Consider the following 61473-nt stretch of genomic DNA (forward strand, 5'->3'; position numbering starts at 1 on the left):
TGGAGTAAGTCTGGGGAATGGAGAGTAGTTCTGTATGGCTAGACCATCTGTGTTAGGCTGAAAAATGCCATCATCGGTATCCAAAGATGTGTACAATCTAATGCTGGGAACCTGCAAATATGTTACCTTACGTGGCAAAAGGGACTAGGCCGATGTGGTGAAGTTAAGAATTTTGAGATGGAAGATTGTCCTGGATTATGTGGATAGGCACCATGTAATCACAATGTTTCTTATAATAGGGAGGCAGGAGGATCAAAGTGAATGTTAGATGTGACAACAGAAGCAAGAAGTTGGAGTGTCGAGAGGAAGGGACCATGAGTCAAAGAATGCAGGCAGCTCCTAGAAGCTGAAAAAGGAAAGAGGATGGATCCAACCCTGAAGACTCTGAAAGGAATGCAGCCTTGCCAACATCTTGACTTTAGACTTCTGACCTCCAGAACTGAAAGAGAATACATTTGTTTGTAGTGAGTTTGTGATAATTTGTTACAGTAGCAATAGGAAACCAATAAACCATCCTATGCAGCAAAGCCTCAGATCCTTGAGAACCTCGTGAGTTCTGCTAGGGTGTTTGATGTTATTTCATTGGTAACAGGGAGTCACAAAGGGACTTGAAGGAAAGGGTAATAATACACAGAAATGATCAACCTTTCCAAGTTGCCAACCTTTCCAAAAATAGAGGCTGCCAATCCTGACTCTGAAGATCAGACAAGTTCTGTTTTAGCTCTGCCTCCACCAGTTCTTCAAGGACTTGGAAGCGGTCATTTGTTAACTTGAACAATGACTGTTGCTGAAATGCTTTTCAATAATTGGTATAAATGTCATAGCCAAGATCAACTTCAGGGATGGGGAATACCAAACCTACCTGCTTATCTTTGCTTCAAATAGGGGTAAGCAGTAATCCATGATGTTGGCACGAGTTTACTGAATAAGTAAATTTCAGTTACAGAAAATGCTGAGGCTGAGATAGGAAGTTGTTATGTTGCAACTCATACTAAGAATCTGACTAAATCCAGGAAGGTTAGCAAGCCACCTAGCGCTGCTTTCTTTGGCATGGTTGTACCAAGTGACAATGTGGAGTAATGACAAGAAACTAGGACTTTCCTATCAGGATCCAGATGCTCTGACCCTGGCGTCCTGATATTTCACATTCTAGCTCCTTCTTTGCTTATCCTTCTCTCTCTCCAGCCTCTCTTACTTTCTTAGAAGGGAGTATCATCTTATACAGCCTGTGTTTTTGAGTCAGCATTATCTAGAGTTGAATCAGTGCTACCAATTAGCACCTATATAACTTAAAAAAGGTACACAGTGTCTCTTTGCCTGTTTCCATATATGCAAAATATAGATAACAAAGTATGTGTCTCATGGGGCTATCATGAAGATTAATTGTGGTAATAATACCTGTAAATTACCAAGCATCATGCCATTCACAGAATAATTACTCAAATGTTAGCTTCTCTTATTGCTGTTATTTTTATTCTAATCCCTGGACTCTAAGATATGAGGCTCCTAATGACTATTTTCATGGTAGAAATGAATGGTAGAAACTGCTGTATGATCACCAATCCATTTCTTGTTCATGTGCTACACCACAGTTCATGTCCTCCATTCCACTATTAGGTGAAGGGATGGAAAGTGAATAGAAGAGAACTGCACCCCTCTAGGCCTTGCCCAAAACCTTCTGTGAGATTCTCCATGTTCTTTCCCCCTTTGGCTTGAAATAGACAAGTAAAGTGACCCTGAAAGCCACAAGTTACAGATTGCAAAACCACATAACTCGAGAAATATATGTCACGAACACTCATTTTGGGGCTTTATATACAGAAGACATAAACTTCAATCGTGCTAAGCCACCAGATTTCAGGTTATGTGAGTTTAGAGAAGCTGACCAATATTAGAAGTTTTTAAACTCTTTGGTCTCTTTCTGGTATGAACCCAAATACAAGAAGAAACAGAAAAAGTTAGTGTATCTCTTTTTTTTTTTTTCTCACTTTTGATTTTAGTGTCATGTCTAAGAAACCATTACTTAACCCCAAACCATGAACATTCTTCTAAGAATTTTATAGTTTCAGCTCTTACATTAACATCTATGATCCATTTTGAGTTAATTTTTGTTTATGGTCTGAGGTTGGAGTCCAACTTCGTACTTTGCATGTAGGTATCCAATTCTCGCAGCACCATTTGTTAAAAAGATTATTTTTTTTCCATATTAAATTCTTTCTATTCTTGTCTTTCTATTCTTGTCAAATATCAATTGACCATAGATGTATGTGTTTATTTCTGGACTTTCAAGTTTATTCCATTGATTTACATGTCTATGTTATACCAGTACTCTCTTGATTACTCTAGCTTTGCTGTAGGTTTTACAATTGAGAAGTGTGAGCTCTCCAACTCCGTTCTTTTTCGAAGTTGTTTTGACTATTTGCGTTCCCTTGCATTTATATATGAAATTAGGATCAGTTTATCAATCTATTTTTAAAAAGCAAGCTAGATTTTGATAGGGACTTATTTGAATCCACAGTTCAGTTAAATGGATTATGACCATTTAAACAATACTAAGTCTTCCAATTCATAAACATGGGAATTCTTTCTATTTATTTAGATCTTCCTTAATTTCTTTTAATAATATTTTGTAATTTTCCATGTACAAGTCTTGCACTACTTTTGTGAAATTTATTGCTAATTATGTTGGGGATTTTGGATGGTATTGTAAGTGAAATTTAATTTCTAATTCAATTTCTTTTCTTGTTATAGGTCTATTCAGATTTTCTACTAGATATTTTTATTAATAGATTTTATTTTTAGAATAGTTTCAGATTTACAGAAAAATTGAGCAGATAGTAGAGTTCACATACACTCTCACATAGTTTCTTTCTCCAATTATTAACATCCTGCAGTAGTATAGTACATTTCTTACAATTAATGACCAATATATTAGTACATTATTTTTACCTAAAGTCCATGTTTTATTCATATTTTTTTCAGTTTTTACCCAATATCCCTTTTCTATTCCAAGATCCCGTTGAAGATACTCCACTTCATTTACTTGTAATATCTCCTTAGACTCCGCTTGGCTGTGACATTTTCTCAAACTTCCCTTGTTTTTGTTGAGCTTGACGGTTTTGAGGAGTACCGGGCAGGTATATTTGTTTTTCACAAAGAATGTGTATGCATAGTTTTCAGAATCAAAACTGACTTTCCATGTCTTGCTGTACAGATTAAAGGTAAAATCTACACAGGACTTATTGTAGGGGCCATTACACAGGAGGCGTTTAAAAAAAAAAAAGAGCACCTTAATTCTATTGTATCTTGTATTGTTTTGCAATTTCATGAGTGCTCATTCTTTTACTTTATTTTCACAATAAATCCGTTGACTTCTTTAAATCATGAACCATAAAGTTTTCCCTTCTGTGTTCTCTGAAGTGCCGAGTTTATGCTATATATTCACTAGATATCTGGTGGTCAGTTATTTCAGAAGCACTGAAGTTCCTTATCCTACTACCCAAATTCCTTAAGCATCTAGAACTCAGAGATTTATTTCTTTGGGTAGAGAAAACATTGAATAGATTACTCATTGGCGATTTGTATCTCAGTGGGAATGAGTTATCCAATGTTGTCCTGAGTAAAGATTTTGATATGGTGTAAGTGGTAAATTGATTTGTGGACCCCACTATTTCTTCACCCTGTATCGCCATCCTTGCCAAGTGACTTTGCAGTTCTCTTATCATGAGAGGAATTTTACTCATATTGTGGTTCGAAATCCAGCCACGTGACTTGCCTTGATTAGCAAAATGAAAAAATGGTGGTGTGCCATTTCTAAGCCTAGACTTCAAGAAACATTTGTTGTCCCCACTGACCTTCTTGTACTTCCACCATCCCCATGACAAGGACATACCCAGACTAGCCTGCTGTTCCAGAAGGAGGATGAGAGACATGTGGGGCAGAGCATCTCCAGATAAACTTTCCTAGTCAAGCCCTGCCTGGTGTAGAATTTCCAGCCAAGATGAGATACATGAGCAATTCCAGCCTAGATTATCTGACCTGAAGCCAACCTACACTTGTGTAGGCTATGGTAATACATGATTTTTTTAACTCACAACATATTTTGTAGTATTATGTTGCAATAGTTGATTGATTCAATAGCTTATAATTTAGGGCAGCCAAATATTGAGATGGGCAGGATGAAGTGCCCATCAATAAACTGAAGTGAGCAAGGAGGGAAGTTCAGGAGCATCAGATACAAATATTGTCCTAAGTTATCTTGGTGGGTCGCACCCAGTCTGGTGAAATGGGTGTAGTGGTGGGGGTCTTCTGGTACTGGAGAAAATCTAGCAGGGTCTGCTTAAACAGATATAGCGTGTGCCTAATAATCACAAAATGTAATATTTACCGACTGTTTACCATTTAATACTCATTGCCATACGCCATAACAAGCAAGGTACACCTGGACTCATTTACAGAAAGGAATTAACCAAATATACAATTACATTTACAATGTGGCATAATAAATGCTACAATAAGGGTAGTAGAAGTTGCTACTGGATAAATCAAAAGAGATACCTGAACAAGACTTAAAGGAATAGCCGTGGCCAAAAATGAAAAAGTTAACCAAACTGAGGGAAAAGGGTGGGGAAAGAGAACATTAAATATAAAAGGCATTGGTTATTGAACTCTTACTCTGTGCCCGCCACTGCTGTGTGCTTTACTTGTATTGAAGCCTTTACATCAACCATATGAAGGCAGGACTTTTGCAGATGAAGAAACAGGCTGAGAGTGGTTATGTGACTTTCCTAAGGCCATAGAATTAATTAGCAGAAGAGTTGTAGTTGGAACCCGTTCTTTCTACTCTTAGCCAGTGCACCATAAGGCACTCTCTCTCTCTCTCTTTCTCTCTCTCTCTCTCTTCGAGGCCATGCCGGGAACACCAAGGTTCCAGTCTACTGAAAAGAGAACTCCCTTCTCCAAGTTCATCATCACTTTCCTGTCTTCCTACAGATGGGGATTTCTTTCTGGCTTCAGTGCAATTAACCTTAAACAGCTGTGTCACACTGTGCTCAGAATAAGAGGCCAGCCAGTTGGGGTGAGGCCAGATTATGGGTCACAACATCCTGAAAGCAAGAAAAGATCTGTGCAGATGTTTTGCTGTAACATTGGCTCCCAACCTTCCCATGTGAAGCCCTTCCAGCCAGAGCCACCATTCACTCTTAGCGCTCAAAAGTCAGTGACTATGGTTTCCAACCCCAGAAAGGGAAGCAGGGGAAGTGAGCTGAAGAGTCCATTATTCTTAAAAGCACGGTGTCAAGGCATAAAACAAACAGGCAAATTTCAAAATGCAAAGCCCACCCAACTACAGTTTTGGGAAGCTGCTTTAGTGTCTAGGAGCTGTGCTGGTAACCTGCCCGGCACAGCTGGACCTAATTGGGCTTTGGTCTGGGAAGCCTCTCGTTGCTGCAGGCTGCCTGGCACACTGCTCAGAGGTGAAATCCACTGAGACAAGAATATGATTCTGCATTCCATTGGAAGCAGCCGGGGATACTCTCTATGCTAGGGGACATGGAAATATTCTAACATACAGAGAAAGGGGCTTTCCATGGATTTCCCAATAATATGCATTTATCTGAAAAGGAAAGTAAGAAAAAGCCCCGCTGGCCAAACAGAAAGCAGATCTGTCCTCTGCACAGTGCAGGCACTGTTCTGAGTTCATTCTTATGGAAGAGACACCCATGACGTGTACTGTTTTAAATAACTGATTATTTGCTTCTCATTTGAGATGCATAATCTACTCAATGAAATGGGCACTTAATAACCCTCTCTTTGAAACAGAACAATTGAGTTAGTTGCTAGTCAAACATTTCTGTCTCTCACCCTGACCAAACATCCATGGAGTGAAAGAGGAAACTTCTCACTGCTCTTCCAACATAGATGGCTCTTTTCTGCCTTCCTGCCTTTGCATAAGCTGGTCACTTTGTCTAGAAAACTGCTTTCTCACTGTTGAATGCGTAATAATCCTTCCAGATAACAGTGGTGGTGGTGATGATGAAGATGAGTGGCCTATGATATTTGTCTTGGTGTGCTCTGTGCCTGTCACTGCCCTAAAAACTTTGCGTGGATTATTTCCTTTATTTCTCAAAAATAATGTGCTCTGTTTCTCCCCATTTTACAGACAAGAAAACTCAGGTACAGAAGAGCGTGTTGTCCAAGGCGTATGGCAAGTAAGTGCAAAAACATGGCAGTACATATCAACTAAAAAGGCTAAAATGAAAAATACAGAGCACACCAAATGTGAGGAAGCATACTTTCCTATATTCCTGGTAGGAGTATAAACTGGTAGAACCACATTGAAAAATTATTTGATAGTATTTACTAAAGTTGAAAATAGGTATACAAGTCATTCCACTCCAAGGTATGTAGACCACCCCCCGAAGGGCAAATATATGTTCATCTACTAAATATGAACATAAGCAAAGCACTAATTCCATTCCAGGATACGTAGACCCAAATGAAATGCAAGTAGGTGTTCACTAAGCAATTTATACATAATAATGGTAATAGCACTATATATAATAGTTCCAAATTTGAATTATTCAAATGCTATCAACAGTAAAGTGGTAAGAGTGGGCATTTTCATCCTCACAACAGGTTAACATGTTAAAAATCTCCAAAATCAAATCAACAAGTAGACATTGTGCCCTAAATGCATTTCACTGTTTGTTGGGGTTCCCTTCCCTCCAAAAACTCCCAGCCTTGTAGGAAAGATATACTTATGAAGAACAATATTAATGCAAGATTAAGTGCCTTGTAGAATCAAGGTAGTATAGATTCTGAAATGTCAGATTTGGGACTGAATTCCAGAGCCACAATTATTTATGGTGTACCTAATATGTGTGTGTATATATATATATGAGATATGGAGTAAACAAGATAGTTCCCTGGCCATTGTCAAGCCTACATTTCAGTGAGGAACAATCATATGAGACATTTTAACCAGGAGTAAACCTCATCTCGTGCCACATCCCATCCTTTTACTAACTCTCCAGCTGTTTCCCTGGATACATCACCTGTGCTTACAGTGTCCTTCCAAAACGTATTCAGTTCAATAATTTTTCTTCATCCTTTGAAATTCTATTCAGGCATCACTATTTTGACAGTTACCCATACTACCTCAGAATTAATCTCTCCCTCTTATACACTAATAGTAATTTTTATACAGCTATAAAAATCCACTTGTTATGGGATATAGAACTGTAAGTCTGTACAAAAGACTTGGACCCTGTCCTCAACAAGTTTACCTTTGGAGAGTTTCTTATTGGTTTGCTTCAGCTGCCTTATCCCAAATCACAAGAACTGACTCTCAAGTTTTCAGGAATTTTGCAAACCTGTTGTTTAACTTAACCACTATTAAAATTTAAATTATATTAACTTACAATTAAATAAACCATACTAAGAGCAAAGTTAATACTCAAACTTTATCACTTTCTAATTATTTTACTATCATCTAGCTCCAAGGTTATTCACATTTATCGTTATCTATATGGTGGATATACTACATAATGGCATACTACGGGTCACCTCTTCCCAACTCCATGTTCAGTGAAGTCATGTTGGTGGCTTGAAATTGTCCATAGTAGGAGTACTTATACTACAGAAATGGCAAATGCTGCAAATGAGTTATGATACATTTACTAGCATACCACTCATTCCAATTCAAATGAATCACTTAGAGGCAGCTGTATTACAACAGGCTATGATATTCTCATTTCACACTCAAAATGGATTAATCTTGACTGATACCTAGAAACCTTTCTGATTAGAAGAAAAAGATACTGGAAAAACAACACATAAATACACCACGAGTCCACACTTTCCTAAAATGATACAGAATCGTCCAAAATTTAGGAAGTTGTAATAACTTTATTTCAAATCCAGCTCTTTCTTTAAAGGCAATTTTCATTTTTAACTTGAAGGATCATAAATTCTGAGCAATAAAAAGGAACATTTAAGTTTTACAGGGTTTTTTTTCCCCCTGAATACTGCAAACATTCCCCCTCAGATAAGAAATGCTCTGGTCCTTAATTGGTTACCATTTTGAGAATTCATTATATTTGTAACTTGAAGAGATATAGGTTTTTTAACCTTTTCAAGTGCTCATATTTTAATATATTTTATCTTTACTATAACACTGTAAATAAGTTAAAGTTCTACTAAACTATACAGACACACTCACATTGTATGTTTTTCAACATATCTTATTGTTTTCCAAGTATTCTGTATTAATTACCATGCTTTGATTCCTGGGGGTTTTTTTGCCATCTTTCTATTCAATCGTTATAAAATTTTGATAAATTGTTATATAATATTTACCTAGGTTGCTTGCTGTAAATATTCAGATATTTAGATTTCAAGGTTTTACACCCAGAGATTCTGCCTCAGAAAGAGGAACCAGTTAACAGAAGCTAGAAATATGGAAAGTCTTGTAAGAGTGGAGATAAAAATAATCCTCAGTCTAGGAGGTTCTAGAAAATAAGACCCAGTCCACCATCATCACATCTGTCTCTAGTTGGGAAGCTGGAGAACCAGAAAGAAAGGAATTTAACATCCTTCATTCATTCATTAAATACATATTTCACGTGTACTAGGTAGCACCCAGTTCTACAGGCTAGCATTGCAATGTTGATCAAAACAAAACAAAACAAAAAATCGCTGCATAACTGAGAATTTTAGAGAGATTACTCAAGATTAGGCTGAAGATAAAAACATGTGAAAATAAGAATACGTGTCTTAGGTAGTTGCTGGAGAGTTACCAGCTGGGATGTAGGAGGAGAGAGGGAAGCTATAGAGTAGAGAAAGGGGACAGAACAACAGGGATATAGGGCAACTGAAACCAAACCAATCAGTCTACATACATCACAGGTTTATATCTGTCCATTGCCCAGGACCAGCTGGGATTCTGTGCTATGCAGGCTGACTTCCTAATCAGAAACTTGAGAGACACCAGGTGCCCCTGAAGGGGACCTCCGAAGGTGGCCACACAGGCTGGTCATGGCCCACCTCCAGGCAGTTCCATTTACCTAGGCATGTGACAATGACACCTTAGTTGTACCATGTGGCAGCTCTGCTCCAAGACACATTCCAATAGCTCACCACATCCAGTACTGGGAGATGATCTCTTCTTTCTTGGATTTATTCTAACCTAGATAATTTTTTAAAACTTGCCATCTGACATGGAGAATGACTTATATCAAGACCATATCGTTTCTTTTAGCTCTAACATTCCACGGGGCTGTCATTCTGATAGCTTTTGCAAATCCTTGGGGATTTGGAAGATGAATAAAATGAATCCCACTCATACTTCAAGGCTCAACTCAAGTCTCATGTCTCCCTGATACCTCCTCTTCCCCTTATCACTGCCTTCTCCAAACTCCTCTAACAATTATGGTCTGAACTCTCCCAGACTCAGATAAGAACAAAGTAGGCTGTCAGGAAAAGGGCTACTGGGAATGAGAAAGATGCTAGAAAAAGTCAGAATGGAGAACTCTGAAAACCAACACAGGGTGTGGCCAGCAGACCAAAGTCCATGCTCCTGGTGAGTTTGGTGATCTCAGCCTTGGGTAGAAAATCTCTTAGCTATTTAGGAAGGTAAGTAGGAAGGGCAGAACACATCCAGAAGAGGAAGGTGTCTGTCTACTGTGGGTTCCAGCTTTTATTCCAATCGTAGCAGAATCATGGCGGGGGGTAGGATTTGGCTGGGAACAGCATTAAGCTCCATGGGGAAGGGCACTGGTAAGAGATATGCAGATAGGCAGAGTGCTGAGACACAAGCATATGCACACACAAGCGCACGCACACGTGTATACTAATGAACACACACAATGTAATTTGTAATCGCCTAAGTATGTCTCACAGGTTGGAGTGGGAGGGTTATTTTATTTGTCTTCTTAAAAAATAGTATTTTGTTTTGTCATTATAACCATTCTATCCTTTGTCATAAGATACTTGGAACTCAAGAGGTTCAAAGTATCACTAGTGTTGTACTTCTATTTTTTTTTTAATTCAAAAAATTCATTCCAAGTGCAGATAAGACCTAGGTTCCTGAACGATTGCAATAGCCTCAGTAACAAGGGGCTACTTTCTTACTTATTTCCTTACTTATGTGAATTTGCAGAGTCCACCAAAGAATGTTAAAATAAGAAAAAGAGGGATTACTACACTCTAATTATTTGTTTTAGAGGAAAGAATTGATCCAGATGACAGAACAATCTACCAGACAGAGCAGCCAGTAGGAAGAGTCCTTTGGGTGGAGGTGCATTTGCCTCACTAGATAAAGAAAGGAAGTGACAGGAAATCAGTTTATTTTTAACAATCCTATCCTTTCTTCCATCATAACATAAACAACCATCCCCTTTTCTAGTCAGAAGGCACAGTTTTCCATAGCCTCATGAGGCCGCAAATGAGGACCACACTAAATAGCCATTGCTGGCAGAAGATAAGGAGGAAAGAAAGTGTCCATATGAGGTTTATTTATTTTATCAGAGGCTGCAGCTGTCAGGGGGAGACTGTAAAAGCCATACACCATATTCTGGATGGGCTGTCGACTTCAAAGCAGAGGTCCGTGGAGAAGAGTCTGGAATCTTCTCACCACCATTAAGTAAAGCCCTGCCAAGTTAAGCAGAACTTCTCTAGTGTCTGTGAAATGAAACACACACACTGTAGGTTGCAGTTTTGCTGGAAGGTAGGTGTTGTTAGGAAAACCATTGCTTTCTGAGAGGGTTAAGAACTGCCAAGGAAGAAAATACAGGGAGTGCACAGTAGACAAAAGCTGGAGTTTGTATTAACCCTTGGCCCGTGGTATTCCTGGCTTATTTTGCGTTACTCATTTCAGGATATTTGAAGAAAGAAGACTGTGTTTTCTGACTGTAAATATGAGTGCAGCAGGTTGAACCGGGATACACCAAATATTTTTCTAACCGAGGGAGACCAGTGTAGAATTTGGATGCCAACAAGATGACTAGCCAGGCGTTTGTCTCATATTTACTCATTTAGGGCTGATGGGAGTGGAAAGAAACAGCTGGTGTGAGCTATTTCTATTGGGAAGCAACGAGATCCAGCATGCCATAGGAGATTATTTTAAACCCAAAGTATATTATTGTCACGGGTCTTTTATAGACCCCTCCTACCCAGTAAGCTCCTTTGTCAATGTATATACACATACACAAAGAAGTTTTAACTGGATCTCATGGGTGAGAATTTTTTTTTTGAAAACAAAAACGACAAAAAACACATTGTGCCATATTAGGCCTTCATGGTGACAAGATGAACTGCTTCTGTTAAGAGTAAAGCAATGTCTTTATTTTTCATGTGTGATGTAGAACTTCTGAGTGACCCTAACATTTTTCCACTAACGGTTAGTAACCACGTCACAAAGGCCTCCCAAGGACTGAATTCTTGAAGACATTTACTTTTTCATGACTAACATTTCCAATACATCCTCCAAATTCAACCTTGTAGTCGCCCCTTTACCAGAGAAAGAGCCAACTTAGATTTTCTGGAGAAAGGCTTCAGGTAGTGGTTTATTTGTATTTTGTATTCCATTTAACATCTGACGCATCTCAATGCAGAAATGCAGTTCTAAGGAAGGTTCTCTGTCTTCATAGAATTTTAGACCAAAAGCAAATTTCTGAGAGCTTCAAGGTCAGTTTCCTTATTCATAGGTATATTCTCAATACTTAGCAAATTGCCTGGCACGTAATAAGTGATCACTTAATGTTAGTTGATGGATACTGTTGGCTTTTATCCAGACCCTAGTAGCCTTTGTTTCCAATATTGGTTCTCATTATTCAAGATTCTGGCTGTAAACGTGAAAGGGTATTGTGTGGGTACTGAGTTCAATAGGCATCAAATATCTGTTTTGTTTTGTTTTGTTTTGTTTGCTAAATCCCTGCTAGTTGGCTTTTGTTGTAGTTGTTTTGGTGGTTATTCTGTTTTGTTTGTTTGCTTTGTTTTGTGTTATCTAATTTTTTTCTCCAAAAGAGTGGCATAAAAAAAACACTAGATGTGTTTTTATAAGTTTTACATCCTGATGCCAATTTTCCCCCATTGCCAACACACACACACACACACACACACACACACACACACACAGATTTGAGACTCCTATAAGGAATTTCTCTCAGGACCTCAATCATCCTTAGAAATTCAGTTATCTGCTTTTATCATCTACTACATTCCCCTCAAAAGAAAATTTGCTTTATAAGGCCACTCTTAAAAGCTGAAAACGTTTCTAGTCTTCCTGTCCTCACTGCTAACATGTCTTTAATGATGACATTTCAGTCCTGTGCTTGAAGCTAATTTTTAGAAAGCCCTTTCTGACCACTTTTATGTACAACCTCGAAGAGAATTTAAGTGACTTGACCAAGGTCTCGCATAAATTGGTTCTAGAAATAAGATGAGGATACAGGTTTTTCTGACTCCCAGTTCAGTGTCCTTTTCTCTACACCCAGCTGAAGTCTTCCATCCAAGAGAACTAGCACTTTCATAGGAATACAAAAATGGCAATATTAACAATAATCACATTGTAAGATGATTTCTCTCGTGTTATAAATGTCCACCATGTTGCTCAATGAAATAAAATGATGCCAAGTCAAATAGCAGAAGCTGTGCCCAGAGGGTACAGCTGTGATTAGAGGGTCATGGTATCAATGATGCAACCGCAGATAAATGGTAAAACAAGAGTGAGATTTATCAAAGGGCCAAGGAAATACTCAAATAGAAGTGACTTGAGAATTTTAATGGGTTAGAATTTAATGAGAGCTTAAGCAACTATGATGTGTCAAAAACAAACAAAAAAAGAATTCCACTTTCCCACCAAATACACCTGTTTTCCCATAAATATCATTGCTTACATTGTGACTGTTGCCAAAAATGTACTTTCTTTTCTTCCCTATTGTCTGAATCCTACCTTTTCTTCAAGATTTTATTCTGTTCCATGAAGCCGCCTCTGAGCATCTTGGCCACACAATTTTCTCTCCTTACCCTGAGTCTAAGTCTGTGCTTTGACTCTGCTAAAAACCTTTTTTTTTCCCAAAAAAAAAGGTTTTATTCTCCTGACTAAAGCCCCTGTGCCTTCCGCATATTTGCTTTTTCCAAATAGTTTAATACAGCTTAATACATTTCTGACAATGAACTGACTTCAGGGTCAGGGATTAAAGACACACAGAGTTAAAGAAGCATGGGGCAATCAGGCTGTGTCTCAGAGGCATGGGACCTGCATTTATAGTCTGAGTTCTCTTTGCATTTCTCATCCCTCCTTGTAGAAAGTCATCCATGACAATGAGTGCTCTGTCTGGCATTCTTAAATAACCCAGGAACTTACTTTTCCACAGGGGCAAAGAGTTATTACACATTCAGATGTCAGTCAATAGATGTCAGTCAAAACTAGAAAGCAAAATATTGTTTACAATTATAGTATTTAATGAGTTTGAAATTGGAATACATGGCCAGGACATGTATTTTTTTTTCCTAATTTTAAAATTTACTCTTTAGAGAAAGAATGCATTATCTTTTTAAGAAAAGGTTATGTATTAGAATGAACAAAACCTGGGACGCTGATAACACCAAGTGCTGGCGAGGATGTGGAGCAATAGGAACTCTCATTCGTTGCTGATGGGACTGCAAAATGGTACAGCCACTTTGAAAGATAGTTTGGTGGTTTCTTACAAATCTAATAATAGTATCCTTTCCATACTATCCAGCAATCAGACTCCTTGTTATTAACCCAAAGGAGTTGAAAACTTATATCTACACAAAAACCTGTATGTGGCTATTGATGGCAGTTTTATTCATAATTGCCAAAACTTGGAAGAACCAAGATACCCTTCAGTAGGTAAATAGATAAACTGGTGCATCCAGACAATGGAATATTGTTCAGTACTAAAAAGAAATGAGCTATCAAGACAGAAAAAGATACAGAGGAACCTTAGATGCATATTACTAAGTTGAAAGAAGCCAATCTGAAGAGGCTACATACTATATGATTCCACTATGTGACATTGTGGAAAAGACAAAACTATGGAGACAGCAAAAAGATTAGTGGTTGCCAGGAGTTGAGGTGGGGAGGGATGAATAGGCAGAGCACAGAGGATTTTTAGGGCAATGAAACCATTCTGTATGGTACTATAATAATGGATAATGTCCTCATACATTTATGTGAACTCATAGAATGCACAGCACCAAGAGTGATGTAAACTATAAACTTTGGGTGATAATGATGTGTCAATGTAAGGTTCATCAGTTGTAACAAATATACCACTCTGGTGGGATATGTTGAAAATGGGGAAGGCTATGTGGGGAGCAGGAAGTATATGAGAAATCTCTACCTTTCCCTGAATTTTGCTGTGAACCTTAAACATCTCTAAAAAAATTAATTCTCAATTTAAATAAAGACACACAAAAACACAAAAATTAGTTACATTGATATGCCTGCTTAAGCATTTAAGGGGAAGTGTACTGATGTCTGCAACTAACTTTGAAATGCAACAAGTAAATATGATGGATTGTTGGATGGGTAGAAGGACAGATATGTGATATGGCAAGAATGGCACAATACTAATTATTGATGCTAAGAACTAGGTTTATGAATGTTCACTGTAAAAATCTTTAAAATTTTCAGTATGTTTGAAAATATAATCAATGTTGAGAAAAAATCTAGTTATGATGTAAAAAAGCAATAAAAATAGATATTCCAGTATTTTATCTACTGATCAATCTATAAGCAGACTGTGATCTGTCAATAAAGCCCACGTGTATGTATGTGTGTGTATGTGTGTGTACTGTGAATCTAAAAAAAGAGGTCCATTTGTTAGCAAAACTCCCTAATATTAACCTGACTCAAAGGACATATTAATATATCAGACTAAAATGCATTCATCTCATTTGTAGTCTGCCTTGTTTATACATGGGGAAGGAAGTTCCTGTCTAAATGGGGCTTGGGGGCACATTTTGGAAATAGTAATTTATCTGAAGCTTAAATAAAAACATTTGATGAACAAAAGCTTACTTTTTTCCCTATTATAAATGTGATATAAACTATTTGTAGAAAAATTAGATGATATAGGAAAAGTAAAAAAAGTTTTAAAATACATATTTTTCTCAGGTTTTTTCTATGTATTTTTTTGTTTTCTTATTTGCTTCACATAGATGAACTTGCTTATTTATTTTTAATAATATTTATTTATTTGTCATTACAAAAGCAACACATTGTAATTACAGTATTTTAGTGAATACAAAGAAACCCGTAAGGGCAAGTAAATGTCAGCTACGTCTCCACGAGTCACCTGCAACCATTTATAAATTTATTTTTATGGAAAACCAAATAAAGCTATAACAATTAAGTAACAAATGAAAAATAATTGGGAAAAACATTCTCAGTTTCATGTTTCTCTGGATCTAGCCTGTCTAGACTAAGGTATCCCTCCCTGAGAAATACTTGGAACCTAATCTCAAAAGTGGCATCATACCACTTTTACCGTATTTTACTCATTAAAAGCAAATCACTAGGTTCAGCCCACATGCAAAGAGATTACACAAGACTATGAATACCAGGAAACAGGGATTAGAGGAAGTCATATCAGATGCTGTCTACAACATATGGTATGTGGTCTTTTATTTCTGAGTCCTTTTTCACTCAGCGTTAATTGTTTCAAGATACATCCATGTTGTTATCCTATCAGTAGGGATATTTGTTTATATCCCCTCACCTCTTGATTGATTTGAATTGTTTACCATTTAGGGCTTGCTGTGGATGGAATATTTGTGTCCCCCTCCCCAAATTCCTATGTTGAAATCATAATCCTCAATGTGATGGCATTTGGAGAGAGGGGCCTTTGGAAGGTCATTAGGTCATGAGGGTGAAGCCCTCATGATGGAATTAGCACCTTTATACAGAGACAGAAAAGAACTTGCCATTCTCTCTCTCTCTCTCTCTCTCTCTCTCTCTCTCTCTCTCTATATATATATATATATATATATATATATATATCCCCACTATGTGAAGACATAACAAGAAGATAGCCATCCGCGAACCAGATCCTCGCCAAAACCCATCCATGCTGGCACCCTGAGCTTGGAATTCCCAACCTCCAAAACTGTAAGAAGTAAATTTCTGTTGTTTAAGCCACCCAGTCTACGATATTTTTGTTATAGCCACCTGAACTGACTATGACTAAGCCATTATGAATAAAGCTGAAATGAACATTCATGTACAAGACTTTGTGTGGAAATATATCTTCATTTCTCTTGAGTAAATACTTAAGAGTAGTATTGCTGGGTCATATAGCAAATGTTCTTTTAACTTTAAAAGAAATGTCAAAAGTTTTTCCACGGTTATTCTATTATTCAACATTCCCACCAGGTTTCATTTTGCTCTGAATCCCCATCAACACTTGCTGTTACCAGTCTTTTAAATTTTAATTATTCTAAGGGTGAGTAGTATTATCTCATAATGTTTTAATTAGCATTTCCTTGATGACTAATAATGTAGAGTTTATTTTTGTGTCCTTATTGGCCATATATTTCTTTTGTGAAATGTCTATTCAAATCTTTTGTCCATTTGTTCACTGAATCTGTTTTTTTTTTTCATGTTATTGAGTTGTAACAGTACATTATATATTCAGGTTAAATGTCCTTTGTAAGATATAAGTATTGTGAATATTTTCTCCTAGCCAGTGCCTTAACTTCTCATTCTTAAGAGTATATTTTGGACAACAGAAGATTTTAATTTTGATGAAAATTTTATCAAATTTATCATTTTTAGTTGTCTGTTCTCTTTGATGATCTAGGAAATATTTGCCTATCATCAGTTCACAAAGACGTTGTCTACTATTTTCTTCTAGAAGGCTTATAGATTTAACTTTAACATTTTTGTTTATGATCGATTTGGAACTAATTTTATATGATGTGAGATAAGGATCATGGTTTAATTTTTCCACATGGATATTCAGTTGTTCAAGCACCATTTGTTAAAATGTCTATTCTTTTCCTGTGGAATTACCTTGTCGTTTTTGTCAACAATCAATTGACCACATGAGTTTATATTTCTGGATTCTCTATTGTATTCCATTGATCTATTTATCTTTTCACCAATACTTTGCTACCTTGATTACTGTAGCCTTGTAATTTGTCTTGAACTCAAGTAACAAAGTCATCCAACTTATTTCTTCCATTCAGCACCTTTGCATTTCCACAAAATTGAGATATCAGTTTGTCTATTGTTGCAAAGAAGGACAGAAAGAAAGAAAGAAAGAAGAAAGAAAGAAAGAGAAAGAAAGAGAAAGAAAGACAGAAAGGAGAAAGAGAGAAAGAAAAAGAAAGGAAGAAAGTTTGCTGTAATTATTTTTGGAATTGTGTTGAATTTATAGGTTAATTTGGAGAGAATTAGTGTCTTATCAATACAGAATTTTCCAATCTATGCATATAGTGTCACTATTTATTTTGGGCTTTTAAGATTTCTTTTAAGTGGGTCTTGCACATATTTTATTAAAATTATCCCTATTTCATGATTTAAACTTTTTCAAATTTTTCATTGCTAATATGTGTAAATACAGTTAATTTTTGTATATTGACCTTGTACTCTGGAACCTTTGCTGAATTTACTTATTAGTTGTAGTAACAGTTTTGTAGATTCCTTAGGCTACACAATAATTTCATCTTCAGTAAAGACAGTCTTACTTATTTTCCTCAACGCAGGTTTTATAGACTGATACTATTTTTCTAATATTATTTTTATTTATTCTTTAAAATATAAAATCTTGTTCAGGATATATATATATATATATATATATATATGAAATTTTTAAAATTGTTTCTCTCAGAATGTGATGATCTTTTTCAAACTGTTTATTCAGGTCTTTATCAGTGAAGGAAATTTTTTTCGGCTGCGTCATTGATTATCTCAACTCATCTAACATCATTCTATTACCCTAGTGTTAATAACTGTAATTCTTAGACTGGGTCTGTGTTCTTTGTCTTTTATGGCCATCATCTTCACTCATCATTTTCGTCATTTTTTTTCTTTCCCAAGATTTCTTATATTTGTACTTCTCATCACTGATCTATCCTGGTCAGAACCTCTCTACCAAATAAAACTTCCCGATTTTTATTTTACTCTCTACTATTTCTATTGTGTGTTTTAATGTAACTATCTTTATTTTAATTGAATATTTCACCTTGTTCCTTTATTATCTAAGTGTAGTGTCTTTTTTCTCATTCTCTTTTTTCTTTTTCTCAGATATTATCTCTGTAGAAATTTTGCTTCTATTTCATAAGGAATCTCTCACATCCTGTTGTAAGATGTTATTTTAAAATTTCTTTTTGCTTTCTATATCAAATATATTTTAGAGGTAGGTCTTTCTTCTAAGCCTTGAGAAAAATGTATTTCCTCACTTTTCATGTATTTACTGGCCCCATGGTTTCTGATGTTGGGACTGGTTTTTGTTTTTTTATTTATTTTTTATTAATTTTGTAAGGAGAGCTCTATCCAGACATGATATTTGCCAACAAATCTCTGTGTGAATTGCCCTTGGCTTCTCTCAGTGCTCATTTGGCTGTTAGTTCAAACTTTTGTTCAGATTAATAGCTGGGGTGAAAGGAGGGTAAAGGGGATAGTTTGATAGGCTTTATATTTGACCTCATTTCCAGGCATGAATTCCTCTGCTTTAACTCTGCTGACTTGAAATGAAATTCTCTCTAATCCCTAGTGCCTGATTTTTTATCACTCTGCCTAAACTCCCCAGTATGTTGTCTTCCCAAGATAGGGATCTTCCCATGTCTGCATTGCCCTGTTCCCGACTAGCTAACTTCCAAAATTGCTTTATTATAGAGACATAACTCCCAGGAGTCAATGTTCATGGCTTTCTATAAAAGGAAGATAAGGATGGTTTATGTTTACAGGTTTGTATCTGGTAGTTTGGGGGTAAAAGAGAAGCATAAAGAAAAACACTCTGACCCCCAAATATAGGACTGAACATTAGAGAAGCAATTGCCTGTTTTGGGGGGTTTTTTTCATCATAGTTTAAACAGAACTTGAAGTCATCTCTGTTTGACTACAATGTTCAAGTTCAATACAGTAGACACTGCTTCTAAAAGCTGATTCATTTTCTTAAAAAAGTAGAAACAGAAATTTTTCTGCCCCATTTATACTACCAGATGCACAAAAGAAAAAGACACATTCCTAGCCCTCAAATATACAAACATCCATATATAAAATAACAACACAACGTGTGTGGTAAATTTTAGAGTAGAGATAAGGTAAAAGGTTATATTTTTTAATACAAGTATTAAACCACCCATTTCCGTAGTACAGTAAACTCCTCTTTGTACAGTACACTCTAAAGAAGTGGGTATTTGGGATAAACAAGAGTTGCAGCGCATTAGGTGTGGTCTGATTCATGCCCAGACAGCAGGAGTATCACTCCCCTTGGTCTGGTCACTACAGTCCTGTTAATTCAGCCCCAGATCAAATTATCCTCTTGGCAGCCTCGACACACTGGTGACTCACGTTGGGCTGGCAGCCGACTCAAATCACTAATCCCTCTCACACGTGCAGCTGTTTAGTTACATCTCCCCCCATCCTGGCTTGGTGCAGTGCTTCCCAGAGGCTGAACGCTGTGTTTTCATATTCCCTAAAATCGTCTCATTTAGAAGTATGGAAATTTCACACACTGCATAATCAGCATGACATAGGGATGAAACAAGCTGAAACTGTTATTAATTTGCTTTTTAAGGTGAAAGCACTAAGTAAATTAGAAAGAGAGGCCAAAAAAAGTCAGGAATAATGTCAGTTTCCCCCAGCTTCTCATGTCTAATAAGATAACAGTTTTCTTCCGTCCTCCTCCTTGAATGAAAGGATTATGTAAATTTTCTGCATCCATATTTTCTCTGTAAAGTTTCCAGCTATGGAACTTTGAGGAATTCACAAACACAAGGCAGAGAGGTACTCCACTTCCTCTAGGTTGGTCACCTACTCCCCCTCAAATATAATTTTAGATGCCCTCTTCTCCCAAAAAGACTGAGCTACACTAAGGGGGAACTAACACTTTCTGAGCATCTGCTCAATTTATTTAGGTTTAGGCACTTTATTTATATATGATATTTATATCATTGTCATGACAACCTTGTAAGATACACATGACTCTGTTTTATGGTGACACAATTAGAGGTACGAGGAGAATAAGGATATTGTCCTAAGTTACACAGAATATAAATGAAGGAGGCAGGATTTGACCATCAAATTATCTGGATTTAAGGCTTAGTTTATTCAGCAAACCATGGAGATATTCCCAGGCAATGCAAATAAAGCAGCCAAGTCTAGGAGAAAAGCTCTAGGGTGAAAAAAGTGAAAGGACATTTACTCTGAAGGAAAGATTAATGAGGTAGTGTGCTTACTTTGGTCTCAGTTTCTAAACCAATGCCAAACTCATAATACATCCTCAGTAAATAATAGAAATTATAAATTAGCCAGGAAATGGTCAGGTATTTTTAATTTTGCTTGTCAATCCAGTCACTTTCAATTAATTAGCAGAAATGTATAAAGTTCTTACTTTATATTCAATACCTCCTGGGGTATCATGGGGCATGGGGTAAAATAAGACAATATGATTTTAGTGAAACCCAATATGCATGACCAATATTCTCCAATTTAATCAAGTAGCAAAATGTATAATACTGATTGTTGATGCTATGGATATTTAGAGATAGAGCACTTGAAGGATTTTGGGGGGGAAGGTATCATGGAACACATAGTGCTCACATGATGTGAGTTTTTGAAGGTTAGTGCATTTCATAAAAGGAAAACACCATGAGGAAGGAAGGCACAGGTGCAGAATGTCTCGGGAAAAGGAGAAACAGAGACATAGGAGTGATAGGAAATGATTATAAGTTAGGGTAATGTTAACTGCTGTAACAAACAAATGTATAATGCATGGAGGCTCTTACTGGAAGCTTTTTAGAACCAGATACATAAGTGGTGTTTAACATATTTCCCTTCACATTCCATTGACCAGAACTCAAATATGTGATCACACGTAACAGCAACGGATTTTGGGGAATGTTGTCTATCTGTATACACAAAAGTGTTCCGGTTAATAGCTAGCTAGTCTCTGCAGTAGAAATGAGCTAATGAGCTAAATGAACTAATTTTAAACACACACACACACACACACACACACACACACACATTGAGACCTGATCTCTTTGCTTCAGTTTTTTTAATTGTACCACGGAGCTAAAACTCTTGATAACATGCTCATAGGCTTGATTTTAGGAGGAGCAAATGAGAGAATTAATATAAAATTGCTTTGAAAACACCAATAATTTCTAAAAATGTTTCTGGTTTGGGGGTTGCTGTCTTCTCAGATGCCAGCAAATTGTTATGCTGTAGCCATATTTCTTTGTAGCTACAAGAAGATGGAGGACATAGCAGTAAATTCAAGAATCAATTGTATCAAGGATTTTGCACTGGGAAAAGTAGGAAATTATCCTTTTAAGACTACTTCCCATAGATCCAAGAATTTGCCAGCCATATGTTGGGTACTAGTTAAATATTTGTTGAATATATGAATACTGCCTTATTCTCTTAGAACCCAGAAAACCTATATCAATGTCATATGTATAGGAGAGAATTCTGTGAGTGAAGATGTAAGACAAAAGGAAGGAAGGGTGAGAGAGAGAGAAAAATAGAAAGAGGAAATGTAGAAGGATTGGAGAATGCTGCCTTGCTTTACCCCTGTAATTTTTGTATATATCATAGTCTTTTACCTTGATTATTAAAAAAAATTGTTGTACTGAGAACAGACTTTGAATGTATAGATGAATAGAAAAATATTTATAATGACTCTCCAAAAGCCATCATCTAGATTTAACATCATGATATGAGAAAGAAAGGTAGGGCAATGGGGCAATTGTCTAAATTAAAAATGACTTAAAAGACTGAACAATCAAATGCAATGAATGGAAACTTATTGGATCATAGTGTGAATAAAACATCCGTGAAACACATTCTGAGACAATGAGGAAAAGGTAGATATGAACTAGGATGGTGTTAGATGATATTGATAAAATTATAGTAAGTTTTAATGGGTGAGATAATAATCTTCTCATTTAGGAAGAAAATGTCCTTACTTTTTTGAAATAAATACTAAGGTGTTTAATGGTAAAATATCATGATGTCTAATATTCCTTTTTAAAAATTCAGCAAAAAATAATGAAGTAAATATGACAAAATATTACCAGTTGTTCATTGGCTTGCTGAAGGGGCTGGGGCAGTTGTCCTGAACATCTTGGTCTTCAAAGCATGGGATAAAGGGATAAAAACCAGGTAAATTACAAAGCAGAGCTTGGGACAAACTTTACCGGAAAAAGTGAAAATGAGAAAGTGAAAAAAGGTAGCAGTGAAAGTTCGACTAGTTCAATGTAATCTAATGGATATTTACTGACCAGTAAAGCACTTATTTTATACAAAGCACTGTTAATCATTCTGGAGAATTCAAGGGTTAGTAAAGAAGTCCCTTTTATCAAGAAGACAAATGATGTCCTGAAAAAGTTACAAAGTGGGAGTTCCCTGGCAGTCCAGTGGTTAGGACTCAGATCCGGCAAGCCTCGCAGTGGGGAAAAAAAAAAAAATTTGGAGAAAATATTTGCAAATCGCTTACCAGACAAAGGATTTATATCCAACTCTCAAAACTCAAAAATAAGAAAACACACCCCCCATCCCCAGAAAAAAAAAAAGTTACAAAGTGCAGTAGGAAGCATCAGGAAAGGTCTTCTAGGACAGGGGAGTGGAGGGCGAGAAAGGGCATAGAGGTGGAGAGATCACCTTAGGTAAACGTGTTCACTCATTCATTCATTCATTCACTGAATACTTGTTTAGCCCTGGGAATGCGAGATAAATAAATCAGACCAATTAAAAAGATTCATAAGGTGTCATATAATCTGTAACCCAGGGCAGATTTTTCTTCTATCTGAAATTGAGTCAAGTTTTATTCTCAGAATGACCTCTGTATTCATAGTACGCTAAGGCTGCTGTAACAAGGTAGCAAAAGCTGAGTGGCTTAAAACAACAGAAATGTATTCTCTCTCAGTTTTGGAGGCTAGAAGTCTGAAATCAAAGTCTTGGTAAGACCATGCTCTCTCTAATGCCTCTGGGAGAGAATGCTTCACCCCTCTTTCTAGTGTCTCAGCTGGCTGGCCATTCTCAGGATTCTCTGACTTGTAGATTTCAGTCTCTGCCTCTGCTCTCACATGGTCACCTCTCCCTGGGTCCCTCTCCTCTTCTTATGAGGACACCAGTTACATTGGATAAAGGACTCACTTGACTCCAGAATGAACTCATCTTAATTGCATTGACAATGATCCTATTTCCAAATAGGGTCGCATTCTGTGGGTTAGGACTTCAATATATCTTTTGGGGAACAAAATTCAACCCATAATCACCTGTAATCCTAAAATCAATTACTTCTATAGAAGGGGTGCATTGGGTTTCACTCACTTAGAAGTACAACAATTACTCCTCAGAAACAATTTTCTCAACCTATGATGAACTCCAAGTCTCTGGAGGGACTTGTCAGGCCGTGACTCTGAGATGAGATGCACAGGAATTGTATGTAGTCCCTGACTTTTTGTGGTCAGTGTGGTCTTCTCTTAATTTATATTATTTAAATATAAGAACACATTTTAGGGTGTTATGATGGGCCCAACTTATATAGTAACACCCCTGAGCTGATGCTTTAAAGAGCAGTCCTCTAGAGCTTCATTTAACAACAAATTTGTGCATCTGTTTCACAAGAACTTATCACCGCTCCGAGGTTTCTTGGCAACTGAGCTATTTTTACCTGCAGAGAGCTAAAGAGGAGCTGGAGGGTATTTAAAACAACACATTCCCAACTGTTTGGAAATTTGAGTCTGTGTCCTTGTGTAATATCTTCCTGGACAGCTGCCTCTGTTCTAACAGCTCTGGAACCCTGCTTTCGACTGACCAGACCCTTTCTGAAGCCTGCTGTGCAGGGTCTGTGGAAGTCATCAGGCAACTCAGGCCTCGTATCTACAAGATGCTCATTATATGTTTGTCAGTGAGCGATGCTGCGAAGAGACAGGGATGCTTCTTACCTTGGGGACTCTCTGCAGTTTATTTCAATTATTTTTCACACACAATTACTGATTACCGCCACAGCTGCGTTGCACCACGGGCCTGGATTAAACTCTGGTTCAGGGATTCTCTGCTTGTGGTACTCAGAAGGTTTCTTAGCCTCTTTAATGCTCAAATGTCTTCACTGGTAAAATTGTAAAATGATACCCAGCCAGCAAATTTGTTGGGGGAATCACCTGGTATAGGGCCTGAGTATAAGTCAAATCTGGGGAAGGGGAATAGAAAAGTTCTTGCTTTGACTCTTTTCCTTTTTCTCTCCTTCCCTTTCTTGTCACTGTCACTCAATGACTGTAGGGCCATAAGTAGGGTTTTATTTTTAAAGAAGTGGGAGCTTTCTTCCATTTCCATCAGTTCAAGATGATGAGAAACTCCACTGTCGTGCATACCTGTGCTCAAGAAGCTGACCTAGGCTTGGGAAGGATAGATGTATATTTTCTCAAACTGCATCATTATCACCATCATCACAGTCTCATAACCACCATATTGTCATCACCCTCATCAATAATTACAGCTAGCACTTATCAAGTGTTTTTACTATGGTCCAGGCCCTGTCCTAAAGCCTGCATCATTTATGTAGAGCTCACTTAAAGATCACCATACCCTTTTGAGTTAAGCACTATTCATTTCTACCAAAGTTGGAGAAGGAGTACAGCATAGTAATTGGGCCATTAGTCACTAGAGTTAAACTTTAAAGTACAGTTAGTATGCTGATAACTTCCAAATTTATGTTCCCAGCTTTGATTTGTTTTCCAAATGCCAGGTGCCTATAAATACCTCTACTTGGATGCCTAATAGAAACCTCAAACACAACATGCTTGATCTTCTCTCCAAAGTCAAATCTACCCACAATCTTCCCCATCTCCACTGATAACACTGCCATCCTTCTAGTTACTCATAATCTCAGATGATCCTCGATTCCTCTCTTTCTCTCACAATCCTCATCCAGGATGCCAGGAAATACTATTGATTCTAACTTCAAAGTGTATTCAAAAATCTTGTTTCCATGACTCCTATACAAACATCCCAGTCTGACATACATCACTTGTTAGATGGATTACTGCAACACCCTCCAAACTTGTTATCCTGCTTCCCTTCTTGCACTTCTGTGGTCTATTCTCTAGAAAACAACCAGAGTGGTTCCCAGGGCTTAGGGAATTGGTGTGTGTGTATGAGATAGAAGAGTGTGGTTATGAAAGGTCAACGCAAGGATTCTCGTCACTGTGGAACCGTTCTGTATCTTGACTGGGGTGGTGGACACATGAACTCACACATGTGGTAGAATTCCGTAGAACGAAATACACACAACACACACACACGAGTACAAGAAAAACTGGGGACATGTGAATAAGATAAATGGGTTGTATCAATGTCAATTTCCTTATTGTGTTATTGTACTATAGTTTTGCAAGTTGTTATCATTAGGAGAAGAGGAAAACTGCATAAAGTGTATAGGATTTCTCTGTGTTGTTTATTTTTTCTTTTTTAATTGAGAGAACATGACTAGGCAAGTTGTTTTTTCTTCCAGTTTTATTGAGATATAATTGGCGTACAGCACTGTATATGTTTGAGGTGTACAGCATAATGATTTGACTTACATACATCATTAAATATTTACCAAAGTAAGTTTAGTGAGCATCCATCATCTCATGTAGATACAAAAGAAAAGAAAAAAATTCCTTCTGATGAGAACACTTAAGACTCACTTTCTTAACAACTTTCAAATACAACATGCAGCAATGTCAGTTATACTAATCATGTTCTACATTACAACCCTAGTACTTATTAATCTTATAACTGGAAGTTTGTATCTTTTGACCACCTTCATCTAATTCCCTCTCCTCACTATGACAACCACAAATCTGATCTCTTTTTCCATGAGTTTGTTTGTGAAGTATAATTGACTTACAACATTATGTTAGTTCCTGATACACAACATAGTGATTTGATATTTTTAAACATTACAAAATGACCACCATGAATAGTCTAGTTACCATCTGTCATATACAAAGATATTACACTGTTATTGACTATATTCCTCATGCTGTACATTTCATCCCCATGACTCATACTTGTGACTTTGTAACTGGAAGTTTGTACCTCTTCATGTCTCTCAACTATTTCACTCATCCCCTTCTTCTCCTCTCTGGCTACCACTTAATTGTTCTCTGTACCTATGACTGTCTTTTCTGTCTTGTTACGTTTGTTCATTTGTTTTGTTTTGTAGATTACACAAATAAATGAGACTGTATGGTATTTTACTTTCTCTGTCTGACTTATTTCACTTAGCATAATACCCTCCAGGCCCTTTCATGTTATTGCAAATGGCAAGATTTAATTCTTTTTTATGTCTGAACAATATTCCATTGTATATAAATACTACATCTTCTTTATCCCGTCACCTGTCAATGGACATTTAGATTGCCTCCATATTTGTTGTAAATAATGCTACAGTGACCATAGGGGTGCATATATCTTTTCAAATCACTGTTTTTGTTTTCCTCAGGAAAATATCCAGAAGTAGAGTGGCTGGATGGTATGGTAGTTCTATTTTTAATTTTGTGAGGAACCTCCATACTCCATACTTTCTATAGTGGGTGCACCAATTTACATTCCCATCAACAGTGTACAAAATTCCCTTTTCTCTACATCCTCACCAACACTTATTATTGATATTTGTTGTCTTTTTGATGATGGCCGTTCTGACAGGTGTGAGGTGATAACACAGGTTGAGGTTCTTAATTTGCATTTCTCTGATAATTAGTGATATTGAGCATCTTTTCACGTGTCTGTTGGCCATCTGTATGTCTGCTTTAGAAAAATGTCTATTCAGGTCTCCTGCTCATTTTTTAATTGATTGTCTTTTTGAGGTTGAGTTGTATGAGTCTTTGTACATTTTGGATATCAACCTCTTATTAGATATATCATTTGCAAATATCTTTTCCCATTCAGTATTCTGTTGGGCTATTCCATTTCTAGAACCTCTGAGGGATAGGCTGAGGTTTTAGTTGAAACTGCATCTTAGCTCAGTTCTTTCCTCTGTCCATTCCTGCTTTCCTCACTGTCTTCCAGGTGGTTTTTCCTAAAAGCATTCCCCTATAAACCATCTGCAAAAAAAAAAAAAAAAAAAAAAAAAATCGTCTCAAAGTCTGTTTGCTAAGGAACTGAATGTAAGTCATACTATAAATACTCAGCACTATTCTAGGTGCTTATCTCTAGACTGTAGGAAAAATTTACAACAACACAAGACCTCAGTCTTGGACTATGCTAAAAAGTCCAAAAATCTTTTTTTAATTTTCATGAGTTGCCACTTACACTCTTGGAGTCATTCAAAAGGAGCAGCAGAGGACCAGGTGGCAAGGGCGGCTGTAACGAGCATGTCCATTGTGCAAGTGACAGTAGAAACGGTGACCACAAGAAACGTCAGCAAGAGCAAAGCAATGGAAGTGACGTTAACATGACAGCTGCAACAGAGCAAGAGAACAGCTTCAGAGGTAGCCTGGGGGGTGTCCCCAGCTTACAGGGCAGCATCACACCTCCTCGTGGAAGAAAGGGACTTGGACAGGCACTGCAGACACCAGGTGTGCAGTAAGAAGAGGAGTTAGTGAAAAATAGAGGGAGTTGGTATTCTAGCAGTCATGTTCATGAGGGTTCACCAAGATGCTCATTATTATTGACTTGTGGATTTACCGTTAGAGTCTGGGACAACGTGTGTGACTGACATTTGTGAAATAGTCTGCTCTGCCTCTCTCACCTTATGTATTCTGCCCACCATGGTTACCATGCGGAGGAAGGTGACCCTGTTTCATAAGGTATATCTACTCAGATGAGGGGGATAATGAGCTGAGGTGAGCCAGTCACAATTTCTTCCTCAGTGTCTTTAAAATAAACTTCTTTTTACATTAAATTAGCTCTACATTGTTTTCTCTAACTGGAATCCAAAGGAGTTCTGATAATGTGTTGGATTAGGGTTACAGAAGGAACGCAATATTCGTGGAGCATTACTGCATGCCAGGCATTCAAAAAACTAAATTTAGCAGCTGATTATAGTCTAAGATAAAAGCAAGACCTTTAACACTAAAAATATGCATGTTTGGAAAATATGGTAAATGGACATTAATAAATCATTCCAGTTCAGATCAATTCAATTTGGTTACTAAGGGAAGTAAACTTTCCAGATGGTCATCCTCGTCACTAGGTGCACTTCAAACCTTCAGCAAAGCTCTTTACTGGGCTTTATTTGTGATCCAAATGAGTGATTTTAAATACCCGCTCTTCAAACTTTTCAGAATTGAAATATATTTTTAGCTTTTTGTAAAGTCAAACCTTGAGTCACAGTTTAGTAGTCACTCAGTACTGTTGGAGAGCTCTGTCCAAATTTAGCCAAAAGATATTCATGTGACCTAAGCTGGACCAGTCAGAATCTCTCTTGGTAGCATTTGAATTTTGAGTGCAGAGCACCACTAAGACAGAAACAGGGCTGATGCTCACTCCTTGCGGGAGGAGGGCCTGGGAAAGAGTAGGAATCAGGATGAGAATTCTCCTTCTATTATCCAGAGCTACTACGTCTCTACCCTTTTCTTTGCCTGGTTCTCTGGTTTTTCATCATGAGTAACTTCAGTACATTCCTATTCTGCTTTAATTAGCTGGTCTAGTTCTGTGTATTTGAGAAAAGGATTATTTAAAGATGAGGAAATCTTATAATTCTTATAATTCAGCTTATAATTCATCTTATAATTCACATCTTTAGCCCCAAAGCTATGCTTTTCACTGTTCTAATCCTGGATGCATCAGTCTTTTATATTCTCTAAACTACATATTGTTAAATATACAGACATCTTCGTAGTCTGATAATCAAAGTAACATGAATGGATTCTATTATTTTAATACCTTGCAAAAATGTATGTATAGAGGTATGATTTCACTTAATGTTGTTAATATTTATACAAGAAAACAATTGTAAAGAGGTTATTAGAGATTGAAAAAGATTTGAAGAGAATCAATTTGTTTTGAACTCTGCCTTCATGTGCTATTGGACTTTGATGAAATTTCTTGTACTTCTGAGTCCCAATTCCCTCATCTATGAAATAGGGTTATTAATACATCATTTATAGACTTGTTTAGTGTTAAATTAAACCATGTATTCAAACTGCTTGTTATTTGGTAGGAACTCAACCATAGTAACTTGTTACTTACTAACTGTAATAAATAACAAGATCGATTATTCGCTCACTTGATCAACAAATACAAATTCCTCAGGCAATAAGCATCGCGTGTTGGTAACATATGTTTACAAAGATGAGTAAGATATTGTCCTCTTCCTTGTGCAGATCACAGCCTATTAGAGAGAGGAAAAGATAGACTTTTAAATAGTTAATTTAGTACATAGGGACATTATTACTGAAAAATATGTGTATTTTGGAAATAAAGGATTGAGTCACCAACTCATATTTTGTGACTGTAAGAAGGGCTTCTCAGAGGAGGTTGTGATTTCAGCTGGAGCTTGTAGGATGATGAGACAAAGTGAGTAAAGTTTAAAATTAACCAAGTACTTTGAGAGATTGGGATTGACATATATACACTAATATGTAAAAACAGATAACTAATAAGAACCTGCTATATATAAAAAAATTAATAAATTAAATTAAATTTGAAAAAATTAATCAAGTACATGGATAGGAACTAGTTGAATTGAAGTGATTATCTAGTAATTTTTATTCCACTGTACCATTCACATCTGTCAACTTAGTTTAAACAAGAAAAAAATAGTAATAATTTAACAGTAGGTTTAGAGTAAAAAAAGAAAAAAGTCCAAATGATAGAAGAAAAGAGAAGGTGAGGCTAAAACTGTAAGGACTCATATTTATTAGATTCCAAAAGTTCAGCTGGGTTAGAAAAACTCTAAAGAAAAATTTCCCTCTTTACATACAGATTCTCACCCAGTCATAGTTCTGTAGACTGCCTGTTATCTGGTCTATGAAGGAAATGACTTAAACATGGAAAGGAAAGATAGATAATACCTATGGCATCATTGGATTTGTCTCTTGCCAAATAGCATCATTCCCATGTAGACGCTTTCTTAATTGGACTTTGTCCAGGTTGGGCTTCCATCCATGCAATGGGATATTAGCTCTGTATGCCTAGAAATAATGCTCTGAAAATTTGGAAGGTTGCCATCTAATGGGGTCACAGCAACATAAGAAGCTTCAGTCATGGTCCTGGAAGATCAATGGAAGCTTTCAGCCTTCTTTACGCTCGCTAATATCTAGTTATGTTTCTTCCCCCAAAAATTTCCTGAGGGAAGACTTACTGTCCCCAAATCACCAACCATTGCCTAGATTCTTGGCTATACTGGGTGAGACTACTCCTCCTGGGTGGGGCTAAAAATTAGGCAAGTAATAAAATATTAGGCCTCTTGGAGGAGGTGACCTAAATGACAGGAAGAAACCAACCGTGCCAAGTTCATAGAGAAGAGTCCCTTAGGCAAAATAAAGAGCAACAGGTAATGATCCTGAAGTGGGAACAGGCTTGTCTTGGCTGGGAAACAGAAAGACTGCCAGTGTGTAGTGTTAAGGAAAAAAGAAGTTCAACAGGAAGTCATGGAAACAGACAGAAGGCAGATCGTGTAGGACTTTGTGGAGCAGGGCGTCCTGAGATAGAAGACATTTGAAGGCTTCTAAGCACATGAGTGACACGCTCTCACAGTGGCTGTTTCCTGGAGAAATACAGAGGGGCAAGTGCGGAAGAAAGATAGATAGATAGGTGTCTCTGGCAATAGACACAGGATGATGGCAGCGTGGCTAGGGTGGAAGCAATGAGGATGAAGACAAGTGTCCACAATGACTCAGGCCCTAATCTGACCTGTGCCATGGGAAAATCTGAATGTCTCCTTCCAATGCTCAGAGCTAACAACGAGAACTCAAATCGGAAGAATTTCTCTGAATTTCTGACCTCCTATGAGGTTTGTAGAGGGAAGTTCTTAGACTTTTATAAACGAAGAAATTGGGGTGTCCACTCACAGTCAACCAGAACACGGACAGTGGTGCCAGGACTCAAATCCATCGGATGACAATGCCATACTCTTCCTACTGGCCCACCGACCACACTTTAGATGTTCCGAAGCATTTATTTTGTCAGATGCAGAATTGTCTGTACTGAGTTCTTCTGGAGGTCAGAACAGACAGTTATAGCAGTTGTCCTGCTTTGCGTCTAAAGGATAAGAAGGCCACCTATTTCTAGAGAAAATCTTAAGGCTGTAACAAAGCCCAAAATTGGGTGAATTAAAATGCATTTTTGAGAAGTAAAAGTCCTTGGTATTTAAGTAAATATTCCAGGCGTGGTCCAGTAGTTTGCTGAGTAAAGCGATTTTAGGATAGAAGTAAGGAACAAAGGAAGGGAAAAAGAAGGAACATTAAGGAAGTTAGTTGTTTAAGAAGGAGGGGAGAAGAAAAGAAAACTTTATTGAACCCCTATTATGTGGCAAGTATTTTCCCTAGGTACTTTTCATATACTGTCTTGATTACACAATAACTGAGAGGTGAAAGTCATTAGGTCCAAACTTTTTCTGGCCTCATGTTCTTTCATAGTGGATAATACGGCAGCAATTCGTTTGGGGGGCAAGAATTTTAGAATATCCATTTTTGACATGTTATTATATCTTTTATTAGTGCTAAAAATTTCAAATACTGTGATGACTATTCAGGGTGACTTTTTGTTTAAAATCGAAATATCAAAAACTCATAAGCCTGAGAGCTTATAATTTACAACTCCTTTTGGTGGGAATGGATTCAAGTATAGTCTCAATATGTCCAATTTAAGAGTAGAGTAGCTGCCTGGAAATTGCATATTTGAGGTTTTCTGCATTATAAAGCGAGCCCGAAACACCTGGGTAAAAGGGAACAAAAGGCTAGATCCAGGGTTTACAGACAACTGTGAAGCCTTGACCAAGGTGCTAAAACCAACTGAATTGCAGTTTACTCCTTTGCGATAAGGATCCTGGACTCTCTCCACTCTCCTTCTTTCTTAATACCTTGCTTCAGTCCAGCAAAGATTTGAGGAAGCTGACTTGCACTAAATGAACTTGAAGTTTTCTTTCTACACTAATTCTGCTAATAGCTTCCTAAAACTGGCCAATCAACTTTGATTCCAAAAGATCCTTCTTCCAGGATTTTTAACTCCTTAAAGCTTTCACCTATGTTTAGTTTTGCTTGTTTTGCTTTTTAATTAAAGAGACATATCGGGCTTCCCTGGTGGCGCAGTGGTTGAGAATCTGCCTGCCAATGCAGGGAATACGGGTTCGAGCCCTGGTCTGGGAAGGTCCCACATGCCGCGGAGCAACTGAGTCCGTGAGCCACGATTACTGAGCCTGCGCGTCTGGAGCCTGTGCTCCGCAACAAGAGAGGCCGCGATAATGAGAGGCCCGCGCACCGCGATGAAGAGTGGCCCCCACTTGCCGCAACTGGAGAAAGCCCTCCCACAGAAACGAAGACCCAACACAGCCAAAAATAAATAAATAAATAAATGAAAACTAGTAAATTGGCCACATAAGATCTTAAAAAAAAAAAGAGACATATCATGCGTTATCTGGAGACACAGGGTGTCTAGTTATATGACATACTGTTATTGCCTCTGTTCTTTTGAGAGTGAACATGCATAGTTTGATTTTATCCTGATTTAGTTAAATTTTATTGCATTTGATTTTATGACTCAACAATCAACTCAATCCAAGACAGAGAAGAAAATGCAATCTTTCCCTTCGTTTATACAGCAATTGTGCCTCTTTTGAGTCATTGCTGTCATACATTGCCAAAGTTGTTTCAAAGATCAGGCTCACCCACTCACTGTACTTTTTCCCAACATATCAGGATTAAACTCTTTGTTGCCCTGAATAGCAGAGCTAAAATAAGTTATTTAGGCTTGTCTTAGCTACAGTGTGGAGAGCTTTCTGACAGCAAATGGGTAAACCAAACTCTTTTGAGAAGACCCTGTTTCTATAGCTCAGGGGGGAGACAAAAGATCCTGCAAGCTCCTCCCTCTTTCCCCGTGGTCTTCACATCTGGAGCTGATCACTCAAGTTATAAGCAGGTTAAGCTCTGAGTGTTGTTTCTTGATCATGAGTGAAAACAAATCCAACTTGTGGTGTCAGACATGATATACCAGCATTGTCTAAACTATGTACTGCAGGGTAATAGTGTTAATCCAGATATTAACCAACATCCTTGTGGAAAGGATACCATAGCTATCAAAGTGTAAATATTTCTGTATATAAAGGGCCTGTCTTGCTGATTCATAAAGCTCATCAGCAGGCTGAAGGTTTGTGAGAATTTCTTCAGTGAAGAAACGTGATATCCTCAGTGTTTCCTAAACACGCCTAAGGATAACACCCTTTTATTTCATGGAAGATCTCTCATCATCTCAGGGCACTGGAAAAGCAAGCACTTACTCCATTAAGAGTTTTCCTTCTAAGCACGGAGCCTGGTATATAGTAAACTCCTAATAAATATTTGTAGAAAATCAAGTAAGTACATGAATGAGTGAAATCCTATAAAGTGAGGATATTTATTTATATGCTCACACTTGTCCTGTCAATAACTTTTTTCTGATAGAAACACATTTAACATCACCTAACCCATGTTTATTGAGTTCCTGCTAGCTAAGTGGCTCTATGCTAGGAGTTGAGGACTGCAGAATTTAGAACAACAATATCACATGTGGACGAGAGATAGTAAGTATATGGTGCTATGGAATATAGGTGGCAGGGGTGCAGGGAAGATTTCAGGAGAAGGCGGTATCTGAGTTGAGTCGTAAACAACAAATGAGAGTTAGCCATGGAAAGAGGTGACTCCACAAATATATCTGATGTACATGTATAGGAAAGTCCTCACGTGTGCCGTATTTAAGCAACTATTAATCATATATTAATACACATATATATTTTGTGTTTTGAAGACAAAACTTATTTTCAGAAATGCTTTTTTTCAATAGCAGGACTAGCTTTATATTCTAGAAAAACAGGTAACATACGAACAAGTGTCAAAAATACATATCCAAATTGTATCAAGGAAAACATGAAGCACAAACCAAAATAGGAAATGCAACATTTAACATTTAACTTATTAAGTTAAGAATATGATTTTTGTCTGCGTTTGTGAATCCTCATTATAGGAATTCTAGTGAATTGTCATGTCACCTTTCTCACGACTAAAAAAGAGCCTCCTACCATAAATGTTCCTTTCCTTAAACTGATGAAACTCCACCATCTCTATCTCTCTTTCTGCCATAAGTTATAACTCTATCCGGGGATAAAGGGATTCTTTATAAATGAAAAGATTGGAGCTTGATTTTTTTTTAATAGAAATCAGACTCTGGCTCTTTCTTAAGCTGTACTGGGAGTTTCATTCCCTCACCCATTTATTCAGTCCACAAGTTTTTATTGAGTTCCTACCACATGACAAGCTATCCTAAGCTCAGAGGATGGGATGTTTATACAACCTCACACAGTTCCTTCTTCCATTGAGTTTATCCTATAATAAGAGAGACAGATAGCAAGCAAGGAATCATAGAGGTGAAAATTAAAAATAAGCATGATGACTTTCAATAGGAGAATATACTAGAGAAACAATCATGGAAGGAGTGCCTGAGAAAATAATGACTAAAGTGAGGCTAAAGGATAGACTGAGTTAATTTGGCAAATTCCCTAGCGGTCCAGCAGTTAGAACTCGGTGTGACCACTGCAGGAGACCTGGATTGGACCCTGGTTGGGGAATTAGGATCCCACAAGCCTCATGGCCAAAAACAAACAAACAAACAAAAGAGTTAATTAAACAAAAGTAATAGTGGGAAGGAATTTTGATTGGGAAGAAGTTTTGGAAATGCCCACAGAAGGGTAGGAGCATGGCTTGATGGAGAAACTCAAAGAATTCCTTGAAGGCAGGCATAATCTCTTATTTTTGAAATCCCAGCAAAGCCTGGCACATAATCACACTCAAAATCTGTTTGTGGAATGAATGTCTTAACTTGGTAGACAGTGACAAGGTAACTCTCTTTCTTGTGACAGAGGTATCAGCCCACTGCCCAAATCTAAAAGAAAGTTCAGCCTTCATATCACAAAGCTTTTTCTGTAAGCAAAGTATGAAAAATTCTACAGATTTTCCTTAAAGAAAATTCATTACTTGAGTCCATCCTTTCTTCCTTCTTCTTTCATGCATTCATCTGCTTATTCACCAAATTGTATTGAATACCTAACTCTACTGGTCACCATGGAGGATTCAAAAATGATGAAAATGTAGCATCAGCTTCAAAAATTTTTAGTGTACCAGGATATTATCATGTGCACTGATATTCATAACATAATACAGAAGAAAAAACCAGAGCTGCAAGGCAGAGATAGAATGAAGTATTATGAGAGTGAAGAGGAGTGAGAGATCACTTTAAGTTGAGGTATTTGGGGAAGAAAATGGCAATAGGATTATGCCTTGAATGAAGGATATAGAAGAATTTTGAAAAGTAGATATGGGGAGTGGGAGGGGAAAAGCCATTACAGGTTGAGAACAAAATGGGTAGAGAAAAAGGGCAAAGTGTGTGCAAGAGGAAGCAAAAAAAAAAATATCTAGTTTGTGTTTTTAACATAGTTAAAACACAGCACCAGCTACAAGGCAAGGTGGGCCATGTCAAAAGTCAAACTGGAAAATTGAAGCTCTGGATTAGCCAGGTTAAGTATACCTGGTGCAACAAGTTTTATGCTCCAGTTCTTGACATTAAACCTTGATATAAATTCTACGTTGTAAACATATTTATGTAGGCCAAGAGCAGGAGAGATGAAAAAATTATGTGTGTAATTCAGAAAGAAACTCCTCCCTAGAAAGTAAAAGAGGACAATTAGAGCTGAATCTGCCAATTTTTAATCTACATTCTCTATATTTATTATAATTTAGCCAACTCAACCATGTAAACCTCATACTAACATGCAAAGTGAACCGGAAAGTTGAAAAAAAAGGCAGGAAAAATATGTTCAATTCATAGACAGGATTAGGTAAATTCAGATCACAGAACAAAATGATGTACTGAATTGTATTTATCCAAATTATACAAATGAATTTTTTTCACTTTCCAGGTTACCTAGCTTGGGAAAACACTGCCAGAATCCCCCCAAATTATTCCTTTTTGATATTAATATGTCATCCAGTGCTGGATGCCTAGTGTTTTCTTTCAAGGACTAGCATTCTTTCTTTTTAATCTTATGAAAAAATTGTACTTTTCTACTCCTTGGCCTTGCTTCTCAATGATTTCTTTTTTGTACACAAAAGTATATATTCTACTCCCAAAGTGTGACAGGCTTTTTGGCCTTTTCTAGAAGAAATGAAAAAAAGTTAAAATATTGAAAATTTAAGCAGTTTTTCAAAGAAATAAACTACAAATTTTTAAAAGGTAGAGAGAGAGAAAACATTTCATTCTTTCTATAATGAGCAGCATCATTCAATTCAATCAAGCTCCACATTTTGGGTAGGATTTTTAAGTATGATTTTTTTTCATAATGTATTTTATTTTTTAAAAAGGAAGCACAGGTGTATTTTGAGAGAGAAGTAAAATATAGAAAATGCAAAATTTGTTTTAACAATTGGTATACAATATTTTGAAACAATGTAATTATTTAAAAATACAGCATAGCCAACAGCCTGTAAAATTTCTTTTGGCATTTCATTTGGTAAAGTTAAGTAGGAAGTCTTTCTTAAATAAAAACTAGTTGTCAACACAGTCCATAAGTTAGATTGTATATGTTTTTTGCTTTTATTTTTTTAATTTTTATTTTATATTGGAGCGTAGTTGATCGACAATGTTGTATCAGCTTCTGGTGTACAGCAAAATGATTCAATTATACATACACATGTGTTTATTCTTTTTCAAATTCTTTTCCCATTTAGGTTATTACAGAATATTGAGCAGCATTTCCTGTGCTATACAGTAGGTCCTTGTTGGTTATCTATTTTATTTTATTTTATTTTATTTTATTTTTGATATTGCTACTTTTTAAAAAATTTATTTATTTTATTTATTTTATTTTTTGTTGCATTGGGTATTTGTTGCTGAGTGCGGGCTTTAGTTGAAGCAAGCGGAGGCTACTCTTCGTTGCGATGCGTGGACTTCTCATTGCGGTAGCTTCTCTTGTTGTGAAGCACGGGCTCTAGGCACGCGGGCTTCAGTAGTCGTGGCATGCAGGCTCAGTAGTTGTGGCTCGCAGGCTCTAGAGCGCAGGCTCAGTAGTTGTGGCACACGGGCTTAGTTGCCCCGCGGCACGTGGGATCTTCCAGGACCAGGGATCGAACCCGTGTCCCCTGCATTGGCAGGCAGATTCTTAACCACTGCACCTCCAGGGAAAGTCCATCAATTTTAAATATAGAGGTTGTATATGTTGAAAGAACTTTTCCTCGAGTTTCCAAAATCCTTTTCTTCCATGATAACCCACATAAAGCATGGCTAGTGAGGTATACAGGGCAAAACACTGTTAGGTGGATGTGCTGTAGGGATAACTGCATAACCAAAATTCTTTTGACTTTTACGGAAATAACAGGGTAAATCTGAGCTTCCTCTTGTTGAGGAGGCATAATAATTTGGCAGAATCAAAATAAACCCATGGAAATGTCTTTGTAAAAGTCCCAGCAGCAGTGATATGTCTCCTTTGTTGCCATAATCTGATGCCACAATTCTGTACAATCAGCACAGCTCCTAGAGGAAGAAGATTTTGTATATGTCTGCAAACCTCAATGTAAGATTATATATCAAGCATCATGTCGTACTGTTGTTTCTTCTTCCTCCTGCCACATTTTTTGATAAAAACCACATACAGTGTCAAAACCACTACCCAACAGCATACATAGATGGATGATGAAATAGTTAGAACTTTCTTTTTGGATTCTGAGAATGGCTTTTTAGATTCCTCATAAATGGTGAAAATCAAGCCACCCAGAAGGATTACAGACCAAACCAATACTGGAATGAGTCCCATGAAATTAACAACAATGGTTTTCCTTCCAGATGTGCCCCATCAGGTTTGTTTATGGTTAAAATTGCAAACATCTTAGCAGGAAGTAAACTTGACATGTATAACACTGAGTAGAAGGACATGAAGAGCATGGCAATATTTCCTCTAAGGCAGGTAGCAAAGGATGATTTTATGAGAGCTACTAACTTGACGGTTAACAAAAAGAGACGGATGTTCCAAACGTTACCCCTGTAGAAGAACCGGATTACTGTGGCAATGAGAAAGAAAGGGAAGAACCCAGTGATGACTGCTTCATAGGTCATCCACAAGTGATGTTTATGAAACCACATGGCATTGTACAGCCACTCTCGGAAGTAGGACTTGCTCCAACGGGTCTGCTGGTTTAACCATCTGAGATATTCTATAGGTGTTTCAGTAAGGCACTTGGATCGAGCTGTGTATTTTGTTGCATAGCCAGACTCAGCACCCGGTTCGTTAGATGCCTGTCATCTCCAAAAGTACATTGTCTGCCCAGAAATGTCTGATTGTACCAGTCTTCCATAAATTCATGTAGTAAGGAGTTTCTGTACATTCCCAGAGGTCCTCTAATGCACTGGACACATCCAAAATAAGACCGACAGACCCTTTCTATGTTAAAAGCCATCCAGTATCTTACACTGCTGAGGAAGGAGATCCAGGAATCATACTTGTTTAAAATCTGCAAGAAAAATAAAAGTAACTAAAAATAATTAAATAAAGGTAAAACTCAGCTAAAAATTCCAAAAAAAATCTGCACCATCTTGAGGTCATTACCTAGTGTTTTGTTATTTTATTTGTCTATTTTGGCTTTCTTCCTATTATTGACATGGTCATATTTTATTTTCTCTGATTCTGTATTACTGGATTGATTTGATAAGTGGAGTGCATGTATTGGGACTCATTGATAATAAATATTTTTTTCTACTTCATCATCCTCTGTAATTTTTTGCTATGATTTTTGTTCCTGTTCTTGTTGTTATGTTATAATATTGAGGGGTTTTTTAGGCTTAATTCTCACCTCCTAAGTTCTCTCCCACTCTTTCTTACCATCTAATATTTGAAAATTTTTAAGTCCTATTCTCCCCCACTCTGGTTAATTTCCAACTCATGCAATTCTGCTAATTTTCCTTCTCCTTCCTTCCTACATTTTTGCAATGCCAATGATAAAAAGGTTTGCTCTGGCTTCTACCCAAAACTTGAATCCTGAAATAAGGCTCTATACAAAGGCTGTTGAAAATTATCAGTTTTTTCTTGGCAATATTTCACAATTATCTCCTCTGTCTCAACTTTGTTCAGTTTTCATCTGAATTTTGCATGCTTCCTTTTTATCACCAGGCTATTTCTGTGTCCATCCAGTGCGTTTTCTTTCCCTTCAGTATTACCATGCATATAAATATGTGTTATACAACAATGCAATGCAATTTAAAACTTTAAATTTCAAGTTATATTTCCATATGCTTCTCATCTTTTGCTAAAAGCTAATTGCACTTTTGCAAAGGAGTCATTTTAAACCTCACATATTTTCACATATTTGTTTTCACATATTGATAACAATTAATAACAATATTATTTGTTTCACTAATTGTTTCCACATTGATAGCAAATAATAGGAAATAAATAATTGGAAAACCATAGGTTTTAAATACATAGGTATGAGATGTAGAATCCATTCCCTGCCATACTTCCATTTTTTAACCCTTGTATTAAATGAGTTCCAACATCATTTTATCAGAACATTAAGTTATGGCTCAAGAAGAGGTGGTGGAAACCATACACACATTATATTTCAGATGACTTATCAGCCACCACATACATGGGTTATGACCCAGGATTAAGCAAAGAAATCATAAATTATTTTAATTTAAACAAGAGAAGACACAGTAAAGTGTGTTCGAGGCACATTCTAATGTGTCTCCAGCACCAAAAACAATATGTGGCACAAAGTTTGGTGTGTAGTAAATATATGTTCAAGGAGTCAATGAGTGAGGGTGCTACTAAAAGTGACGCATGCAAAAAGTGAAGCCATATGCACCTGGACATCTCCTCTGACACCTCCAACGTTGGGGTCTTCTTCTAAAACTTTTACCATCTCCACAGTTGAGGCAGAGTCAAGCATGGTGTCTGAATCACAAACCTGCAAAGAAGAAAGTAAAAAGTAAATTAAAGAATAGAAGACAATGAGTGTGCATATAGTCAAAATTGGGCATATATATGATATCTTCAGCCTTATTGTCGCAAGGCCCCAATAAGCAAGTATCACAGGGATGACAGAGTTTGTTATATCGTGGCAAATACAAAAAATTTGTTTTTCAGCAAACTCAATATTTAAATTCATGACATTGCTGTATAGAACAGCTGAAATGATGGGTTAGGTATGGCTCGGAAGGTGACCAGCTTTTCCTGGTTTGCCATGGTTGCTCCCAGTTTTGGCAATGAAAGTCTCATGTCTTAGGTAGCATCCTAGGTTTCCAGGACCTGGAAAATATCTTGGGTTGGTCACTCGAGATGTCTTTTTTTTAATTGCTTTAAATAAGGCTATTAGGCAACTTGTCCCACAGGTCTGAAAGATATCGAAAACTTCTATGACAGTATCGAAAGGAAGGCAGGTTTAACAGTGATTTTTCTCCAGTTTTAACATGGTGAATAAAAGACAGGAAGGCAATTCTCTTAAAACTGGTTGTATAATTCTAAAGCAAGATGTCCATATGACCTTGACTTAGCAAATGACACTCTGTCAGAAAGGAAACTTGCATGACCTTCAGATCATTTTTTATTCTAGAGTATTAAGTATCCATCTAGCCCTTTGTACATAAAAGTAGATGTAAATAACTTAAGCAGTTGTAGAAATTCTAATTGTTGTTCTTAAAAACAATCTTGATATGGGTCAAAGAACACAATTTTGAAACCAATAAAATTATTGGGGTTTTTCTAGGTCATGAACCCCTAACAGACATTTCTGTTTGCACCTTTGTAGACATTAGATTTTAGTCCTGTTAATTGTATTGGAGGTTTTGTTACATAGCTGTAAACTGGATTAAATCCAGAATTCTTCTAGTTTCCTCAAATATATGGCTAAGACTCTCCAACGAATGTTGCCAACTTTTTCCCACTCATCTGCTTTGGAATCACTAACAACAAAGACTGCCCTTGAATATCTCTGGAGGGACTATACCAGGTCTTCCTCACTACTCAGATGGCAGCCAAACTTCAAGAACTTGAACCTTAGGTCTACATCTCCCCATAAAGAAAGGCTCCTTCAGACTCTAGGAACTTCACACTAGCTTGAAACCTCAAAATCAAATTGATGAGGAATAGAAGTAGCTGACATCAACATAACTTTCTTCTGCCAGAAGAAAGATGCCAGATCAAAACTTCATAGTTTAACCAAATGTGAAACACTCTTTTTCTCTTTCTTTCTTTTCAATGCTCTGGCATTAGCTTGGAAAGATAATGCAGTCACCCATCTACCAAGACATTGCTAAGGGGGATAACCTTAACACTTCTGGGGAAATTGAAACTCAGTTACCCAAGATCAGTGAGCAAAACACTTGGCTTAAAAAGATGACTCCTTTGATGAGGTCTTTTCTTGGACTTATTTGGTTTTGATTGGTTTGGGTCTTGAGGGCCATGGCTCTAAAGTGCTCTTCAGACATTGGGAATTATCCTGCTTATAATAGTCACCGCACTCTCCCTGGTGTGTTGTATTCTCTCAAAAGCTTTAAATACATGTTCACAGTCACTAAGTGCCAAGCAAATGTTCCTAAAAATATCTCCTAATTTTTTTAAAGAACAATTCCTTAAATTTTGATCACATTTCTGTTAAGGTGAGAGACTGATCTAAATGTGGAAATTGTTAAAAAGAAACAACAGGCCCAAAATGGAGTCAGTTGTGCTTGGCCCCATGTCAGCAAACCAAGACTTAATATTGAACCTAATTATAATTTAAGCCTCTGCAAGGAATGTGACTTTCAAGCAGTTAATATGGAATTACCTGGTCAGCACTAGTGAGGAAATCTGCCTGATAGAACCCCCAGCTTCTCCCAAAAGAAGGTAACCTTGCCTGAAACAATCCACTTTTTGCTAGAAACTTCCTTTTTCCAGCCCTTTCTGCCAGAAAACAAAACAAAACAAAACAACACAAAAACAAAAAAAAACAAAACCCTTCCATTATGTACAGCTTCTCAGAGCTCCTGTCTGCTAAGATGGGATGCTGCCTGACTCATGAATCATTAAATAAAGCCAGTTATTGGACCTTCAAATTTACTCAGTTGAATTGTGTTTTGTTCTTTAATATTATTCTTTTCTGGGAATGTAGCAAAGCCATGGTAGATATAAATTGATCAGAGCTAACATGTAATGAACCAGCTTCACATCCCCATCCAAACAATAAATGACATGGTTGGCAGATATGGGGGTATTATCTGTAATTCCCATTATTTTGCTAACAAGTCTGGCAGTCCTAGATGGAATTTAATCAAGACTTAGCCTAATTATTTATATCACAGGCAATTATTTTTACAGTTTTTTCAATACTTTATAAAAATAGTAGGGATTTGATATACCAGTTTTGGGAAAAAAAAACAACTAAGAAAATAATTTGTAGAAGCATAAAGTCTCACAGTTGAAGGAGAATTTATACATATGTAGCATGACCCGCTCACATAATAAGTTAAGGAATCCCAGCATTTTAAAAACTGCGTCTGTGTCAGTTTTACTAATTGGTGTTTTTTTCTGAAAAGATTATATACTAATAAAAATGTTGGTGAAAACAACAATTTAAATGCATTATTGGAACATATGACTTAAGGAGTATATAGGGTATCCGCTTATAAAAAGTGAACTCATCACCTCTCTAGATTTAACTAATTATAGCAATTTTAGGGTTAACTTCTGAATTTTAAATTTTATATTGCTTATTTAGAAGCATAATAAATATATTTTCTAAATAAAACCCGTTTATTGTTTTCTTGGCCTTACATATTGGCCCAGCATGGTCTCACTTTTCTAGGGGAAAAAATTTAGACAAAAACTAAGCATAAGTTTTTCATTGTAGAAAATAAGATTTTTCTAATACTTCAGTTTATACTCAAGGGTCCCAAGCCTCAGAAACCTAAACAAATTCCTCCAGTAGCGATGTTTTGCCTCTCTCTTGCCTTGTCTGTCACTGTTTTGTATACGGCTATAAGCCTGGCAGGCCAATAACTAGGGTAGTAGAAAGTGAAGGCATAATTTCAAATCCACCTTTCAACCTCTCAGCATCCAGAGTTTATGGCCACACCCACCTCTACTGACTCAAGCTGGGAAAGGTAAAACCAGAAAGCTAAAATAAGACTAAAAACAACAGGAAGGGGGCAACCTAGAATTAATGTTCAAGTAACTCCGCCTGCTTGTGAGATAAGCAAGCCAAGGGAACTGCCTCTCTGAAATGACTAAACTTGAACCAAACTTCTGAGGTTCTGCATATTTAAATTGGTCCTGCCCCTCCCAGTTTCCAACAGCAAAGTGCCAGAAGTTCTCTGAGAGAGATTGTTCACATGGTGAGTTTAACTGTCAGAAGGGAATGCTCTCAGAAATCTCCTGGGAGGGGTTTGTTATAGTGGGATCAAAGAGTTTTCTAAAGAAGTTCAATTTCTGGATGTTCTTTAGTGATAGAATGCCAACTAGAAAACCACCGTCTACGACAGTCTGTGAAAGCATGTATGTTCATGGATATAACAGTATTAATTTGTTTGTGTGTAAAGGGTATAACTCTAGCCCTTCTTAAAATCAGTCTAGTAGAAACAGGATTTCTAGCTGTCTCCTCACCAATTAATGAGAAGTGTGCAATTTCACGAATGTTGGCTGTTTAGCTCTGGGCTAGAAACTGTGGGAGAAATACACCAGTTCACAAGGAGCTTAACCTCACACTGGGAAAAACCACAGGACTGATTTGCACACAGGAAACAATTGGAGAACAAATCAAAATGTCTTTCTGTCCATGCTGAATGTATCACTGTAATTTGTTTAAACTACATGATCGCCAGTCGTTAAGATTTCTCACTAGGAGATACGAAAATGAGGCAAAGTCACCAAATTTTGACTAAAATGAGTGGAAAATGTCAAGACAAGAAGATGTTATTGGGAGGAACCAGCCACCTCAGTCTTAACCACAGAATCATCAGCTAAATTGCTTAAGACCATGGCTCCCCCTCCTTCACTGTTCTAGCCAAGAGACAGTGCCGCCGCTTTCTCCGGATCTAAAACAGGAGTTGGCAAACTAAGGTCTACGGACAAGTCTGCCTTCCCACCAATTTCTATATGGCCTGGGGGTTAAAAATAGCTTTTACCTTTTTAAATAGCTGAAAAAAAATTGAAAAAGAATTTTTTGTGACACATGGAAATTATATGAAATTCAAATTTCAGTGGCCATAAATAAAGTTTTATTGGAACTCAGTCATGCACATTCAGTTTCATATTATCTATGGCTGCTTTCACACTAAAACAGCAAAGTTGAATAGCTGCAACACAGACCATGTAGCCCGCAAAGCTTAATGGTTTCTATCAGGCCTTTTACAAGCAAGTATGCCAGCCCTGAGCCTAAAAGAATTGGTTGCGGGGCCGGGCTGGGGGTGGGTCTCTTTCATAAAAAAACAAAGAACAAACTAAAAGAACAAGTTGAGATAAAGTATATTCCAAGCCCCAATTTAACTCTACTAGAGGTTTTTAGGATTGCCTCTATCTCCTATTCTTATAATAGGCCAAGATTTGACTATTATAGCAAATCAAGAGGCCGCAATGAAATCTTGAGTTCGGTACCTTACTACTTTTATGACCTTGAACAAACTGTTACCATCATCATGATACCACAGTGACACACTGTATGTAAAAGTACTTGGTAAATTACAAAGGCTCACAGAAAAGTTATATATGCCATTAGTATAGGGTACTAATCTTTAATTGTTTATACTTGCTGAGTAAACCCACTCATTACCATGAACAGGTGACTCAGTAAAGAGAATCACTGAAAGGAACATGAGCATGGATTACATATCAAGAATATCTTACCACAATGAACAAGTTCAAATGTATCCAAAACACCTATAGCAGTTAGATATATAAATTGCTATAAATCTGTTAAATAAGTTGTTAGACTGTAAGTCCATTCCAGTTTATCTCACTGATCTTAAAGTTCATCTACCTCACAACAATTTAAATAAAAATATCCTGTAGAAATATTGTTATTTATTCTACCATATGTTTTTCAACTTCTAAGACCCAAATCTAAAATGCTGACTATCCATGTTTCACTTTTTTAAAAACATATTTCCTTTCAGATTGACTGGTGGGTTCTCCACCTCTGCCTGCCCCTAACCACTTCAAAGGGCACTGAGAGCTACACAGCAAGAGGAAACCTTAACTATTCTGGCTGCCTTCAATGAAGAAACAGGTTGAAAATAAATCAAGACCCTTTCTGTTGCTACTGCCTTCATCCTTTGCCTGCTTGTAAACCTCAATCCTTTCTTCATCTTGACCCTTCATCTTAACCTGAACCCAGCGAGACTATTTCTTTCTACCACATTTGAAATTACTCTTGATTGTGACCCCACTACCTAGTTTCCCTGCCACCACTTAACCACAAAATAAATGGAAAGTCCTCCTTGCTCTTCCTTCCCCTGGGACATTTCTCTAGTGAAAAGGGGTCAGCCAGAACAACAACAACAAAAATTCACAAATAGTTATTTACCAGCAAACCCAATATGGTTCCAGCCCCCTGAAGTCCTAAGAGTACCAGCCCAAAGTAAACACATTACTGAAAGGAAAAGAAAGCACTATGCAAATCCTTGGAATCAGACAGATCTGAGTCCCAATCCACCATCGACCAGTTATATTCATTTGGACTAGCTTCCTAACCTTAGACTCCTTACCTCACCTTTCTAAGTCTCCATCTCTCGGGTGAAAAATATGGATAATTATATCCACATCATAGGTTTATTGTGATGGAGAATTAGGTAATGTATGTATAGCGCTTAAAAGGGCTAGCTCATAGTAAATGCTCAATAAAAGGAAGGCATATATACTAAGAAGTGATAAATCAAAACAAGAGGCACAAACTAAGGACACTAATCCAATGAGGAAAGGAGTTCTTATCATCGCTGTAAATAAAATATGACACAGAGAGCAAAAACTAATGCCTGATCCAATGTCCAACAAAGATAAACATGTCAGTGTACCTGAGAAGGCAATGGAAGAATCCTTAGATTGGGCCATCTACTAAGGCAAGAATTATATTAGAGAGCAGTTTACAGCTGATTACGATTCATTTATAGCATGAATTATATCCTTGGAGTACAATGTATGAAATTTCCTGTAGTAAAGGCTGGACCCATGGAAACTTACAAAAGTATTTGTTGCATCTTGAGTCAGCATCTCTTCATTGACTTTGACCCTGCTGAATGTGATACTACTTAAAATAGAAACATAATCTTTCATTTTGGAAGTACATAAATACATATGACACAGTTTTATCTGTTTAATATAGGTCCTAAGAACTGCATTGTTTGATGAAAAAGAGTACATATGACTGGTAATTTGTGTGGGACCATATGCGTGCAGAAGATGGGGGAAACCAAAGAACTGGGACAAAAAATAACCTTCACGAAAATAGAATATTGCACACAGTTGACCAAAAGCTCAATCAAAATTGACAGCGCATGGTCATTAATTATATTAAACAGACTTCTAGGACTTTATCAATATTACATGATATTTTCATTTAAAAAAATCTTTTTCTATTTATTTGCATTCTGGATAAATAGAATTTACATGTAAGCACGCAGCTAAATTTACCAGCTTCAGATTAAGCAGCAAATACATAATGGCGAATGATGGGAGTGGCAAATACAAAATCATAAAATCTAAGAATTTTAGAGCTAAAAAGCCCATTTGAAATTAATGAGTAAAATAATTTCAGAAAAAAAAAATGTCCTCACAGGAAAAGAAAAGATAATCTTTCTTTTGGGAGAGAGGTGAAGAATGGGGAGGACAATCCTCTCTTATAGTATTTGGTTTATGGTATAAGATCTCAAATCTAGCCAATGGAAAGCCTCTAATTCTGGACACCTAAACAATTTGGCATTTCTTTATTACTCTTCTTGAAAGAGATTAGGAAGATATATTCCTTCTTTGGTAGAATGAATTACCCAAATTGTTATAAAATAATTCTTGTCTCTGGTCAACCTAGAATATCTTCAAAACATTGAATTTTTAAAAAAAGGAATCATTTGGTTATTCTCCTTTCCTTTTTAGGAAGGCTTAAACATAAGTGAAGTTTATAGAAGGTGTAAAGCAAAGGTGACAAGCCAGCTGGAAAAGTGAGAAACCAAATGTTGTCACCTCTAAGTCTTAAGCAATGAAACACCCTTATTCCAAATGTTTGGAATTCTTATTCTAAAAAAGGGAATCAGGAAATCCTATAATGGTGGCCCTTAAACACCAATCTAAACAACTAAGTTGAATCTAGATTCAGATTTTCCCTTTCCTAGTTCGATGTGCTCTTAATCTTATCCTATAAAATGAAGAGTACAAAGAAACATATTATATAACATTCTCAACATCGGCCCTCAGAATATTTAAGTTACTCTTGGACTTCCTATATAGAACAGGAACCAATCAAATATTATATACATTCAATTCTCATTATTCATAGTAGCTATGTTCTACCAAGTTTCTATGAACAATGAATTAGCAAATATCAAAATTTGCTTCCAGCAGAAATATAGTGTTAGAGTCCTCCAAGCCTCTGATCACAATATTTTTGTCTAGTGATTATGTCTAAACTTTTTTTATTTGTGTTTCTGTTTTAAAACACACACACACACATGATTCATTAACAGTGAACTCATGTCCAACTATAACTACACTATAACTCATGCCTGAGTAAAGCTCATCTAACAAACCTATTTTCTCCATAAGGCAATTATAGTCTTCGTGTGTCACGAACCCTGGATAGCACTTTGACACTGCAGTTGGGGACCATTTTAAACAAAAACATGGTATTAAATAAACTAAAGGTGTTACTCGTTTACTGTCTAAAAGCTGAGAAAAGAAGGCAAGCATAATCTTGTTTGACTTTAGCAGGGAACGTGCACATCGGGCAAATCAAATCTTTTGCCACTCTGCACGTGTCTGCAAATGACTACAAAAGCACTGCAACTGTTGACTTTGAGGTAGCGAATACAATTTAGTGAGTAGGTTAATTTACAAATACAGAATTCATAAATAATGAGGGTCAACTCTACTATTATGAATGATTCAGTCTTACTTTTCTCCTGCTCAATGAATCTTGGATACCTAGGATGCTACCCGATTAAGTTAATAATAAAGTTGTCTCCTATATACTTTCCTTTTAGAAAATATTCGTATTTACAATAAGTCCCCTACCTATGGACGAGTTCTGTTCCAAGAGCGTGTTCGATAAGTCCAACTTGTTCGTTAAGTCCAACAAAGTTAGCCTAGGTACCCAACTAACACAATCGGCTATAGAGTACTTTACTGTAGTAGGTTTATAATACTTTTCACACAAATAATACATAAAAAACGAACAATCACAAAAAATAAAGAAAACATTTTTAATCTTACAATACAGTACCTTGAAAAGTACAGCAGTACCAGCTACATCACTGCTGCTTTTACACTTGCTTCTGGACATCCTGGGGTTGAAATAAAGATACTGTTCTACTGTACTCTATACAGTACTGTACAGTAAAGTACACAAAAGGACAACCACTTGTAGAGGATGCACGCACATGACAAGGAACGCCAGACACATGAACTAACTTATGTGATTGGACATGTGAACACATGTTCGCATCTTTGAAAGTTTGCAACTTGAAGGTTCGTATTTGGGGGACTTACTGTATTAATACAGTTGTCTCCTATATACTTTCCTTTTAGAAAATGTTCATATTTACAGTATTGTATATTTTCCACCTGGGAAATCCCTAATGCACACTTCATGAGATAATTTTTCCCTTTCATCACACAGACTGATAGCCATTTACATTGTAAAATCCATGTTCAGTGACAGGAGATATGTTAAAGCAATTAAATAATCTAGATGTCACAGGATACTTAAAGTCTTCTGATATTGTAGATTAAAAAATGATGCAAAAAGGCAAGTATAACATAATTTAAAATTTCTTCTTTTAAAGAGTTTTTTGGTGTGGACCATTTTTAAAGTCTTTATTGAATTTGTTACAATATTGCTTCTGTTTTATTTTTTGGTTCTTTGGCCACAAGGTGTGTGGGATCTTAAGGATCACTGACCAGGGATCGAACCCACACCCCCTGCATTGGAAGGTGAAGTCTTAACCACTGGACTACCAAGGAAGTCCCTCAAATTTTTTTTTTAAAAAGAAGGGGACTGTTTTACCTTGCGGTTGTTGTTTCATCTATATTTTTATTTTTTCTAACATACCTGTTAGTTTTCTAATCTTATTTTATTTTTTACTCTTTGTTATTGTTCTGTTCCTTTTTTTCTTTTTTTTTTTTGCCGCCCTGTGCGGCTTGTGGGATCTTGGTTCATGAGCCAGGGGTCGGGCCTGAGCTTCTGCAGTGGGAGCTCCGAGTCCAAACCACTGGACTAACAGAGAACCTCAGACCCCAGGGAATATTCATTGGAGTGAGGTCTCCCAGAGGTCCTCATCTCGGCACCAAGACCCAGCTCTACCCAACAGTCTACAAGCTCCAGTGCTGGAAGCTTCAGGCCAAACAACTAGTAAGACAGGAACACAATCCCACCCATCAAAAAAAAAATGAAGCAACAACAAAAGTCACAGATGAAGGAGCAAGGTAAAAACCTATAAGACCAAATAAATGAAGAGGAAATAGTACCATGTGTAAAATAGGTAGCTAGTGGGAATCTGCTGTATAGCACAGGGAGTTCAGCTTGGCGCTCTGTGACGACCTAGATGGGTGGGAGGGGGGTGGGGGAGGGAGGCCCAAGAGGGAGGGGATATAGGTATACATATAGCTGATTCACTTCATTGTACAGCAGAAACTAACCCAGCATTGTAAAGCAATTATATATCAATTAAAAAATAAACTTTAAAAATTAAATTAAATTTTAAAAAAAGAAGGGGAAAGAAGAGAGATATATGCTGGAAAGTATTATATTTGACAATCTATGTTTGAGTCAAGTATTTGCTGCAGATGATTTTAATTTTGCTTATTGTGATTTGCTACATTTTTAAAAAACACACTGCCTTAATCATGTGTTATTTGGGCAAATAAAAAAGCTAACATAAATACTAATTTGAAAAGATAAGAAAGACTTTTGCCCTACCTTGAGCCATATCTAGCCAGATCAGAATCTGTCCTTCTTTGGAAAAAAAAAAAAGTTTCTCCAGAAAATACTTTGATTCAAAATTAAGAAAATCTTCCTCATTCTCCTCTTTATTTCTCATTCTCCACATCTTTGTTTTGTCATTTTGTTATTTTTCTTCTTCTGTTTTTCTATCTTCTCTGTCTCTGAAAGGAGCCACTAGCATCATAGATGAATTCTCTACCACATTGCATTTATCCTAGACTAAATCTTCCCTCAATATTCCAGGTCAGTATTAATTATTTGAGGGGCTATAAAACTGAGACAGTAGTCAGTAGAGAAGACTAGAAATGACAGCTGAGAGAGATAGAGGAAGAGGTGATAATTGATAAAGATTGGTCTGCAATAGACCAGAGGATGCCTACCCAGAGAGCCCAGGAGAGTAGATGGAAGGTTACCCTTGAGATAGGAAGGGTACCTTTGAAACTGTAAGCAGGAGAGAGTAAAGAAGATCTTGACAGCCTTCAGAACACGTATTTTTGATATTCTCTTTCATAGGAGGCAAGATCACAGGTAGTTAAGCAGGGAGGAGTTTGGGTAAGGCCTTGGCAAAGTGGTGAAAATATGAAATAATAGACATGAGAACAATAAGCAAAACATTTACTCAAGATCAAATCAAATAAAAAGAGTGCTGACCAGTGCTGAAGATCCAGCTGTAACTGGAAACCAATCATTTAGGCCATCTCTCTGCACAGTTAAACAGTGTTCTCTAGCCAGGTTAGCAAGTATGAGCAGATGGTCAATTTCTTCCCCTAGCCCCCATTCTCTCTTGTGTATTAGCACCTGAACTTTGCTTCCTTCCATCCCTAACCAACTTGAACTCCACATTCAATCACTTGTAATGCTCAGGAGCCAATAACCTCAACTCCTCCCCCTTTGTCTTTCTGTGGCTTCTGCTCTGCAACTCTTGGACCTTGGGTCAGTCAGAATGGAAGATGAGAGTGTATTTTTTATTCAGTATTTATTGAAGTATAGTTGATTTACAATGTTGTGTTAATTTCAGGTGTACAGCAAAGTCAATCTGTTATACATATATTTAAATTTTAGACATTTCCACTGCTATAGGACGAGGATGGTTAAGTATCTGGGAATTTGATGAAGGATGACCAAATGGAATTTACTGGTCTCAGAATGCCAAAAGATTTCTTTACCCTGTTTAGATGGTTGGAACGGGCTGAGAGTCTACAAAGGTTTCAGGGCCCAGTTAACAGTTGCTGCTAGGGTCAGTCTATCTGGAGGCTTCATCCTGAAGGAAGGAAATTTCTCAAGCCTGGTTAGGTCTGTAGCAGGAAGCCTATTCTAACATTTCATATTTTATATTATTTTTTCCTGGACAGGTACAATGTCAAATTGTCAAGAATACAACCAAAATTCAAAACAAAAAAGATGGGAGATGTAGATTTGGGAAGAGCAGGTTTAAAAAAAAAAAAAAAGGAAACCCCACACAATGACTTCTTGATTAGAAATAACAAATGTAATGATGGTTTTAACTAGAATTAAAGGGAAAATATCAAAATAGATGTTCTCTCCTTTTAGGTTTCATTCTTCAAATCCTCTGCAAGTTTCCAAGTCATCCCTTCCTTTAAATATTTCATTTTATTTTCTCATCTGGGCCTGAAGTTGCAAAAGGCAAATATGTAAAAATGTCCTGAGTTAATTACAACTACCTAAATTGTGATAGTTCTAGAAATTAGAAGAACTTGGGAATGAAACTCTATAAACTCCCTAGAAGGGAGATTAATATGCAGATGGTATCAACTTAAGAAATGCTTCAAAACTCTTCAGAGATTAACCAAATTCACTCTGTGGTGGGCATTGACATGTACTATAGTTTTGAAGTAAGGACTAGATGATCATATAAGAAAATAACAATAGTATTGTCAGCAAACTTTTTAATAATATTAACAATACCATTATTAACAACTTTTGTTAAGCCCCTTTGGATACATGATTTGAAATAATTATCTCAAACCCTTTATGAGATTAGTTTCTTGTATCCAGATAACCGAGGTTTGGGAGGTGGTCTTGCTCAAGGTCAACCACCTACTAACAACTGTGATTAGAATTAGAGTCCATTTTTATCCCATTACACAAAGAGACCCACTGGGCATCACTTCATGCCCATAAACACCCCTAAAAAATATGATGGGTCCTCTGAAAACTAGAATTTTACTGTCAACAGAAGGCTAAGAGTGTCCAGTGGATTTTGTAAGCCAGAGACATTTCTCCCTTCTTGATATTATTATGACCAAAATCTAATAAAGTATCTGCAGAAAATTACAACTAGAAAACTTACAGGAAAGATTGGTTCAACATGGTGGAGTAGAAGAATGTGCGCTCACTCCCTCTTGCAAGAGCACCAGAATCACAACTAACTGCTGAACAACCATTGACAGGAAGATGCTGGAACTCACCAAAAAAGATACACCATATCCAAAGACAAAGGAGAAGCTGCAGTGAGATGGTAGGAGGGGTGCAATCACAATAAAGTCAAATCGCATAACTGCTGGGTGGGTGACCTACAAACTGGAGAACACTTATACCACAGAAGTCCACCCACTGGAGTGAAGGTTCTGAGCCTGACATCAGGCTTCCCAACCTGGGAGTCTGGCAACAGGAGGAGGAATTCCCAGAGAATAAGACTTTGAAGGCTAGCAGGTTTTGATTTCAAGACTTCGACGGACTGGGGGAAACAGAGACTCCACTCTTGGAGGGTACACACAAAGTAGTGTGTGCATCAGGACCCAGGGGGAAGGAGCAGTGACCCCATAGGAGACTGAACCAGACCTACCTGCTAGTGTTGGATGGTCTCCTGTAGAGGCAGGGGGTGGCTGTGGCTCACTGTGGGGAAGGACACTGGCAGCAGAAGTCCTGGGAAGTACTCCTTGGCATGAGCCCTCCCAGAGTCTGCCATTAGCCCCACCAAAGGGCCTGTAGCCTCCAGTGCTGGGTTACTCCAGGCCAAAACACCAATAGGGAGGGAAATCAGTTCCACCCATCAGCAGAAAAGCAGATTCGTTTTACTGAGCTCTGCCCACCAGAGCAACACCCAGCTCTAACCACCACCAGTCCCTCCCATCAGGAAACTTGCACAAACCTCTTGGATAGCCTCATCCCCCAGAGGGCAGACAGCAGAAGCAAGAAGAACTACAATCCTGCAGCCTGTGAAATGAAAACCACATTCACAGAAAGATAGACAAAATGAAAAGGCAGAAGACTATCTACCAGATGAAGGAACAAATAAAACCCCAGAAAACCAACTAAATGAAGTGGAGATAGGCAACCTTCCAGAAAAAGAATTTAGAATAATGATAGTGAAGATGATTCAGAACCTCGGAAAAAGAATGGAGGCAAAGATCGAGAAGATGCAAGAAATGTTTAACAAAGACCTAGAAGAATTAAAGAACAAACACCTAGAAGAATTAAAGAACAAACAAACTGAGATAAACAATACAATAAGTGAAATGAAAAATGCACTAGAAGGAATCAATAGCAGAATAACTGAGGCAGAGGAACGGATAAGTGACCTGGAGGACAGAATGGTGGAATTCACTGCTGTGGAACAGAATAAAGAAAAAAGAATGAAAGGAAATGAAGACACCTAAGAGACCACTGGGACAACATTAAATGCACCAACATTCGCATTATAGGGGTCCCAGAAGGAGAAGAGAGAGAGAAAGGACCAGAGAAAATATTTGAAGATATTATAGTTGAAAACTTCCCTAGCATGGGAAAGGACATAGCCGCCACCCAAGTCCAGAAAGTGCAGAGAGTCCCAGGCAGGATAAACCCAAGGCGAAACATGCTGAGACACATAGTAATCAAACTGACAAAAATTAAAGACAGAAAAATTATTAAAAGCAACAATGGGAAAACGACAAATAACATACAAGGGAAATCCCATAAGGTTAACTGCTGATTTCTCAGCAGAAACTCTACAAGCCAGAGGGAGTGGCACGATATATTTAAAGTGATAAAAGGGAAGAACGTACAACCAAGATTACTCTACCCAGCAAGGATCTCATTCAGATTCGATGAAGAAATCAAAAGCTTTCCAGACAAGCAAAAGCTAAAAGAATTCAGCACCACCAAACCAGCTCTACAACAAATGCTAAAGGAACTTCTCTAAGTGGGAAACACAAGAGACGATAAGGACCTACAAAAACAAACCCAAAACAATTAAGAAAATGGTAATAGCAACATACATATCGATAATCACCATAATTGTGAATGGATTAAATGCCCCAAGCAGAAGACACAGGCTCGCTGGATAGATACAAAAACAAGACCCATATACATGCTGTCTACGAGAAACCCACTTTAGACCTAGAGATACATACAGACTGAAAGTGAGGGGATGGAAAAAGATATTCCATTCAAATGGAAATCAAAAGAAAGCTGGAGTAGCAATTCTCATATCAGACAAAATAGACTTTAAAATAAAGAATGTTACAAGAGACAAGGAAGGACACTACATATTGATCAAGGGGTCAATCCAAGAAGAAGATATAACAATTATAAATATTTATACACCCAACATAGGAGCACCTCAATACATAAAGCAAATGCTAACAGCTATAAAAGAGGAAATCGACAGTAACACAATAATAGTGGGGGACTTTAACACCTCACTTACACCAATGGACAGATCATCTACACAAATGGACAGATCATCCAGAGAGAAAATTAATAAGGAAACACAAGTTTTAAATGACACAGTAGACCTGATAGATTTAATTGCTATTTATAGGACATTCCATCAAAAAACAGCAGATTACACTTTCTTCTCAAGTGCACACGGAACATTCTTCAGGATACATCACATCTTGTGTCACAAATCAAGTCTCAGTAAATTTAAGAAAATTGAAATCATATCAAGCATCTTTTCTGACCACAACGCTATGAGATTAAAAATCAGTTACAGGGAAAAAAATGTAAAAAACACAAACACATGGAGGCTAAACAGTATGTTACTAAATAACTAAGAGATTTGATCAGAAGAAATCAAAGAAGAAATCAAAAAAAATACGTAGAGACAAATGACAATGAAAACATGATGATGCAAAACCTATGGGATGCAGCAAAATAAGTTCCAAGAGGGAAGTTTATAGCAATACAAGCCTACCTCAAGAGAAAAGGAAAATCTCAAATAAACAATCTAACCTTACACCTAAAGGAACTAGAGAAAGAAGAAAAAACAAAACCCAAAGTTAGTAGAAGGAAAGAAATCATAAAGATCAGAGCAGAAATAAATGAAATAGAAACAAAGAAAACAATAGCAAAGATCAATAAAACTAAAAGCTGGTTCTTTGAGAAGATAAACAAAATTGATAAACCTTTAGCCAGACTCATCAAGAAAAAGAGGGAGAGGACTCAAATCAATAAAATTAGAAATGAAAAAGAAGTTACAACGGACACCGCAGAAATACAAAGCTTCATAAGAGATTACTACAAGCAACTCTATGCCAATAAAATGGACAACCTGGAAGAAATGGACAAATTCTTAGAAAGGTATAACCTTCCAACACTGAACCAGGAAGAAACAGAAAATATGAACACACCAATCACAAGCACTGAAATTGAAGCTGTGATTAAAAGTCTTCCAAAAAACAAAAGTCCAGGATCAGATGGCTTCACAGATGAATTCTATCAAACATTTAGAGAAGAGCTAACACCCATCCTTCTCAAACTCTTCCAAAATATAGCAGAGGAAAGAACACTCCCAAAATCATTCTACAAGGCCACCATCACCCTGATACCAAAATCAGAGAAAGATACTACAAAAAAAGAAAATTACAGACCAATATCACTGATAAATATAGATGAAAAATCCTCAACAAAATACTAGCAAACAGTATCCAACAACACATTAAAAGGATCATACACCATGATCAAGTGGGATTTATCCCAGGGATGCAAGGATTCGTCAACATATGCAAATCAATCAATGTGATACACCATATTAACAAACGGAAGGATAAAAACCATATGATAACCTCAATAGATGCAGAAAAAGCTTTTGATAAAATTCAACACCCATTTATGATAAAAACTCTCTAGAAAGTGGGCATAGAGAGATCTTACCTCAACATAATAAAGGCCATATATGACAAACACACAGCAAACGTCATTCTCAATGGTGAAAAACTGAAATCATTTCCTCTAAGATCAGGAGCAAGACAAGGATGTCCACTCTCGCCACTATTATTCAACAAAGTTTTGGAAGTCCTAGCCATGGCAATCAGAGAAGAAAAAGAAATAAAAGTAATACAGATTGGAAAAGAAGAAGTAAAATTGTCACTATTTGCAGATGAAATGATACTATACATAGAAAATCCTAAAGATGCCACCAGAAAACTACTAGAGCTAATCAATGAATTTGGTAAAGTTGCAGGATACAAAATTAATGCACAGAAATCTCTTGCATTCCTATACACTAACAACAAAAGATCAGAAAGAGAAATTAAGGAAACAATCCCATTCAGCATTGCAACAAAAAGAATAAAATACCTAGGAATAAACCTACCTAAGAAGACAAAAGACCTGTAAGCAGAAAACTATAAGACACTGATGAAAGAAATCAAAGATGACACAAACAGATGGGGAGATATACCATGTTCTTGGATTGAAAGAGTCAATATTGTGAAAATGACTATACTACCCAAAGCAATCTACAGATTCAGTGCAATCCCTATCAAATTACCAATGGCATTTTTTACAGAACTAGAACAAAAAAATCTTAAAATTTGTATGGAGACAAAAAAGACCCTGAATAGCCAAAGCAATCTTGAAGGAAAAAAATGGAGCTGGAGGAATCAGGCTCCCAGACTTCAGACTATACTACAAAGCTACAGTAATCAAGACAATATGGTAGTGGCACAAAAACAGAAATATAGATCAATGGAACAAGATAGAAAGCCCAGAGAAACCCACACACCTGTGGTCAACTAATCCATGGCAAAGGAGGCAAGGATATACAATGGGGAAAAGACAGTCTCTTCAATAAGTGGTGCTGGGAAAACTGGACAGCTACAAGTACAAGAATGAAATTAGAGCACTCCCAAACACCATGCACAAAAATAAACTCAAAATGGATTAAAGACCAAAATGTAAGGCCAGACTCTATAAAACTCTTAGAGGAAAACATAGGAAGAACACCCTATGACATAAATCACAGCAAGATCCTTTTTGACCCACTTCCTAGAGAAATGGAAATAAAAGCAAAAATAAACAAATGGGACTTAATGAAACTTAAAAGCTCTTGCACAGTAAAGGAAACCATACACAAGACAAAAAGACAACCCCCAGAGTGGGAGAAAATATTTGCAAACAATCAATGGACAAAGGATTAATCTCCAAAATATATAAACAGCTCATGCAGCTCAATATTAAAAAATCAAACAACCCAATCAAAAAATGGGCAGAAGGCCTAAATAGACATTTCTCCAAAGAAGACATACAGATGGCCAAGAGGCACATGAAAATATGCTCTACATCACTAATTATTAGAGAAATGCAAATCAAAACTACAATGAGGTATTACCTCACACTGGTTAGAATGGGCATCATCAGAAAATCTACAAACAGCAAATGCTGGAGAGGGTGTGTAGAAAAAGGAACCCTCTTGCACTGTTGGTGGGAATGTAAATTGATACAGCCACTATGGAGAAGAGTATGGAGGTTCCGTAAAAAACTAAAAATAGAATTGCCATATGACCCAGCAATCCCACTACTGGGCATATACCCAGAGAAAACCATAATTCAAAAAGACACATGCACCCCAATGTTCATTGCAGCACTATTTACAATAGCCAGGTCATGGAAGCAACCTAAATGCCCATCGACAGATAAATGGATAAGGAAGATGTGGCATATATATACAATGGAATATTACTAGGCTATAAAAAGGAGCAAAATTGGGTCATTTGTAGAGATGTGGGTGGACCTAGAGACTGTCATACAGAGTGAAGTAAGTCAGAAAGGGAAAAACAAATGTCATATATTAATGCATATATGTGGAATCTAGAAAAATGGTACAAGAGGGAAGAGGTATGGGAACATATGTATATGTATAACTGATTCACTTTTTTATAAAGCAGAAACTAACACACCATTGTAAAGCAATTATACTCCAATAAAGATGTTAAAAAAAAAAAGAAAAGGAAAAAAAAAAGAAAAATGGTACAGATGAACCGGTTTGCAAGGCAGAAATAGAGACACAGATGTAGAGACCAAATGTATGGAAACCAAGGGGGGAAAGCAGGGAAGGGGTGGTGGAATGAATTGGGAGATTGGGATTGACATATATACACTAATATGTATAAAATAGATAACTAGTAAGAACCTGCTGTGTAAAAAAATAAAATAAAATAAAATTCAAAAAAAAAAAAAAAAGGAAGAAAACTCACAGGAACCCTACTAACATTCTAAAAAAGAAAGCCTCAATGACAGCTAGGAGAGGAGAAACCCAAGAGTGTGCAGGCAGGGAATTAGTGAGAGACACAGCCTGTCTGATTTTCATGCAAGCAAACGACATCACAAATGTTTTCAAAGTTCAAGTTGCAGTGAATGAGGTAATGCTGTTTGGAAAGTGAAATAAACATGACTTAGGTTTTGCTCTGGAAAGTTGATCTCCCCCACCCTTTTTCATTTTCCTATTCTTTTTCTCTGTGTCTAAATTTTGAATTCCTTATCCTGTTAAATCAAAATTGTTTTCTCCATTCTCATTTTGCCTAGTCTCTGTGAAACACTTCCTTGGGCCTGCAGATTTTCTCAAGACACTTCTGCTGGGACAGACGCTGTTTTTTTGCAAGGCTGGTGATTTTGAGATTGTGGAAAATAATGTTGGACTTGACTTGGCACATCCAAGGTGGCAGAAAAGGTAAGATAGGGGAAGAGAAGAAAGGACGAGTCTCCTGTTCAAAATAATCTTGATTTCCAACCAGTAACACTGCACAAGTTAAGCATTTTCATTGTCTTAACCATTTCATAAGATTTTTTTTTCTCTCTTTTGGAATGTGCTTTCAACAGTCATGCTGTTTTCAGATGAACTGAAAGGAGTACTGTGTTAAAGGACAAGTCATAGCATATGACTGGAGAGCTACAAAAGATGCTTTATTTAAATGTATGTTTGTCCTGGCAGATGTGGAAACCTACCTGTACGTAATCCACACTTCGTCCCAGTGCCCTGAAGGCCCTGTACGTGACTTTTCTTTTTCCACCCCATTTTTGCTTGATGCAAAAATGTCTGTTGGACAAGACCAACTGGGTGACAAGTTGTGAGCTTTCTTTATGTGACTCCTCTGTCTCACCAGGACCATTCACGTGAAAGTTGTTCTTCCAGATATAAGTGGCTGATTTGTCCCTGCCCATGACTTTACTGAAGATGTCCATCATGTAAAGGTCATCTTCCGAGTTTCCATCTATGACCATGACAACTTTAATTCCAGGGTAGGTTAGCCTTTTCACGGATTGCAAACATTTCCATAAGTAGTCTGGATCTTCTTGATACACAGCAATGCAAAGAGCAACAGTTTTGTTCAAGTTAACGGGGATATTTCAGTATTTTTTCAGTGCTCCAAAAAGGCAAACAGGTTTTGAATAAGGACGTGTAAAGCTAAAAAGGCACCATATGGTCCAAAAGATAAATAGTAATCATCTGTATGGATAAATTGGTAGCCAACAATATAAGAAACTATCATTCCAGTGAGGAGAGAGGCTCCAAAGAGTGTGGTTCCAGATATTCTCAGGAAACTTAGAAACTTCTCACAATGCATCTGTAAAATAATCACATGATGCACTTGGTCAACCACTCTTGTCCCAGGCTTGTTACATGCATGGTATCACAGGGAGAGCATCGGACTAGAGGCACTCCAGGAGTTCTAACCCTGAGTTTCTTTCCTTTTTTTTTTTTTAAACTTTCTATTTTATATTGGAGTATAGCCAATGTTGTGATAGTTTCAGGTGCATAGCAAAGTGACTCAGCCATACATATACATGTATCCATTCTCCCCCAAACTCTCCTCCCATCCAGGCTGCCACATAACATTAAGCAGAGTTCCCTGTGCTCTACAGTAGGTTCTTGTTGGTTATCAATTTTAAATATGGCAGCGTGTACATGTCGATCCCAAACTCCCTAATTATCCCTTCCACCCACCCTTCCCCCCTGATAACCATAAGTTTGTTCTCTAAGCCTGTGAGTCTGTTTTTGTTTTGTAAATAAGTTCATTTCTTTTTAGATTCTGCGTGTAAGGGATATCATACGATATTTCTCTTTGTCTGACTTACTTCACTCAGTATGACAATCTTTAGATGCATCTATGTTGCTGTAAATGGCATTATTTCTTTCTTTTAAAAGGCTGAGTAAATTCCATTGTATATGTGTACCTCATCTTCTTTATCCTCTGTCGATGGACGTTTATAACCCTGAGTTTCTCACCTACGTAGCTGTGTGACTTTCTGCACCTCAATTTACTCATCTGCAAAACAGGTATAAGGATGCCCTTTCAGCACGCCTCAGAGGACTCTTTCAAACATCAGATGAGATGATGGTGCAACATACCACTGAAAATCATAATGTGTTAAACAAATATATGGATGCAGTATTTTTAGTGTATTAGATTATCTTTCTAAGGATGCACTCTATGTATGGGGTCATAGGTAAGTGTATAACCTGAACTTCCTAACGAGTAAGACACTTTCTTCCTGTACCATGGTGTTCCCTCACCCCCAATACTGACCAGTGAAAAATCCACAGGTTTTGCTAAATTTCCCATGTGTAATTCCATCTCACCTCTTATTCAAATACCTCAGCTCACACTTTTTCCATGCACCCAGCTGAGGTTAAAAATCAGCATAATTGGATTCTAGGACTAGCTCTTCCATCAACTACCTATATGACCTTAAGCC

General features: G+C 37.1%; 1 pseudogene; it reads right to left on the bottom strand.

The window, feature by feature from the left end:
- Window positions 1-37955: 37955 nt before the first annotated feature.
- LOC133076956 (hyaluronan synthase 2-like) lies at window positions 37956-60341 on the bottom strand (annotated as a pseudogene).
- Between the last annotated feature and the right edge of the window lie 1132 nt (window positions 60342-61473).

This window comes from Eubalaena glacialis, chromosome 17 (genome assembly GCF_028564815.1).
Source record: "Eubalaena glacialis isolate mEubGla1 chromosome 17, mEubGla1.1.hap2.+ XY, whole genome shotgun sequence".
NCBI classification, from domain to species: domain Eukaryota; kingdom Metazoa; phylum Chordata; class Mammalia; order Artiodactyla; family Balaenidae; genus Eubalaena; species Eubalaena glacialis.